Source organism: Mytilus edulis, chromosome 3 (genome assembly GCF_963676685.1).
Source record: "Mytilus edulis chromosome 3, xbMytEdul2.2, whole genome shotgun sequence".
Taxonomy (NCBI): Eukaryota; Metazoa; Mollusca; class Bivalvia; order Mytilida; family Mytilidae; genus Mytilus; species Mytilus edulis.
In genome coordinates this window covers 33,320,865-33,392,953 of record NC_092346.1, presented here as the reverse complement: position 1 = coordinate 33,392,953, position 72,089 = coordinate 33,320,865, and the positions used below count along the sequence as shown (strand labels likewise).

Genomic DNA, 72,089 nt, shown 5'->3' with positions numbered 1-72,089 from the left:
TTTATAAAGGATTCAATATGTGGGATTTTTACACCGCCATCTTTATGATTTGAAACAAGTATATTTCTTTTAATTTTTGTCCCCTTTACCATCCCACACAAATTTGTATAGCATAGCTTGCATCTGCTTTAATTTATCTGGGGGAAAGATCAGGTAAAACCATAAAACATTGAATTAGAATTGGTAGGGCAAGAGTTTTCTCAACTACAATTTTTCCATATATAGTAATATTTCTCAATGACCAATCACTTAAGAGATTTTTTACTTTTTAATAACTTAAGTATGGGCGAGGACAAAATTGGAATATGGATTCAATACATAAAAAGTATCGGATGGCCAGAAGAAATAGGCCATAGAATGTAAAAAAATATAAAATGAATTAGCAGCTGTCATATTATTATTCACCATTTTTAAAACATTCATCAATACCTGATGAATGGACAACAGGGAACATGTGGGCATTTCCGCTTATAAAGTATTTCAAACATGCATTATCTGCAAGATGCTGCAACTATAGTGTGCAACATAATGCGTTACCGTCTATGTTATTATAATAATATCATCAATGCTTTACGTCTTAGATGCATGATTTTTTTGTTAGTTGTAAAAAGTAAAATCACAAAAATACTGAACTCAGAGGAAAATCAATTTGGAAAGTCCATAATCACATGGCAAAATCAAAAAACAAAACGCATCAAAAACGAATGGACAAGAACTGTCATATTCCTGACTTGGTACAGGCATTTTCAAATGTAGAAAATGGTGGATTAAACCTGGTTCTATAGCGCTAACCCTCTCACTTTAATAACAGTCTCATCAAATTCCGTTACATTTACATGATGCGTTAAATAAACAGTCACAATCAATAAAATAGTCAAAATATGGGAACATCAGTCAAGTGGCTTTGAACACGCTGTCAGATAACTGCGAGACCTCTCAGATCTGTACCAAGTGTCTTTTTGTTGTTGGGATGTACAAGTACCCGGTCACGTCCACTTGTATTTGTGTCCATCTGATGAGTTAAGCCTTTTCAACTGATTTTTATAGTTCGTTCTTATGTTGTAGTGGTATACCACTGTCCCAGGTTGGAGAGGGTTGAGATCCTGCTAATGCATGTTTAACCCCACCATTGTATGTATGTGCCTGTCCCAAGTCAGGAGTCTGTAATTTATGGTTGTCGTTTATTTATGTGTTATATATTTGTTTTTCGTTAATTTTTTGGTACATAAATAAGGCCGTTAGTTTTCTCGTTTGAATTGTTTTACATTGTCATTTCGGGGTCTTTTATAGCTGACTATGCGGTATGGGCTTTGTTCATTGTTGAAGGCCGTACGGTGACCTATAGTCGTTAATTTCCGTGTCTTTTTGGTCTCTTGTGGAGAGGTGTCTCATTGGCAATCATACCACATCTTCCTTTTATATATTTACGTAAATGTCGCAGTTGCAACTATGTGCTGTCATCACGGATTGCGCCAAAATATCGTTAAGGACACCTTACAGATATATTCATTTCATATTTTGAAAACTATATATTAAATCAAAATTAAATGTTGGATTAACTCAGTCCTATGCTTCCGCAAGCAAAGAGTCGTGGTAAATTGAACAACATCATACAGGTCTAACAGGCCGTTGATTCTGGGGTATCTCAAGGAACTGTTCTGGGTCAGGTGTTATTTAGTAAATGATATCAGTGATATCTTGGAAAATCAGGTGTATGGCCAGTAGAAACATCAAAACGATCAGATGCGTAGTGTGAAATAAGTATCATTTCCGTCATAAAAACAGAACCGAGCAGAACGAGTTTTCAGTTGTCTTGAATACAAATCCTTGAGTAGTGTAAAAGGGTGAGAAAGTATATACAAGTTTCTATTGTAGTTCCCTGGTTTTCATATCGGACATCAGTGTCCATACACCATTGTTTTATTATGTTTATTTTGCGTTTCCTTTCCATTATACAAGAAAAGATACAACAAAAATCACCAATGCAGAACAAGGCAACAAGATACACCACATCACTAATTTTGTTTCAAGGCAATTAAAAAAGAAACAAAGAAGAAAAATGATGCAAAGGATTTCCCCAAAAGTTTATTACTTCACAACCTATTCATAGAATCGAGGCCGATGTCAATCTTTTATAGGGCCATAGAGATCTTTTTGTGTTGTTGGGTTGCTATCTTATGAATTAGCAGCTGTCATATTATTATTCACCATTTTTAAAACATTCATCAATACCTGATGAATGGACAACAGGGAACATGTGGGCATTTCCGCTTATAAAGTATTTCAAACATGCATTATCTGCAAGATGCTGCAACTATAGTGTGCAACATAATGCGTTACCGTCTATGTTATTATAATAATATCATCAATGCTTTACGTCTTAGATGCATGATTTTTTTGTTAGTTGTAAGTGGCTTTGAACACGCTGTCAGATAACTGCGAGACCTCTCAGATCTGTACCAAGTGTCTTTTTGTTGTTGGGATGTACAAGTACCCGGTCACGTCCACTTGTATTTGTGTCCATCTGATGAGTTAAGCCTTTTCAACTGATTTTTATAGTTCGTTCTTATGTTGTAGTGGTATACCACTGTCCCAGGTTGGAGAGGGTTGGGATCCTGCTAATGCATGTTTAACCCCACCATTGTATGTATGTGCCTGTCCCAAGTCAGGAGTCTGTAATTTATGGTTGTCGTTTATTTATGTGTTATATATTTGTTTTTCGTTAATTTTTTGGTACATAAATAAGGCCGTTAGTTTTCTCGTTTGAATTGTTTTACATTGTCATTTCGGGGTCTTTTATAGCTGACTATGCGGTATGGGCTTTGTTCATTGTTGAAGGCCGTACGGTGACCTATAGTCGTTAATTTCCGTGTCTTTTTGGTCTCTTGTGGAGAGGTGTCTCATTGGCAATCATACCACATCTTCCTTTTATATATTTACGTAAATGTCGCAGTTGCAACTATGTGCTGTCATCACGGATTGCGCCAAAATATCGTTAAGGACACCTTACAGATATATTCATTTCATATTTTGAAAACTATATATTAAATCAAAATTAAATGTTGGATTAACTTAGTCCTATGCTTCCGCAAGCAAAGAGTCGTGGTAAATTGAACAACATCATACAGGTCTAACAGGCCGTTGATTCTGGGGTATCTCAAGGAACTGTTCTGGGTCAGGTGTTATTTAGTAAATGATATCAGTGATATCTTGGAAAATCAGGTGTATGGCCAGTAGAAACATCAAAACGATCAGATGCGTAGTGTGAAATAAGTATCATTTCCGTCATAAAAACAGAACCGAGCAGAACGAGTTTTCAGTTGTCTTGAAATAACACTAAAATCATTAAAGACTACCAATATAAATAAAAGTAACTTTCAAATTTAAATATTCCTTTTGTGTGAATGAATATAAATACATGTCTATGTTTATGCCCGCGTCACACTGTCCCGATTTTTATATACGATGGACACTCGAATGCGAAAATTGTAAGTTCGTACGAAGTTGGTCCCGATCTCGTTAAAATACCAAAAAGTGACCGAAGCAAGTACGATGAATAACGAAGTCTATACGATGGTGCCGAAATTATATACGATAGCAAAAGATGGACAAACGAAGGTTAACCGAAGACGGATATTTAAGCTTTATATCTCAGCCGAAGCCTACACGATGGATCACGAAGGCTACACGATGGATTACGAAGGCTACACGATGGATTACGATGATGGCGCGATGTCCATATGATGTCTTAAAGACGTCGTGTACAGCGTGAAATAGCATAATACACAGAAAATTGGTTGTGGGGATGCCTTGTTTGAACTGTAAAATGTGTGCACTAGTCTGAATAATCACCCATAATTATGCCCATTTTTACTGATCTATCTTAAAGGTAAGGTAATGGGTTCGTTGATCCCTTTTATTCAAAAAGAGCTCTTTCCAGGAGAATATCATAATACTATAGACAAAAAGAAGGATGTGGGGAAAGCAACAAATACGGCAAAATATGACACATAGAAAACAAAATGGTTATGGAATAAACATTCGTGTGACAACAACTCAGACGATACATAAAAAATCCGAATAACGAAAAAAAAAGTTGATTTCCCTATATACGTGTACCTGCAGTGTTGGTGTACGAGGCGCGTTTATGATTTTCATTATGTTACTTGATATGAAAAATTGACAAAAAAAAATATTTAACTTGTAAAAGTAAATCCTGAGCCTGTAATAGCTGCTCTTCTTGTTCCATTTGAAATAATAGAAACAACACTGTCGCATTTCTTGTTCTCATAGAATCATATGATACTATGAGCTCCATGTTTTGTGAACGTCTTTCTTAACTGTCGTATTAGACTGACCAGTGCATATCGCGCATGGCACTTTAAATGTATTTTAGCGCGAAAATTAACTTACATTTAGCTGGATTTATTGCCGTCGTAGTTCCATCTTGTCGCCTTCGTACTTTTATTCGATGGCAACACGACGGGATTACGAGGTCTTCACGAAGTCGTGTTGCCATCGTAAGACATTCGGGTAGCTTCGTGATTCATTCGTGTAGACATCGTAATGTCAAAACTGCCCGATGGAAACGATGGAAACACGAATGCAATACGATGTTCAAAGATGCATTCCCGGTGACATTACGATGTTGAGGATGGTGATACGAACTCAATACGAACCCTCAACATCGGACGCACCTTCGGGGATTTTTTAACATGTTAAAAAATTTAGAACCCTTCCCGAAGTTGTCCCCGAAGGCTAGAAAAAGTGGCCGATGGTTCTACTATGGTTAAAGATGGCACTACGAATAGCCCGATCAGGATACGATCAGTCCCGATTTTAAAAATTTCCATAATCGTTTTGCCATCGGCGTAAAAATCGGGACAGTGTGACGCGGGCATAATGGGTGGCATATGTGAAACTGGGTCTGTTTACCCTTCCTTAGCAGATGAGATCACCCCAAGTTTTTAGTAGGGTTCGTGTTGCTCAGCCTTTAGTTTATATGTTGTGTTTTGTGTACAATTGTTTTTCTTTTGTCTTTTTTTTCTTTTTTAGTCATGGTGTTGACGGTTTGTTTTCGACTTCTGAGTTTGAATAACCCTTCGGTATTTTACGCCTATCTTTCTATGTTTTCTACTATAGTAATACAGCATACTGACACTATTTCAATTGTAATTATATGAAACAAATCACGGCTACTTGAGAGGAATGAATTTTCAGAGAAGAATTAAGCGGCATGAAATTTAAAGCAGCATGAACAATTTGATTTTGAAAAACGTGACCTTAGGACATGACTACGACTAAGTTGGTGAGTGAGGGCACTGTGCAAATCGTATAAATCCATGTAGGCTAATTTTGCACATCAATTCGTATTAATTGATTTAAATTCTAGGAGATATAAGGCTTTTCCTATGTAAATACCAAACAGAAAACATCAGTCTTGCAAGGAATTACTATACAAATCCTTGAGTAGTGTAAAAGGGTGAGAAAGTATATACAAGTTTCTATTGTAGTTCCCTGGTTTTCATATCGGTAATCAGTGTCCATACACCATTGTTTTATTATGTTTATTTTGCGTTTCCTTTCCATTATACAAGAAAAGATACAACAAAAATCACCAATGCAGAACAAGGCAACAAGATACACCACATCACTAATTTTGTTTCAAGGCAATTAAAAAAGAAACAAAGAAGAAAAATGATGCAAAGGATTTCCCCAAAAGTTTATTACTTCACAACCTATTCATAGAATCGAGGCCGATGTCAATCTTTTATAGGGCCATAGAGATCTTTTTGTGTTGTTGGGTTGCTATCTTATTGACATTAATCAAACTTTATTTCTTAAAGAAAAGTCGAACAGACTATCCTGAATCGCATGAGCGACGTATACATGACCTTCTCAAATATTTTAAAAACATAGTCTCAATATCTCTTGCTAATTATTTTAATACTTTATGCTTTAAAATCTTTTATTTTAAATTTATTTCTCTGGGGTATTTTTTCTTGTGAACATGTGTAATACTATATAAAACATGAGTATGTAGATAAAATAACCAAAAACAAACGATATTAATTCTTTCTGTTTCCGTGTTCCGTTTCGTATTCCGTTCCGTTTTCCGTTTCCGCCGTTTAGCAACACCCCTCTTAAGTGACATTTTATTTATAAGTGGGACACTTACGACATAAAAGGAAACAGTATGACGAATAGACATGTGCATTTTATATGATAGACCGCTAGTAATTAAGTTTGATCACGTTCAAAACTTAATAAAAACTATTGACACCTACTAGACAAGTTCAATAAGGGTGTATATTTGGAATAATGATTACCTAAATACTCTCGAAAGGCACATATTATGTATTTCTTTAGTTTAGAGTGGTTTTTATTTTTCTCCGTGTTAATGTCTGAATCTGGAGTCAAAACATCCGGTTCAGTTCGCAAATTAGCCACGTGCGGATGAGCCGGGACATAAAAGTTATCAACATAGAAAAACAACAATTAAGAGAGTTTCAGAATACACAATGGCAAAAAGAAAACAGGAACGTAGTAGTTAAGTAAGGACTTCCGGTAGCATGTCGATTGCATGAAGTGGTGTTTTTCTACTCTCCGCCTTTTTCAATGAAAAACCAGTTAATAAATATATGTGATTTATGAGTATGTCGTAAACTCAAAAACAATAGATGATCCACAACAACTCTAGCAAGTTTTTAATAACATAAATCTGATAAAAAAAGTCTTTAATTGTCATTACAAACCTGCTCGTGCATTTTTCATTGTTATTCAACGCAAATTATTTTCTAAGATACCTGGGACGATCTTATTTCACAAAGGATTTCTATTGTCTACTTATTGTACCTCGAACTTATTTACCCGATGTAGGTCTTTAAGTTGAAGTTCAATTCAATAAAAGGTAATCGGGCATGACTAATTAGATACGCCCTCTTAAAATCAGGGGGCCCGAAATAGGATTGGGAAAAACACCCAGCAAAATACCTTAATTTACCATTTCAAGAATTTGTTTGATTCAAAGTGCTTTTGGTTGCTTAAATATCTTCGATCAATAATCAGGCGGTATTTTGTGGAAATAAATAACCTGTCCCGAACCGGGAGATGTTGGCTGCAATAGGAATTAATTTATAAAAAAGTCCATATCTCATTTACATATAGTGGCCGTTATTGTTTGTAAATTCATGACGTTTTGTATATGACATTCGTCTATCGTGGAGAAAAAAAGGAAGGGGGGCTTTATAACTTACGAGTTCGATCATTATTGTTCAAATCTATTCTATTACGGCATACGTTTTACCTCTAGCGAACGCTCTGCCTTATTGTAAAAAGTGCCACTCTAAATTTGTGAACATTTGCTTCAAATTGATCCACTTTGAATCTAGTCGTGAATATGCATGACATATTTGCCACTGGACATAAAGGAGAAATAAATTAATCAGCTTCATTTAGTGATTTATAATAATTTGTCCTCGGTGATTATAGTCTCAAACAGTTTTCCAATTTTTATATATTTCATTTTTTATTTACATTTGAATTTTTATGCGTAAATCTTAGCATTCCTTCCATCATTTTTCTCTTTGTATTTAATCTTTCTTTTTAATATTAAAAAAACGTTGTCGTAGTACACATCAGGGGTTACATTGTATAATTTCCAGCAATTTAATTATTGAGGAAAAAATATAAACAGAAGAAAAAGAAAGATTAAAGCAAGAGTATTGGGGCCGATAATGGAACCTGATGATAAGTGGTGTGAGTGGACACCCCCCCCCCCCCCTTGGCCGAGATGCCTAAAGCAACTGATTTGTATGTCCGGCACGCCTTGAAAAAACTTTAGAGATACCCAAGGAGCGCATCGAAAAAATGCTGTTCCATCCATGCACAGGCTTTCAGGAAAAGAGGTAGACAAAGAGAAGAGAAAGATCATTGTTCGCTTTAATAGTCTGATAGATCGAGACCAAGTTTTGGCCGCTGGGATGAAACTAAAACGTGGAAGTGGGTATAGTGTTATGCCAGATGTGCCGCCGTCTGTTTCAAAACTTCGATTTAATCTTTTAAATGAAAGACGTGCACTGCCTTCATCTGAACAGAGGAAAGTCCATCTAGTATACATTAAAGAGTATCCGTTTGTTATACTGAAAAAGAAGAGATCATCATAGACCTTTTACAAGAACTTCTCATGAAAAGTAAATAACGTTAACTGAATTAAACAAAAAAATATTCAAACAAATCTCATTAGAACACTCATAGTAACATTCTGTTTATTATTATTGTATTTAAATGTGACATGTATTACTTGTTTTCAAACTCAAGAAATTCAGCGGCTGTTTCTCAATGTTTTCGTTGCAAATACACATATAGTGTTTACATATTCTAACCGGATCAATGGCCATAACTTAACATTTATGTGATAAGTTTATCCCAAAACAACTATAGATGGACTTGTCTACCTGTTGAAATATTCTGAATTTATCTTTTATTTATTTATGGAAGAATTTTTTGTTTTCTTTTTATTGTTGATTTCACTAAGATGACGTATTTTTTTCATTATATCATCACAAATTATGAAGTTTCAATTAAGTAAAAAGAACAGTGGACGGTTTCACTTTTCAATTTCACAATTATAATAAATGATGAAATATACAAAAGTTGCAGTATAAATTACTACTCAAGCATGTTTTTTCTCTAAACTTATATCTTGTAAAAAAGTAAATCGTCCGTCCTTGACCTTTGATATCTATTGAACATAAATCGCATAGTACAAATATTTTATGACAGAACAAAACATAAAGTGCAGATGATATAAGCTAATCTATGATACATCACTTTGCCCTGCGTTAGATAGGTTCAAGATCGGTTGATGTCACTCTATTATTTATTACTTATTTTCGGTCACTACCAGATGTTACAATAATGTACAGTAACTGTTAACTCACCGGATCGAATGTGAACAGTTGCAAAATATATGACATACATGAAGTTTGGAAAAATAAAGTAATGTACATACAACCATTAGGCGAATTTAAATAAAGTCCACAAAGACGCAGATGTAAGCGACAACTATATGTCATTCTTGTATGGCCATTGGTCAACTTGCATTGGCCTGGCTACTGCGAATAGCACTTTCAAATATTAAACTGTTAAAAAGATGTTGAAAAAGTAGTATAACAATCTTTTAGCGTGTTTGTATAAGATCAGATTTATTACTAACCACATGTTCTTGTTACTATTTTTTGCCCAATCATGGGCAACGCAAATTTAAAATTTCATCAATATTCAACATAACTGTGGCGCTATTTGTAATAAAATTTCATTGATAAACGAAAACCTGCTGTAATTTCGATTTTGGCTATATATTTTTGTATGTTTTGGCTAAAACAGCTCTGAAACGTTGGTATTATGTTTTTGTAATCTATTTACAAATAATTTTGTCTAGAGCATACTAAAAAAAAGTAAAATCACAAAAATACTTTACTGAACTCAGAGGAAAATCAAATAGGAAAGTCCCTTATCACATGGCAAATATAATAACAAAACACATCAAAAACGAATCGACAACAACTGTCATATTCCTGACTTGGTACAGGCATTTTCAAATGTAAAAATGGTGGGTTGAACCTAGTTTTATAGCGCTGAACCTCTTACTTTGTACGACAGTCTCATCAAATTCCGTTATATTTACAATGATGCGTGAACTAAACAGAAGTAATATATAAAATAGTCAAAATATGGGTACAGAAGTCATCATCGTGTTACAATTTTAAAAGGAACAACTTCGCATGTCTGACGTCAGAAAATTTATACGTCACACATTTTTGTCGTTCAATGTTTATACAAACAATTTTTAAATTTAAAATGGGCAATGTTATAATACACGGTTAAAATAATCAGAAGTATGTAAGAATTAATTTCAGAAATAGACCGAGATTTAAAATAGTCCAAAAGTTCTATAGAATTTATAAGAATCAACATATGGTTCATTCCACTACATGATTAAATAATTTTGACGAATTCTTTTGATATGTATTGATAGCATGTTATATCATACTAGTATGCAGTAAGGGTTATATTCATTGTTGAATACCGTACGGTTACATAAAGTTGTTAAAGTCTGTGTCATTTGGTCTCTCGCATAGGCAATCATACCACATAGTTTCACTCCATATCTTAGACAGATTACGTTTAACCGTTAAATAATATTGATATAATAATAATCATTTGAAAATGAAATAATTGTTGATGAATATGTGCACATATTAAGAAGTTACATATAATATTAATAAGTTTAGTTTAGTTGACTCACCTTTTTTGTTCTAGTTTACTATGAACTGCTGATCTTAAAATTACAACAAATTAAGATTAGGTTTGTTTTTGCTTCATGAATCTTCTAAATGTCACCTGCGTGTTCCTCGTATAAATACCAACCCGGTTCAAAATACACAACTTCTTTCAAGGTTCTTAGTCACTATTACAATATCCCCGTATACAACTGATTTATTGATTTTACATGTCATGAGCGATCAAACTTCAGAATTCAGAATTTAAACATTGTATAACTATGCCGTATAAGTAGACAAGTGACACGTTTACAACGTTAAATATAAATAAATGATCTATGTATGAAACATCCTCAGTTTTGTACAAAATGACGTCACAATGTATGTACCAATAAGTTGTTCGATATATAGTTGCCAATTTGTTCAGATGTTGTTGAGGCAATTTTCTTCTGGCCATTTCGTCAACTATCTGTTAACTATAGGATTTTTCAATTATCCGCTTATGATCTCCAGTGGCGGATCCATTTTTTTTTTTTTTTTTTGTAAAATGATTAATCAGATTAGACTTCGTGATCTTTGCCATTTCCCGTGTATTTAGTTTTTTGCGACAATTCTTTACTTATAATGATATTTTTTGCTGGCATTTACTGGTTATGTCCAAGTAATGAAATTTGCTATGGTGGAGTTGACCAGGTCGCCGTAAAAAGTTTAAACGTCACTCAGTCATTTTGAATTACAGTAACACATTGATTAGGTAAGAGACCTATAATACACTTATATTTTTCTGATTAGACTAAGGACGACAATCATGACACCTTCAAAGCGACACAGAATTGAACAAAAACGTATTGACTTTTATTTTACAATTCCACTAAATAGAAAATAATACTCTATTACACTCTCATGAAAAAAGTTCCTCGGCAATATTATTCACCTACGAAACCATGTTTAACCCTAAACGCCCCAACCTATTTTAAAATTGCATAGCTGAATTCTTATCCCCTGTCAGTATAAGCTCTAGAATCTAAGATTACGAATTATTTGATTTAAGGAGACAGTCTGAGATATTTGAGAGAGAAAAAAATCTGACTCTGATTTTTGCCTCAAATTAAAATTCTGGCCGTATCTGGATTAGAAACAATACTCTTGACCACTGTTTGCTATTAGAAACGAAAATTTCCAACAGAATTGTGTAGCATTAAATGAACATGATGATTTGAAAACAGGCGTATTTATTATTTTTTTTTGGGGGGGAAGGGACAGGAGTTTGCATGGCTGACCGGAATATGACTGTCTGTTTCGCCGAATTGATATATTGAATACAGTTGTTTTTTTACAAGACAAGACTGCAACCTGCCTGTTGGGTGTGGCTTTAATGTCTCCATTTGTCGACCGTCATTTATAAATTTGTGGTCTCATTCGTATACGCCTTTGGTTGATTTAGAACCCCTCACTTTCCTTATTTTTGTTCGGTGAAACATATCAACCAAACATTTGGATAACAATTGCTTGTTTGTCTTTATTAAATCGTGTCGGTCGTATTCTAAATTTCATCGAATAACCCGACGTATATCTTGTTTACAACAAGAAATCTGTGAGATTATTCTAACTGAACATACCACAAACGAAAGTTTTACATGTCTATGTTTTACTGACAAGTCCCACATCAAATATATCAGTACATGGCTTTGGATCCATACTGCCATTATATGATAGACAATTTTAAATAGGGAGAATACAGCATAAAAAAGTCGAACTCGTACACTTTACAACAACAATAAAATATGCAAGCCTCACGTCAGGAACCGCCGGTTGAAAAGGTGCATTTTACACTTATTTAAGGTTTTTTAGCCCCAAAAAAGGTACCAAAAAAGTTATATCCCCTTCCCCCTAATCACAAAATCCAGGATCCGCCCCTGATATCTTCTCTTCTATATTTACATGTATAAATTACACTAATCGGAGAAAACATTTTGATAGTCCACGCTACTATATATTAAAACATGGATATTTAAAGTAAACTCAATGAATCACAACAATGCAAACAAAGTCAGTAATATGTAAACCTTCATACAATTTAAAAGATAAAGAGATTTATTGCGAATTGGATAAACAGACTAAGTGCCTATTTGAAGTTTTATATTGGTAATAAAACATAAAAAAGAATCATTTTGTTTTTATATTATATCGTCTCTTTTTCTCTTTGTCTACATTAAAAAGCAAATAAATTCATTGTGTTCACAAAAACGAATTGGTTATCTCTACATTCTAGTGAGCGAAAAAACATTGAAACATTTTGTTTTCTCTTTTTTGTAAACTGACTCTCTTTGAAAGAAAAAAATTATTCAAAAAAGTGAAAATAAACCTAATTCAAATAACCACGTTTGTTCAAAAAGAATATTGATTAGAATGTCTCCACTTTCTTATTATAAAGTATTTTCGTGTGTTAAAATAAGAATAGTAGATGCAGTATTGTTTCCAAAGTGGCAACTTTCCAACAGATACCACATTTCGTAGTTATAAGCAACTAAATATCACCGTAGGAATAAAACAATGTGCAAGTAACTGGTATATTTCAACGGCTTCAAGATTTATACATTATTTGTTTTAGTTCTATTGACAAAATAAAGATAAACGGAAATCATGTTCACATGTGTCCACGTCATGTATTTTTACATTAAAGCTATCGGTTCTATTTCATTTTATTTTCCATTATATGATAGAGAAATTTGGCCAATTTTTTCCGAAATGATATTTCCGTAATGATTTTGTTTACATCTGCTACATTTTAGCAACAGTCATAAGTAGACGAAACTCGCGTCTGGCGTACTAAATTATAATTCTGGTACCTTTGATAACTATATAAGAAGGGATTGAGTAAAATACACTTGTGCACAAAAGGTAATCGGAGCTTATCAGCAAAAATTGAAAGAAAAAAGTCGTGTTAGACAATACCGTACTTTATTTATGTCAGTAGTTGTCTTTTTCATAAAATTGTACGGTACTAACTTGACACCACCAGATGCGTTTTGATAGAAATATCGGAACAATGGAAATGTAGAGCACAACAAACTATGAAATACATCACAATTAATAAAGTAAAAAATAACAATGAAAAACAGGAAAGTTTACAAAAACTTTAAGATAAATTTAACATTTTGGTTTTGAATCAATATTATTGAGCGGTGTTCTCTAGTTTAATGAAACTATGGACTTTCTGTTTTCAATTCTCCTTGGAGTTCAGCATTGTTGAGATTTTACATTTTATCATATTTCTAGATCTGTATGCAGATACTTGAAAATATCAGAAAAACTATGATGTTTAGATTCTAGTAACACTTGATTAAAAATTTCTATTTTATCGATCTAGGAAAATCAAGAAATTAAAAATAAATCAATAAATTAACAAGTTGATGAGTTTATTTACAACCAGCTGGTCGATGCCACTGCCGTTGAAGTTTTTATTCCCCTAGGGTATTACAAGCCCAGCAGTCAGCACTTCTTTATTTTTTTTTTTTATTCTTTCGTCACTGATGAGACTTTTGAAGACGAAACGTACGTCTGGCGCAAATTCAAATTTTTCATCCTGGTATCCACGATGAGTTTATTTAACGACAAAAAGAAAATAAATACTTCCTCAAATATGTGTGTATATTTGGAAAAAAAATGAGCACACAGAATCGTTACTTTCCACTTTTGAAATTTTTGTTAAATTGTGATTTTTCTAAAGTAGGTTGTGAATTAGCTGGTATAGTTGATTTTGTTGTTAATTCTGTAGACACTGTAGATATATTACTTGCGGTTTTCAAATCATTTGTTGTTACTGTAGATATTTCACTGGTTGTTGGCGAACTAGTTGTTGTCAATGTGGATATATCGCCTTTGATTCGTGAATTTGTTGTTGTCATTTTGACTTTGTCGCTTTTTACCGGTGAATAATCTATGTATGTACCGCTAAGGATTAATGTTTTACTTGCTATTGTTGTGTAAGTAGAACAATCTAAAAGTGCAGTGCAATTCATGTTAAATAAAAGGCAACAGTAATATACCGTTGTTTGAAATTAATAAATGGATTGAGAAAAAAAAACCAAATCCATGTTACAAACTTAAATTGAGGGAAACACATTAAATATAAGAGGAAAACGTATACCTGACTCTGGATACTACTTAAATTCTAATAGATGATTTTTTCTTTCACAGCATAAGAAATAAAACAATTATTTCGGAAAAAAGAGAGGCGAAAGATACCACAAGTATATTCAAACTTATAGGTCAAAATAAAAATTGACAGCGTCATGGAAAGAAGGCAAAAAGACAAATAACCGTACATAAAACACAACATAAAAAACAAAAGACTGAGCAACACGAACCTCACCAGAAACCGGGAGAGATCTAAGGTTTTCCTGTTTTGATAATCAGATCATTTTTATACATGTGGTAGAATTGAAAGAACTCAGGTTTTTGAATGACAAAACTTAGAATAAAGAATACAATAACAGCTTATTGTACAGGGACCTTATGAAGAAAAGGATACACACATCCTGAAAGCAATTCTCACTTTCAAACTATAGATATGCTATTATTGAATAGGGCAGACTCTTAATCGTTCGATATATATAAACGGTGTAAATAATTGAACAAAAACAACGTAACATATTCCATTGACGCTACAAAGGAATGTTTTATCTCTTTTCAAATTTTCATGTATTTTAAATAAATCTTATGATTAAGCTTTCATAAAAATATTCGATATTTATTATAGGTTGTACCTATTCTATAAACACTCAAACTCCAAGCCCCTCCACACATTTCGTTTGGATTTACATAGTATTCCATATCGCAGTGCTTTCCAGTGGCTGGATCTCGTGGTACAAATTTATCTGTGTTAGTTGCATTGCTACAAAAGCACACATACGAAGCCTGTAACAGATAATTGTTATGCTATATTAATAATTTTGTTTATTAAAAGAGGTGCTGTATCTGCTTTACACTGCCTGCTTTGATTCGATGGGGTATTATTCTGTATTAAAAAACATAAAAGATTTTTATTGAAGCATAAACATTAAAAGGAATAAATAGAATACTTTGTTGTTATATGACAATTATAGAACTTCCGACTTCTTGTCATACTCAAACGGGAACCAACATAGAAAAAGTAAACAAATGATGCCAGTTTCCTTGGAAAGATATGTGTTTCTGGCAAAATTTCTTCAAGTACGTTTAATAGTTATCAAAGGTACCAGGATTATAATTTAGTACGCCTGACGCGCGTTTAATCTACATAAGACTCATCAGTGACGCTCATATCAAAATATTTATAAAGCCAAACAATTACAAAGTTGAAGAGCATTGAGGATCCAAAATTCAAAAAAGTTGTGCCAAATACGGCTAAGGAAATCTATGCCTGGAATAAGAAAATCCTTAGTTTTTCGAAAAATTTAAACTTTTGTTAACAGGAAATTTATATTTTAAAAAAAATGACCACATTGTTGATATTCATGTCAACACCGAAGTGTTGACTACTGGGCTGGTGATACCCTCGGGGACGAAACGTCAATCAGCAGTGGCATCGACCCAGTGGTGTAAATAGTTATAACAACTAATATAAACATTTAGAATGCAAAAATATAAAAGGATATTAGAAGGTAAGTTCATAAACGCGCCCCAGAAGTACAAAATAAAAAACTGTTATGTTCATTTTGATTTCATTTCAGTTGCGTCAAGTATATCAAAACATTGCAGTGTTAATCGTTTGCTGTGTTTAATCTTTTTGTTTTTACCATTTGATAAGGAAATTTCCTTTTTGAATTTTCCTCGGAGTTCAGTATTTTTGTGAATTTATTTTTTACTTGTATAAGTAATTTTTCCCAATAATGTGTTCCATTTATTGTCCAAATGCGTATCTGGTTCAGAAAAATCAGTTGGTTTAGGTTAGTTTCATATGATAAGTAAGCATTATGAGGCTTTTGCACGTCTAATGTCATGTCCTATTCTTGCTAGACGATTGAATATATTTACAAGTATTTCGGATAGAATACGCTTGTAAAAGCGATTTAGCGAAATTTAAATTATTTGTATGAAATGATTGTAACTGATGACGTACTTATGATTTACCATTTTATAGATCATTTTCATATATTTATTTGATGATTCAAATATTTTCTGAACTTTGAGAAATGACAGCGGTTCCTGAATCCAATACTGTAAATTCAGAAATTATTGCGAGTATTTATTATAATTGCGATTTTGTCATTTTAGACTTAAATGCGATTTTATTTTTTACGATTTTGAGAAAAAATCCTGTTTAATTCATATATTTCCAAATGCGATTTTTTAAATTATTGTGTTTACAACTCTGTCACATTTTTCGCAATAATAAAAACCTCGCAATAATTTCTGAATTTACAGTAGTTTTACGTTCAACAAAAAAAGATTTAAAAACCAGATAAAGGACGTTTTTTTTCTCTTTTCAAAAATTATTTATTGATTGAATAATTAAAACAAAATGATAAATCTTAGATAATAATAAATATCAAATTCACGTGTATCTGCATGTACTTTGGTAAATTATTTGATGCGTTTTATATTGTTTAATTTTACCTCAGATCCACTAAAAGAATCACCATCCAGAGCAGAACAGCAATGTGATGCACGAATATCATTTGTGAAAATTCCTCCGAGGTCAAATCTTTCGTACGGTAGGGTTCTTTCACTTGGTCAACATAACATCCAATGTATTGTTTTTCTGTTAGATACAATAATTGACTCAACAATGGAATGTGTAATGTACAAAGTCGGGCATTCGTTTGCTGATTACATTCGAGGAGAGAGAACGACGTTTGGTGAAGCACTGGTAAACAAGATATACCCCTTTACATGTTTCTTTGTCTGTACTAAGACTATGGTATTGTTGCCAAGTCTCATTATTAAAGTACTTATAGTAATTTTAACTGTGGTAGACAATTTACTTTTTACATTTCTTAACTGCTAGCTTCCAAACACAAGCTTTTAATTTGAACTTCTTTACTATCTCCCTTTTTACTACCCTGCTCAGGTATTAAGAAAAATCTATGGAGTAAAAACTGAACATGTTAATTAAAGAACGTGTTCGACGATTTTATGTGCTTCCTAAACAAAGGTTCACCAAATTTGAAGGAATGCAATCAGTACTATTTTAGAAAAAGATAAAGAAAGTATTATTTCCAATTTTCAGATATGATTCAACAAGCCGAAGTTATATGCAAAATTATACTAAAATCTTTGACAAAGCCAATTAACTGCATATTGACCTTACTTCGTCTTAACTTAAGATGATGAAACAGCACAAATCAAATCAAAAGCATTGCTCCAAAAATATGAGCAGTTCCATCTATTCAAGAAACAAATACGTATTACAACAAATCTAGCATATGACAAAATATGATAGGTTTACTTCAGAATAGTTTTGGTGAAAAGTTGACGTGGCCAACATTTAGATTTTATAAATATGATAAAATCACTCACCAGTTCCAAATACTTCCAGTTTCTCTTGATGAAAATATGATACAAATATAAGAATAATTGTCTTTGGTATATAATACATCTTCCTATGATCATTAATAGTGTTAATCTGTTTCTCTACATATATCTTATAATGGCTACACTTAATATTTTTCAAAATGTTTAAAATGAATGCTGCGATTTACTTAATCCTGAGTTTTCAACTGTCGACGATACAAATGGCTCCTTTATTATGAAACAATTAAATCTATAGCACCTGAAATTAGGCCTCAATCAATTATTGCTTCAGATTTAACATTGGAAAAATGAAAGCCATAATTGATTTTGAAAACTATTTTCTGGTCTACCAATCTATTTTTATGTAAGGTGCATTGCTATTTTCAATTTGACATGTATCCGAGTAATTTTTTAAGCTTTCATTATATTCTGTCCTTAGATTTCTTGGCGTGTCGGAATTCATTTACTCTGTTCACAAATCACAAATAGCTAACCTAATGTCCTTGCAAAGTACTTGATATAAACACTTTAAAAAGGAAGTTATGCAATATTCAGAAGAAGCAGTAAATGAATTCGGTATTTTTTATGGAATATATCCAGAGATGTCAATATCGCTAGTGGAACTAAACAAATACCTGTTAGAAAATGGAAACATTTTTTTTTGAGTTACTGTCAAAACCGATGTATCAATATATTATTTCGATTGATTGATTGATTGGTTGATTCACTGATTTGTGTTCAACGTCACGTGTAGCATTATTGTGATACCTCGTCAATTAAAGTTGCAGTCAAGCGCACCAGCTTTCTCGTGTCCGATTCGAACTTACAGCCTCAGTGTTGACAATTTAGTGATACAGATATAGGACTGCTGAAACTACTCACACACCAAAGCTTCTTTCAATATTAGGAGATGACAATCCAATATTACAAGCTTTTCTTAACATAAACCACTGGATTCTCAAGTTGATTTTAGTAAACTAACAGTTTGTCGGCACCCAAGTCGATTTGTCGTAGTGATTTAAAACCTTTTTATCAGCGGAAACCTTTTTGCAGTTCATTGTTATGAATGTAATTATTTATATGGCCCCTTTGTTTATACAGGAAATAAACATAATGAAACCATTACACAAGAATTGATACAATTGTATAAAATGTAATTTATTTGAAGCATACTTATATGTAACTTTATGCAAGTATTATGTAAAAAGACTTATTTCAGTCAGGACATTCTGTACAATATTGACTGTACCCAATTTACATGTTGTGTAAATATCTATTATTACATGACATAATATCAAATTAATATAAAAATTCACTAAGTGGTGATTTTTATTCTCGGTTAAAGAACCCAATTGTCCTATTTACTTACTGAGTTTGGAATTAATGATTTTGCTTTTATAAAAGCACATTGCGGAGGTAGGCATTACATAGCTTTTGTCGTAATCAATTTCCAAAGCTTGTCAAAATATGTACCATGTTGCATTGGTTGAATATTTACCTTCAATCGTTTACAGGACGGATTGTTCAACACCTTTGCTTTTGTTCCTTAAAAATGTAACCATACGCTAAAAAATTGTAACTTTTGATATACGATTCAGCATATTAAGTTAAAAGGAAAGAACCAAACATATAATGCAACATAAAAAAGCCCGAGGGATCAGTATATTCGATGTTCTTTCCATCAACAATCCAAAATAATAAAATACTTCATTGGAAAGTACCAAGACATCAAAGAGAAATGTACAGTGTCTACTTCACAAAAACGTACAAGATGCATGGTCTTGAGTTATAGATTTTGTGATAGCCGAAATTGTGTACATTTAATGTATTTCAGAATTTTTTGCTGTATGTGTCTTTGTTCATTTTTCCCCTTTTGGTCGTATGTACATTCAGCTTTTGATATTTTGTCTTAGGTGTTCAGTGTGCAGATGGATTGAGAGGTACAATTTAGACGCTTGGGATTTTTCAAGTATTGAACTTTAATTTTTCAACAATTCACCCTTGTACTGATTTATTTCTTTATTTATACGTTATCGGGAAATACGTGTTAGGATGTTTTTTTATATGCATGTTTATAAAAATATCTTTTGTTGGCGTATCTGTCAGACAAATGTATTTGATAAAAATGAATGTACTATCAACATTATAAAAAAGAGAAGGGTTGGTCTCCCGCTAACATGTTGAACCCCGCCACATTCAGTATGTATGTGCCTATTTAAAGTCAGGAGCCTGTAATTCGGTGGTTGTCGTTTGTTGCGGTGCTACATACTAGTATTTGTTTTTCTTTTATTTTTGTACATTAATTAGGCCATGAGTATATCATTTCAAGGTAGGATTACACCATGCGAACTTGTTTTAGGAACTATCAAGTTACATACCAGACTCATCGTGTCTCTTTAGTACAAGGAAAACTTATTTTGATATCAAATTGATATGTTGTCATCCTGATATGCAAATAGTAATTATAAATGGACACAAACCACCAATTCATCAAACAAACAAAAAAGAACGGCAATTGTATGAAAAAGCAGAGACGTGATATAATAGTTATTAGTTATCAAAGGTTCCAGAGTTATAAATTAATACGCCAGACGAACAAGGCATCGATTTATCGTTTCGCTAACATTATCAGATTGACAAGAACAGTGTTCTTCGTGGAAAGGTTTATCTGCGGCCTTTACAAAATTTAAGGGGAAATCCGTACCAAGTTCCTAGTGATTGCATTCGGACTGATTGCATTTTGAATAACTCTCTTTAAACGAAGATACACACGAAGTATTCGATTTGACCACTCAAATTATATAAAGTTTTCGACATTTTTCTGAGTGAGCAAGTTCGTTATAGTTTGAGTTCTACAAACAATGACCTGTATTTAAGTAGACAATGACGACCGTTCTTGATATTTTTGCTTATATCATGACGTGTGATCAACGGAATGCTCATTTGCGAATCTATGATTTGGCACCAAAAAAAACCTGTGTAGTCTTTTTGATATAATTACGGAAAGAAAACATTAAACGAATCGTTTAACCATCGGAAGACTAAAGATAAGATGCTAATTCTGGTAAGTAAAGTAATTATTTTAAATTATGTATTGTATCTTCCAAGTGCATAGGGGTGATTATTTGCACGGATATGGCACACATGTTCATTTCGTGTAGTGTATTAAGTACTTGTGGTGCAATTATTGAATAAACAGATGTAATTTGATGCAATTGGAAACAAATGTCAATAGATATATAGCTGTTTGACGTCAATTGATTAATATCTACATATTAATTTATGGTATTGTATGTAAATTTGTTGCTGTATAAAGAAGCATCACTTAGAGCTTAACAATAATGCAAAACACAAGTCTATTGTGTGGTATGGATCAGAAAAACAACTTATGTACTGTTTTTCGTGAAATATGATTAAAAACTGTCTGTCTAAATTAGGATTTTTTTTGGAATTTTGGTCCACAATACTCCTCAACTTCGTACTTTATTTGGCCTGTTAAACGTTTTTGGATTCGAGCGTCATTGGTGAGTCTTATCTGAAACAATAGTGTAACATCCCAACATAGCGAAACACACGATGACATATCAATTGAAATGACTTATCTCAATTAAAAGACATATTAACACAAGTGAACATACACTAAACGAATACATTTGATCTATGATACAATGTAAATACAAAATCAATAAAAAAAAAAGGTTAATACATACAGTTACAGTATGATACTGCTGTGAAATGTAAACAATATCAGACAAATAATAATAACCTTGTACAAAAATACGACAATTACAACAACTGTTAATCAACACTGTAAGTGAATCACATGTAAAGATGAGATGCTTTTCTATACCATAGAGAGACTCAAGTTGTGGCAACTTATTTCATTCCTAAAGCATGCACTGCACTACAAAATAATAGCGCCAAAATTGCTATTGTGATCGCACAGCCTTTTAAAAATAGTTCTTTATACTACATGTATAGTGCTTAGTCGTATGGGATAATTTTATGAATGAAATAAAGAAAAAGAAAAAAACTAGTGAACACAAGCAACTGGAGTACATTATTGGGTTTTGTTTTTGTGTTCATATTTTTTTGTGAACAAAATTGTATCGATTTTAGGTTTATAACTTTATGTTTTTCCGTACGCTATTGATTGTTAAGCAACATTCAAAAAGTTCAAAAGATCAATACTAACAATCAACATAAGAGGGAGTAAAATGGCAATGACGCCTCATATTCCAAGATATCTTGAAGATTTCCGGGAATCATATGCGGATTGTTTTGTTCTTTTATACTTATTCGTGTCTTTCTTTTTTATTCGAATTAAATTCCTCAACTTTACTCATATTTGTTCTAGTTCTGATTCTGTTAAGAAGGTGCGATCTTTTGACGCACAGATTGGACAAGAAAATAAAGACTTGTTATTTCCATCTGTTGATGTGTTGTCTCCTGTGGTCGGTGAAAAAGTTGGAAATGTCGCCATAGATATCAAAATAGTTGATTTTAAATTTGTTCCAATAGAGGACGTAGAAGTCATTTCAGTAGTCAATGCTGGTGTACTATCCACATTTTCTGAATACGTTGGGTTTTTTTTATATGGATTTACTTGGGTCACTATATATTTCGTTTGCAGTTGGCGGATATATTGCCTCCGTGGTATCAGAACATCCTTTATAATAGAAGAACGGACAGTATTATTATTTCCTTTGTTGTCAAATTGATATATTAACAAGTAGTTCGTCGTTTTTATCTAACTTTGATACATACCTTTGTTTTCATGAATATTATAAGTTCAGCTTTATAACATGTCTTGGTTTGCTATTTAAAGTTTTTATCTTCTTGAAAACTCGCAAAGTAGAAAAGAGTTTGTCAAATTGCTTAAAACCCAATTAAAGGTTTTTTTTAGGTTTTTTTTTATCTTGTTTAAAGGTCAAAGCTTTTTGATCTTTTTATATGTTTGTCAAAGGGTCGAAATAATTTCCAATGTGTTTGGTACCACCTTAAGTCATTTATAAAAAGTTTAATAAAATGTGTCAAAAACTCAAACCGCATGCAGATAGGTGATACATCGCATAGTCTTAATATAATATGTTCTCGTTATTCCATACATAAAATATCTTTTTTATATTGATAAGTTATGTCGTGACTAAAAACATTTACTTAATTCTATATAACTTATTGATGTGCTTGCACGTCTGTATTTGGTAAACTTTTTTTTTTTTTGGAATATTGGGTCTTTAATGCCTTGCAACTTCGTTCTGTATTTGGTGTTTCTAAATCTATTGATTCGAGCGTCACTTTAGCAGTTTACAGTTCGTGTAATTTTAGATGTTTCACTTGTATAGATGAAATCGTTTGGAAACAATATTCTCCTCTCATATAATATAGAAGGTAAATAGTGTACAATACTAATTTATATTTGTCTGAATAATTTTGATTTATACATTGTAGTACATGTAATATTAGTGAACACTTTCTTAATGTTATGTTATTTCATAATTTTGATAAATAAATACACTTTTTTTATTTCTTTATTGATTGATTGATTTGTTTTTTTATTTGTTGGCTTTTTTAATCTTGAATAATTGGTTATATAAAATGACCTATTCTTTATATACTCAACCGCATTCCACCTCCACACATTTCACTGGAATTTCCATCACAGGGACTATCACACGTATCTTCAAATCTCGGCACATCAAATGCTACTGCATTAGTGACATTGCTACAATAACACTGAAATCCTGCCTATAGGAATAACATTAGGTGATTTATCATTCACCTTTTTTTCCCTCGTTAATCATGTTTAAAACATGTTGTACTGATATGTTTTTCATAAACCTATTTCTACGTCTAGCGAAATTCTCAAACTCTAAATAACAATTGCATGCTGCGTCTAAAAAGAGAGACGAAAGATTAAAAAAGATTCATTATCTTATATTAAAGTTATAAAAAAAATTGACAAAGGCAAGGCAAAAAATGAAAAGCGATCACAAACTTGACAATAGCATTCAAATGGGAATTTTTTTCTCTTCAAACAAGACTGCGCTTTTTTTTGTTTTTTTTTTATTAACAAAGAAATTGACAATTGACATAGTAAGTACGTTTATCTTAAACGAATGAAATGTTATGATAAAATAACCTAATGAATTCGAAATTCAACTAAAAGTCCAAATAGTTTCGAAATGCGCATAACAGGCCGTAAAATTGGTACCGTTCAGTTTGTTCCGAATTTCGTAATGGTAATACAATTTGAATTCTTTTTTTCTGATATACTAATGTATCAAAGACACAATGCCAATTGTAAATGCCAAACGACGTGTATTTTGTCAACATAAGACTATTCATTGGCTCTTGATTTGACACACATTGAAAGCAAGATCAAAAACGAAATTGAAGAGCAAAAAAAATCTATGCCTGGGGAAACACACCATATTGTTTCGAATACAAATTACATTTTATATAGGCAGATAGTAAAAGCGGGACTTTGCTCATATGTATATAACTTTATTGTTTTATTCAAAGACGGGTTCTCCGGAAGGGTAAGCAGATCCTGCTCCATGTGGACCCGTCGTATTGCTCATGTTATCACTAACCCAGTAATAGTTAAATCGATAGGTCACATTCGTGAAAAGGGAACGGGATTGCAATTACGACATAAGGAACATATCCGATATTATCTGTGAAACGGATATTCAGTAACGGTCTTAAACTCGTGATGGCGTCCGTAAAATGTATGAAGGGATGAGTCCAACTCTATCATTTCCAACGGTTTACGACTTCAAGCACAAATAAAAAATAAATACAACTTTTGATTCCAAATACATGCATTATAACTCAGTCTTATAGCCTGAATACATGATCTTTTTTCTTGAACATTATATAAAAAGATATAGATCGGCTTATCATAAAAATTTAAAATATCTTTTCTGATTTAAGAGACGAACCTACAAATTTTAACTGAGTCTTATTCGATTTACATTAATTGACTGTTATTTTTAACGATTAATTAAGATTTCTGCACAGTTGCACACTTCGATTTTTAATTGAACAGCAATAAATAGCATGCATCACTAACGACGAAGTCGTAGTAACACCGGCTTAAATATTAAAGTTAAAGAGGATATGGAGCAAGTCAGAACCATTAGTTTTGCATTACACGCTGCAATGATTATACGGAATACTGAGGTTTTTTTTAATTGTAATGATAACCAAATCAACTGGTGTAAAAGTTATTTTGAAATATATATGAGTTGAAAGTCATATTTGTAGTGTAGATATATGAAAGATAACTCAAATATTTAATTCATATTTCATCGTTATAGATACAAAAGATCAAATTGTCAATTATGATGATTACCTAGTTTGCATAGTCATTTTGAAACGTTTTTATTTTCTTTCTATACAAATCACAAAAGATAAATTAATGCTCAAATTATTTATTTTTTTGCGTCAAGATGTACCTCTGTTCTCATGAATGTAGCGTCATCAAGAAATGAACAACAATGTGATACACATATATCGTTGGTCAATTGTCCTTTGTAATCTGCCTTGCCGTATGGTAAAGCTCTATCTGGTTGGTCCATAAAACATCCAGTATAAAGTTTTTCTTTAAAAAAAAACCAGTAAACTGTTTATTCTGTGTCACAAGGGGCAATATCATAATACTTATGTGTAAATTGAGTTGAAGATTGATGTTAATTATGGTGTGATGCACAAATATTAGTTTCGTCGAAAATTTAAATTCAAATTAAATATTCGATGAATTTTATCGTTAAATACAAAACTTATTTGGTTTGTACTGTAAAGGTATAGTTAGTTATCAAAGGTACCAGGATTATAATTTAGTACGCCAGACGCGCGTTTCGTCTTCATAAGACTCAATGACGCTCAAATCAAAATATTTGTAAAACCAACCAAGTACAAAGTTGAAGAGCATTGAGGATCCAAATTCCAAAAAGTTGTACCAAATACGGATAGGTGTTATAGAAAAAAAAATGTAGATAGAAAATAACAATTCGATAAACAGATGAAATGGTTAAATTCATTGAGAGACGCCGACTTTAGAAGTATCAGTTACTTTTGCTTTTGCAATAAATAAGATCAGTTTCACTTCTTTGGATATAATTTTAACTTTTCATTACAATAAAATATGTTTTAACTGTTTTGAATATATATTCTTGGTGATTTAAAAGTACGATAATTTGTGACAAAAACTAACATTTTGTTACAACTGTCCCTAGATGGAAAATTTACTTAGGTTTTTTATACATTGGGACTTGGAAAGAGAGTTGTCTCATTGTCACTCAAACCATTTGTTCTGTTGTATATTAAAGCTTATCTTCATTTTATTTAAAACAAAGAAAAATATTTAGAATAGCCATATATATCTTACATTTGAATAAATAATGTAAAAAATGAGACAAGTCTGTACTCTTCTGTAGAGGAAACTATTTTTTCTTGAGCTCAGTATTTTAAGCTGTATTAGCTCAATTAAAAGTTTTTTCAACTAACAAACTATATTCAAATGCATGAAAATAAAGTAAAACTCAGTTGTACGAAAGGTAAAAAAATAGAACATATTAGAAGAACAGTCCCTGGTTTGTTAAATGAAAGTCGAGATGTCATCGAATGGAAAAAAGTATAGTCCTTTATTCAATTATCTTAATTACTTACCATCACAAAATAGTGATAGTTTTAGTCGATCGATTACCAAACGACTAGAATATGTACCAGCTGTACTTTAAACGTCTCCATTTGTTCATTAGGCACGTTGGGCCAAAGTAAATTTAGGTTTCTACATGCACCGAACTCTGATTATAGAACCACGCCGTGAATTATAACCATATTAATAGTTCTTTATTCTTGATGATAACAATTGTTTCTTTTTCTTTGTGTTTGCAACTGAATCAATTCGTGGCAGTAATGTAAACGTTGATTTTACAGAATTACATTTATAAACTGCACTGGAGTATCGTCGAGCGGTTAAGGGATAATGTGTTTAATGTTACGGCAAGTATGCAGACTCTTGGATATTTGCACTAATTATATTTCCATTATGGAAATCAGCAACGTAAAACCAAACGAAGGTGTATTCGATTCTTCCTTTTGCAATCTCGAAACAAACAAAAACAAATGGAGACAAATATACAGGGTTAGTAAATAATGTATTTTAAGTGACTCTATTGTCAATTCGAACTGTTGATACATATAGCTGTTAGTATTCTTTCAATTATTAACTGTTGTCATCGTTCAATTGGATAACACTTATGTGAACCTATCTTTTTATTTTTACTTTTCTGCCATCGCTGATCATTTTCATTTCAATACACCCCAGAAGAAACAGATGAATTTTTCGACCTGATTGAAACAAAAGCAAACAACATTGAAATTATCGGAACTCATTGTTCTTAGCGATATAATGTATTTTTTGTCGTCATCTTAATTCTATTTTTAAGATTATCAAATTCCCGTGAGTTCTGATGAATTTGAATAGAATAGCAACCAAAAGTTACTATGCGTTATAATAGAAGTTTGCATATTTATCGAATGTTTATTTTGATTAAAATTATACACAATATTGACTGCTGTACCCTTATTTTTGACATGTTTACCTTTTATTAGATTTGTTAACAGATTGTTGAAAATATATTTTAATTTCACATTTAATGATTAATTTTGGGTCTTTAACAGTGTTCGATTCATTATGTCTTACACTATACACCATAAATAGCGTCCCAGTGGGCACTCAACGTTGTAACAACGTTGACATTTGGTTGAAATTTGGTCGTGACGTTGATCTATCTAAATTCAACGTTGGTCTAAAGTCATGGTATTCAACGTTGACTTAATGTCAGTCAATTGCGACAGAAAAATCTCATTGTCAAAATTGAAGGGTACAGATATATTTGATGAGCAGATGATGATCGGACAAGAATCAGTGATGCAGTATTATAAACGATTGAACAATAAGTGGCTAATCCAGAACGTTTTATTATACTTATAAGAGGGTCCGGTCCACTGACTGGCATATAAGTGTGAGGGGGGCTTCCTCTTTTCATGCTTCCATGATCCCTATGCATGTATAATCCTTATTTTTCCCCACAAAAAGGGAGTATATAAAAAAGAAGATATGGTATGATTGCCAATGAGACAACTATCCACAAAAGACCAAAATGACACAGACATTAACAACTATAGGTCACCGTACGGCCTTCAATAATGAGTAAAGCCCATACCGCATAGTCAGCTATAATAGGCCCTGATAAGACAATGTAAAATAATTCAAACGAGAAAACTAACGGCCTTATTTATGTAAAAAAAATGAACGAAAAACAAATATGTAACACATAAACAAACGACAACCACTAAATTACAGGCTCCTGACTGTAGAACGGATTGCATTGTTTATGCATGGAAAAGAGTTTTGGGCAAAAACAAGGGGTTAGGAGACATCCCAAATAACAAATCGGCTGTTTTCCAATTAATTTGTGTTTATTTGTTAAGTATCTTGAAAAAAAACCATTCTTTCCAATTATTAAGTAGTTTGGGTTTGATGATTCTCTATATTTTGGGAGATCTCAAAACCTGTTCATGCTATTTTAATTATATGTATAATCTGTCTAAATATTCTTAGTTTTTTTTTTAATTTAAATCAAATCGATTTTTTTAGTGGCTTTCTTTCATTAAAATAAAGAAGAGAATTTTTTTCGGTATATCATTTTAATTATTTTTACCAATTGATGTTAAATTTATAAACTTCAAATATCATCGATGTACAATGTAATCATAATAATTGAGAAGTTTTTGAATTTTCGCGGTTTTCAAGTTGAGTTCCGAATATTTTCTTTCGGATGTGCACGCAAGCATGCGCACCTCTTTTTAACATCCGTTTAGAAAATCTTTTAAATCATCCACGAGAAATTATCGCACCATCCTGATTAACAAATAGTGAACAACTGCATCTAAGGAATATAAAAACGAGAGAAGACTTTTCTGTATAAGGGCGTTTTTCAATAAAAACGTGATTTCTTGTCCTAGCCACTTTTAAAAAAATGTGTTTGATCTTTACAAGTAATTTGTTGTGCAGTCAGTACATTGAATTAGATTTAACATTTTTAAGCAAAGAAACAGTCTATCTTTAAGAGGGATTGATAAGATATTGATTCCTGAATGGTCCAAAACAACCAAAATGGCATGTCCCTAGAATGCCTGTTCAACATTCATACTCTAAAATATAGTAAAAAAATGTAGAAATATATTTTATTTTTACTTAATATAAGTTCCTTAAAAATTAAAAGTATGTTTAGAGTCAACATATTTTAATAAACAGCTTTTAACTTAGGATTTTAATTTCAGAAGGTGTGTCCCTGACAAAATGTCCACTACGAAACGAAGTCATTAAAATTTGCTAATAAACAGTTTTATGAAATCAATGTAATTTTGTTTGCAAGAGATATGTTTAATCTGTTGACAAAGTAACAGCTATGCGTTGGAACTTTGTTTGTTTAAATATGTTCTACTTTCTTGTATGTTCTCTCAGACTGGACTGAATTAATGGATCTCTACCATGTCTACTCGGCTCCAAAATAAAAAATTTCCAGTTACTTTGAATCGCATTATTAAGACCATAACATTTAACAAAATTGGTATTGGTATTAACTGTATTCTGAGATGTAAGCTGTTCAAATGTAAGTTTTCCTAGTCATCTGAGATTAAAAAAAAAAAAAAAAAAAAAAAAAAAAAAAAATTAACGAACAAACAAATAAAAAAACAAGAAAACAAATCAAGAACAAACATTTATTAAAAAAAATCATATACTCTTATTACAGTAATTTTCATTGGTAAATAGCTTTCCATATTACTTAACATCAATATCGATCCAAATTGGTTGACTCAAGATTTGTGTGGCATTGTTTTCATATTTCCTTTTTGTATGGCCTTTATTTTAACAGATTAGGAGAAAATTCTCGCTAAAAAGGACGAAACCTCTTTCCCCAAGTGCAATATTTTATAACTGCTATTTTTTCGAAATTATTTGATAATAAAATTATTATGAGACCACAGATTCAAGATCTAGCAATTTATTAAGCAAAAACATTTTAGAGTTTTACTGGAATGGATTCATATGAAAGATTTATAATCTCCTTCTTCATAGTTATTCATAATATCATGTCTTTCCGTCCCACAAAAAGAAAGAATTCCTTATTTTTCTTGCTTAACCTTAATGGAAATGGTTGATTGGAAGAAATGTCATGACCTGTATCAAAAAGGGGAGAGTTTTGATAACAAATAATTTCTAATTCCTTTATGTTGGTATTTAAAAGGCTTTTTATAGATATGTATGTGATAAGAGTGACAAATCTCACAATTTGTAAAAATAAATCATCAAGATCAAAGTACGGTCTTTCAAACTATCAATACGTTCTGTTTAGTTTTCAAATTTTGTATCCTCATTTAAGAGATTGATACGAATCCCTTACAGTTTAAGGTTTCATGCTGTATTTCTTGATTTCGTCTTATTTTTTAACCATTTTTTCTTGAGCAAACCGATATGGCTTCAATTTTATCTACATCAACCAACTTACAAACAAGCACAAGCAGCAAATCAATCAAATAAATTAAATGGTTATTTGTATGTAACGCTTTTCACTTACGGTAAAAACATAATATATATTGGAAAACATGTGACCAAATAAAGCATGAAAAAAAAGAAAAAAAACATATACAATATATATATATATACGTAAATCTGCTCTTTGGTCGTGTTGTTGCTTCTTTGAAATATTCCCAATTTTTGTTTTAAATTTTACATATACAAAATGTCGAATTGGTTTTAAGGTTTTGCTTATCAATACGTTCTAGGTAAGTAAGAGTTTTCAACAGGAAAGTTATTTCTAAACAATATATGTATCAGCCCGTGAGTACCTTTAAAATAGATTTAAACTTGAAATGAGAAGTTTGATTTTAAAGACCTATATACAAATTCATTTTTGATACGGTAGTTGAAATAATATTAAAAACTCCAGAAACGACTTTTTTTAATCTATTTGCATCAACATTTAAAATTAAAAGCTAAATTATTAAACTCTATTTTTCTTTTGTCGTATTGCATTATCGCCTTGAGAATGGAGAAGAAGAACATTTGCTCAACAAATTCCATACATGTACAAGTACTTGGTAAAACAAAAATCAAGTATAGTATATCATGTATATGTTTTACCGTTTTCCTAAAAACCAAATTAACAAACTTAAATTGATTCAAGATTATGGAAATTGGCTGCTCGTTAGCTGTTTGAAAAAAGAAGATGTGGTATGATCGTCAATATGACAACTCTCCAAAAAAGACCAAATTGAAACATTAATTAACAGCTATCGGTCATCGTAAGACCTACAACAATAAACAAAACCCATACTGCGTAGTCAGTAAAAAAAGGCCCCGAAATCACAAATTATAATCGATTCGAACTAGAAAAAAGTAAAATCACAAAAATACTGAACTCCAAAAAAATTCAAAACGGAAAGTCCCTAATCAATTGTCAAACGAACGGCCTCATTGTGCACATCAACACAGAATGTGTCGGGGTTAAAATGTTTGCGGGATTTGAACCCTCCCATGACCCGGAACAGTGATGTAACACTACAACATATGAACGAACTATAAAAATCAGTTGAATAAACTAATCAGATTCGTACTGGTACGTTCCAACAACTAAAAGACACTTAATACAGATCTAAGGGGACTCGCAGTAACTAACACCTAGTAAAAAGTCAACAATCACTAATAAAAAAAAACATCCATCGAAAACTAAATTCTCAGCTTGTTTAAGCAACACTAATAAACTTTAAAACATCAATACTAATAATAAACAAAACAGGGAGTAAAATGACAATGATGCCTCCTATGCCAAGATATCTTGAAGATTTCCGGGAATCAAATGCGGATTGTTTTGTTCTTTTGTACTTGTTCGTGTCTTTCTTGTTTATTCTCAAATTCAACAAATTGACGGTGTTTCCCGGGTCTGATTCGGTTAAAAACGTCTGATTTTTTAAAACACATTCTATACAAGAGCAGTAAGGTGCATTTTCCTCAGCTTTTGATGTTATGTCGCCTGTGGTTGGTGAACGAGTTGATTCAGAATATGTAGATGTAGATATCATTACTGTTTGTTTCTGTTTTTCTTTATTAGTGGTTAATGAATCAGTTCCAAAAGCAGACGAAGTTGTAATTTCAGGGGTCCCTGGTGATGTACTATCTGCGTTTTCCTGGTACGTTGTTAGTGTTGTATCTGTTTGTTTACGTGAGGACCTTGTGAATATTGTTTTTGTATTTGATGGATATATTGTCGTTTTGATGTCGGCTGTGGTCGATGAAAAAGTTGATATTGATGACGTAGATGTTCTCACAGGATTGTTCGTGTATTCATAGGAAGTGTTCAATGAACCAGTTGCAATTTCAGGAGTTACTGATGGTGTGCTTCCTGTATTTTCTGGATGAGTTGTTAGATCTGCATCTGATTGTACATATGGGGTCTCTGTGTATATTTTAATGTCATTAGATGAGTATATTGCCTGTGTCGTATCAGAACATCCTAAAAATCAAAAACGAATATTAATATCACATTTCAAATTAAAATTTATATTACTAATTTATATACATATATTGGAGTGGCTCGTTGCTTTTTCTATTTAAATGCATTAATATATCTGCCAAAATTATATACGTTTTCTTTGTATCATGTCAAGGGCTTTTTATTTAAAATTACCATCAGTAAGGAAAAACCCCTTGTCAATGGAATATTAATCACAAACGTATACAAGTAATAAAAAAAGACCTTCGATCAATGAGGTACGAAAACAGGAGATGTATAACCCTTGTCATCCCAGTGTAACTTGTGCTATTTGATTTTTTAGCAATCAAGAATATTATGTTTATACATCATATGACTTGTTTGTATTAGTTAAATAAAATTTTGTTGAAAATGTCTGATTTTGATTGATTTGTTATCCCGTAAGTTTTTATTTATTAACTCTGTTATAAAAATTGAGAGCTTGTCAATTTTGTTAGGACAGTATCGTGTGTTGGTAGTTATTTTACTTGTTATGTTGCTGTTTCATTGACATTCAACCCGAACGATTATTTCGTAATATCTTCCATTTAACATTACACTACTTCCAGGTTAAAAGAGGGTTGGGATCCCGCTAACATGTTTAATCCGCCACAGTCTGTATGTATGAGCCTGTCCCAAGTCAAGAGCATGTAATTCAGTGGTTGTCGTTTGTTTATGTGTTACATATTTATTTTTGGTTCATTTTTTGTAAATAAATTAGGCCGTTAGTGTTCTCGTTTGAAAGGTTTTTCAATGTCATTTCGGAGCCTTTTATAGGTTGCATTACTGTAAATATTGACAATGCAATTTCCCATAGGAACTTCTTTTATGGCTAAAACTGTACCACTTTTACTAAGAAGTTTTTAATTTTTTCCTAGAACTGAAAGTTCATATGAACTACAATTTTTTTTCAAAGGACAAAATATAGGGCTGTGCGGCATATTTTCAACGTTTATATGCCCTGAACATTTCAAAGTTTAAACTAACACAACTTTTCTTTAGTACCCCTACCTGGAATGAAGGGTTACCACATTTCAATGTAAACATATGCACATGTATTTTTACTGGTAACAGTCCCAAGTAATGTATCTATGAGATGGAACACAGAGAGAATAACTGGGAACTAGTATGTCAACAAAATTAATTTTCTATGAATATTCTTGATCTACCCAAAAGAGGCGTGGTTTGAGAAATATTTTCAAAGTGCAATATATAGCTGACTATTCGGTATTGGCTTTGATCATTGTTGAAGGCATACGGTAATCCATAGTTGTTAATTTCTGTGTCATTTTGGTTTCTTGTTGAGAGACAGTCACTTAAAGTAAAAATATGAACATTGCTTCGAATATTTTTCAGGTTTAAGTGCGTCGAAATAGCTTAATATTCATCAAAAGATCTCACGAAATTTACGTACTTGGTGTCAAATGGCAGTTTTGATCATAGTAATTCATTGGTTGAAGTAAAATTTGAACATTGCTTCGAATATATTTCAGGTTTAAGCGCGTCTTTATAGCTTAATATTCATCAAAATATCTTAAAAGAAGGCCTTAATATTTTGCTGTTTAGCATTAAATATCAGAATTTAGTAATGCAAATTTTAATTCTGGTATCTATGATAAGTTTGTGTAAATGAAAATTGATTTGTCAAATATCATTTCTTCAAAAGTTCTTAATTCTTTCTTTTTATTCCATTCATATGATGGTCTGGTCTGTATGACTGTGACAAGCATATAAAAAAATGCTTACCCTGTTTTCCACGCTCTAATCATAATAATATATATTTGTACTCCCTTAAAAAAAAATTAAAATCTAAGGTGAATTGTTTACAATTATTTTTTAAATTTATATTTGTTGGATAATGTTTTGATTCATATTATAACATAGTAAATTTTCATCAATTCATTTCCGGTCAAATTAAGAACTCATTCATCCTTCTATTATTAACCGTGATTGTTTGATTTATGTGTTAGTCTTCTTTTATCATATAATTAGTACTAGTATAAATATGTATTGACCTATTCTATATATACTTAAACTCCATACACCTCCACACTTTTGAAATTTATTTCCATCACAAGGCATATCACAGGACTCCTCATTTTCTTGTACAAACGTTTGTGAGTTAGCCGAATTGTTGCTACAATGACACTGGAATCCTTCCTTTAAAAAAAGTATTGATATATTATTCACATTTTCCTTTTAATTGATCTAAACAAAAATCTTACTCATGTTACTGGTTATTTTTCCAGAATATAAATCTTTATAAAGGGTTGTGCAGGCCAAAAGAGTGAGAGTAGTAGTATAAAAAAAACATTGTTTGAGCTACAAACATATATATAAGATAATTCAATGGTACCCCGTCAATTACGGCGACAGTGAATTACAAATGCTCAATGATTTTACTAAACCACGAAGTCTGTAGAATACTTTTATATACAAGGCCATTTGTAGTTGTTAAAAATCAGCCCGAATGACAACAATATTGCATGTACGAAGATGTTCATAAGGAAACGATTATTTTTGATATTGTAAGATAACAGTTATATGATGTTTTAAAGAGATCTTTCGTGTCCTTTAAAATATGACTGCGTATACACCAGTTGGAATCATCAGACGATTCTTTTGTTTTCAAGACTTATCTTCCTATATCTAATTATCAGTGGCCTTAGAATCAAAGTTGTTTGAAATCTAAAATGAATTCGATTTAAGAGCATAAAATCAAAACAATCTACAATCTGACAAATTATAGCGTTTCAAATAAATCATCACTTTATAAACAGTAACTTTACATTAAATGAAACTGAAAGTGAACGCGTTTTTTTTCCACATGTTAACTACTTTATCGCTTTCTAAAACTAAATATGTCTTTAAGCCAAAATTAAACTATTGAAAACATTCAAATTTTAGAACGTGTATTACAACATACTATTACTTTGTCAATATGTGTAAAATCATAATGGATTTCTGAACATGATTATAACTCATATACATGTATATTCTAGATCTAGTCGTATTTCACCGTTATAGATTTAAAAGGTTGTTCCTTCAAATATATTGAATTCAAAGTTTTCATAGTAGTTTTAACTGTTCACTTCTTGATATGCAAATTTCAAAAGATAAACTGATGATACAAGTATAGAAGAGGGCCGAAAGATACCAGAAGGACAGTTAAACTCATAGATTGAAAATAAACTGACAACGCCATGGCTAAAAAAAAGACTAACATACATTTACTAGTACACAAGACACAACATAGAAAATTAAAGACTAAGCAACACGAACCCCACCAAAAACTGGGGGCGATCTTAGGTGCTCCAGAAGGATAAGCAAATCATCCTCCACATGTGGCAACCGTCGTGTTGCTTATGCTGTTATAAATCCGGTATATAGTCTAGATCTATAGGTCACAGTCGTGAAAAGGAATTGGTATTGTAGTTACGACAAAAGTAACATATTCGACATCATCATCAAACATTTTATAATTGTTCATTGTTCATTGTTAATATAACATATGCTGTAGCATTCTACTATTTTCATTGGATATTACGATCACGTGTTTCAAAGTTTATTTTTCATTTTTGTAGCCTTGTTTCGATTTTTAATTTATATCGACGCTATGTTTATATGAATATTGTTGGTCAATATACAACAACATTGGCTCAATTTAGATCTATAACGGCATGACATCATGCGTTACAACAATAGAGGAAGCGCCGCTGCAGACAAAATAACATTTGGATGTTTATCAGATTATTTCAAAAACTTTATGTCAAATGCAGACGCTCATAATACAAGAAAGCTAATACAACAAGCTATAAAGTTGTTAAAAATATATTGATATTTTCAATAACATGATAATATTCCTGCAAAATACAATTTTAAAATACACAGAAAGAACATTGAATGTCATTTTCCTAATACAGGATTTGTATATTATGAAATGAATAAATTAAGGACTTTCACTCAGTCAACACTCTATATATGGGCCTGTTGGGTTATATTGACACTCAGACTTTCTTCTCGGTCAATATAATCTGAACAAGTCCATATATAACGTATTTACCTCGTTAAAGTCCATAATTGATAAATACCTACCTCCGTTCCCATGAATAGAGAATCTTTCATAAATGCACAACAATGCGATAGACATAAATCGTTAGTCATTCTTTCTTTGTCATTTCGTAAGTAGTAGGGTAAGGTCCTTTCTTCTTGTTGGTCAGCAAAACATCCAGCATATCTTCTGACTTAAAAAATAAACTATTGATGCTGTGTCACATGGGATAATATCCAGATTATATGGAGTAAAATAAGGCTAAAAAAGTAAGGGGAAGATTTCATGCATTAATATAAATTTCTTCCTAAGTTCTAAAGACAAGTTAAATATATTTTAATGTAACATTCAAAAAAAATGTTGGATAGTATTTTGAATGTAGATTATTAAATTTTGAGCTACAAAATAAAGATATTTTATAACAATCCAAATTTCAACATTTCGACAGGTAGATCAATGATTAAAAAAAAACTGAAAGACTAAAAATTGAGAAAATCCACAGCGTGTTACTTTTAAATTTGCAAAAAAAGAAAATTGCATTACAACTACTTTACATCTGATTGTAACTGTTAATAACAATACATTGATTTTGACAGTTTTAAAAGGCAATCATCTCTACAAATGTCCTGTAATTGGTAGTTTCATCAAGAAGTAAGCTGATGTTCTTCTATTACTTTTTTTTTCAAACAAAGAAAGAATTTGTTTCCGAAGCAATTTTAACATTTTGTGCTGATATTAAGAGTGGTTATGAACAGATATATCATGTTAAGGAGGGGTATTTGCGAAAAATACCAGTCGAGAGAATGTTAAATTTCACGAGCCGTAAGGCGAGGGAAATTCATTCTCAAGACTGGTATTTTTCGCAAATACCCCTCAATAACATGATATATCTGTTTAATTACACCGAATGTTAATGTACTAAAACGCATTGATGATCGTGACGTTACAAGCGTCCAGTCGGATAGAGTATTTTTTGGCAAATACCACGGCAGAGAGGGTAAAAAAGGCATATCCTTTTAGCAAATACCCCGGCGGCGTTAAAAATGAACGATATTCATTTGCTAACAGTAAATTGGTGAAAAATACACTGGCTATTAACCAATCAAAACCCCGGATTCTTACATAAGGTGTAATTATGCATACAATATGTCTTTTTAGCCGTGTGTCACCTTCACTGACGATCCAATATCTATCGTAGAAATGTCACTTGTTTGGACGTACTTATATAAATTGTATTTAATTTGGTATACATAAATACAGAAAATTGTATACTCCTGCAGAAGAAATGCATTGTTGATCTTGAATTTGATATTTTAAGTTACAAACTAAATCATAAGTTTTATAGATTTACAAAAATGCTATTTTCATGGTTCAAATAATAGTAGAATGTACGAAAAGAGCATAACTATCCTGTACGAAAAAGTTTAAAGACAAACTATACTGGTTTTTAAAAGTATCCCTGGTTTGGGGAAATGTAAAATGAGTTTTCATCGAATGAAATAAAAATTGCTAAGACCTTCACATATTTATTTTATACATTACTTACTATTACAAAAAACTGATAACTGTTGGTGCTCGATTAACACAAGAACTAAAATAAATCCCAACTGTTTATTATACATCCTCATTTAGATATTAACTACTTTGTACCAAAATATACTTAAATATGATTTCTACATTGTCAAAACAGTGTTTATATGGTTATACGGTTTATTATAACCATAGTAATAATTGTAAACTATTGACAATACCAATCGGGTTTTTTTTTCTATGTATAATACCGGAATCAATACGAGACTGTGATTTTAACGGTACTTTTTGATAATTATATTTTTTTCTACACTGCATTGAAGTAGCATCTTTTGTTTAATGAATAATGTGTTTACTGTTATGGCAAGTGCAAATGCTCTTGTATATTTGTACTTGTTCAAAGTCATTTAAAGAAATCGAAAACGGAAAAAAATCCAAAGTGTGTCCTATTCATGCTGTTAAAATTTCATAACAAACTAAAAGGTATAGATAAAAAGACCTATTGATTGTATTTTCACTTATTATTTCCTTTCATCTATTAATGGGATAAAGTTGCTGTAAACCAATTGAAATAGCATGAGTCCTTCGCACTAGCTTTTAATGTTTGTTCGGTTATATGTACATACATGATATATAGATAACAGATCTGAAATGAAGAATGACATTGCAAACTTTTTTTTCTTATAAGAATGTCTGTCACCCTTCACGGCATCTTAATGATGAGTATTTTTCACCCGTTATATTTTCGAGAAAGACCGAGTCAGAATCGGTTAAAAACAGTGGTTTCTGAAACTGAAATGCGATCAGACTGAAAAAAATCGATTTAAGTCTAAGCAATGAACAAAGTCTTATATGTCTCATAAACAATTCACTACAGACAAATTAGTTCTGTGTATTTTTCGTCAACTCTTTATTGATACATTCGCTCTTAAAGTTATAGAATTTCTCATGTTATATTAGCGTCAGTCGATTCAAATTGAATATCCGCTAAGAAAATAAGCATTTCGATCTTTCAAAAATCCTTTAATCATGTGTGCAAGTTATCCATCTTATAAAATAAGTGTTAAACGAGATTCATGGTTAATGATTGGAAGATGCAAAACCAAAAGAGAAAATTCTTTTTATATTCATTACTTGATGTTTTTCGTAATTTTTGTAAACTAACTGTTGGAAATGAACACATTTTTTATCACTCTCTTGCAGTGAGTTTAACCTTTACATTATCAGACACATTTAAATGTTTATAATTTTTAATGTAGTTATTGATGTATCCCCTCAAACTTATCTTTGTATAAAGAGAAAAATCGTAATGAAGCCATTAGTATGAATTGCTATTTTTTGGTAAATATAAAAGATTTGTTTTTAGTAAAACCGAACTTTTTTATGCAAAGTGTAAAGTAAAAGGGTTTATATTTATCAGGATAATATATACAATATTGACAATCTTCAATTTGCATTTTGTGTAAATATCTATTCTTACATGACATTGTATCTAATGAATATAACAAAATATGATATAATGATTTTTGCTCTTGATAAAGGTCTAAAGTAGCTTTTTTAAATACTGAGTTCGGAATTAAGTATTTTGCTTTCACTTAACAACGTGACGGAAGTAAGCATAAAATAGCTTTTGTGGTAATCCATTTCCACGATAGTTATATATAAGTTTAGTAAAGAAGTTAAAGTATGTTTCATTTTTTCATTTGTAACCGTAATCGGGAAGGATTAAAAATAAAAAAAAAATTACCATACGCTTTTAACATGTTTAATTTACTGTTGAGGAATATGATTTGGCATATTATGTGCAAAATGAATACCGAAAATAATGTGTTCTGTATTATATTGACTTTTTTCATGTTTATAAACTTCTCTCTTATTGAAATTATTTTAGGCATGTTAACTTCGTTTTATTTAATAATTCGTTTTATTACGTCCGATAACCCCTCACTATTTAGCTACACCCTGCTTAAAAGACGGGTGCCACATGTGGAGCAGGATCCGCGTACCCTTCCGGAGCACCTGCGATCAACTCAGTTTTTGGTGGGATTCGAGCTGCTTAGTCTTTAGTTTTCAATGTTGTGTCTTGTGAACAATTATTTGTCTGATTGTCTTTTTCATTTTTAGCCATGGCGTTGTCAGTTTATTTTAGATTTCAATATACGAGATTGACTGTCCCTCTTGTATCTTTTGCCCTTTTTTTAAACTGCAAAACTATTCAGCGACAAACAGATAACGTACAATGTATATTGAAATACCTTATTGGGTATTTAGTAACATTGTGCAAATTATTACAAAAAAATACTTTAATATTGTAATATATCGGATTACGTTACTTTTCACAAAACCAAAGAGATATAATCCTAATATCTAGATTTATTTAGCATTCATAATTACCACAGAATACTCAAAAACTTTACTACAGTACAAATATAAAACATCAAACAAATCAGTGAAGGCATATACGAGTTTTTTTTTAATGACGGGTGATACATGCTTAACAGGGGACGATAACACAATTGACGCACAGGGTCTCGCCCCTTTTAATGGTCATGCGATTCACGGATTTTGTGCTAGCTACGTCAATTAGCTTCTTAATCGATTAAAACATTTGAACATCTTTAAACTATTGTTGCGTCAATTTAACATCATTTATAATTATATCTTGGTTATCTCCCTTCCTACACTCAAGCTGTAGTTTGCTAACATTATAGAAAAACAAGAAATATGAGTCTTCAAATTAAAAAAAAATACCAGTGTGTGTATCGAGTATATTTTTTTTAAATTGTGCAAGAAATGAATAAATAATACGAAATCAGGATTCCATGTAATAAAACAAATTAAGGCTTTATAAAAGTACATTAAATGTTCTTCTTTACCCATCATAACTATCACCTTAGGTTTTAAGTTTTGTAAGATTAAGACTGCAATCGTCACAACTCGGCCGATTCCGGATAGAAGGAGAGTAGCGAAGTCACCTGAGGATTACCGATTGATTAAGACTGTTTGAAAAAAACTACAGATCAAACTGTGTCTATACTGGCCAGTCTTGGCATATGTAATTGGTGCGTCTTGCAAGCCAGTTAGCTAATTAGATGATAGATTGTGATATCCTTTAAGATTAACAAGGTAGCAAAAGTTGTTTTGATACAAAGCTTATACATGTGATTTATCAAATTTCAATTTTTAGGGTGAGGGGTATTTATTTTCTTTATTGTCGATTATTGAAGTACTTGTCAACCGAATGTTTGGACATTTAATCAAAATTGTTGTTTGAATAGCGTTTAGTGGAAAATATTTCATACATGTTCAAGACTATAACAAATAAACAATAATTTCAATAGATGTCGTCCGAAATGGAATTGAGGAAAGTTAGAATGTCACTGGAAAATGAAGGTATTTTAGATAGATGACATTTTGACTGGTAACTGGCGAACTACGCATCCCTCAAAGGGTTGTTAAAAGGGTTTCTAAGGAACAGAACGCGTAATCAATAATGGATGAAGGTGTGGAAGGTTTAAGCAGATCAAAGTTATCAGAAGTCAAAGACTTGAAAACAAGATTTATAAAAAAAGAAATTACAATTTAAAGATAACTACAAAATTCAAAACATTTATCAATAGTGTGTCCTAGTCCGTTGGTGTTTTGTAGAATATTGTCTCATTTGAACACTTACAAGATATTCCTTCAAATGTATTGATCGTTGAAAGTACTTAGTAGTTTACAAATGTAAAATCTCGACAATCGATTAGAAAGACGTACACTAATGTAATAAACCAAATTTGGTAACGTTCTGGGAATCGCATGAACTCTGTAAGGAGTTATATCGAGTTCGTTCACAGGGTGTGCATATCCTGTTATTTGTCATCTCACCCCATACGAATGTAAATGCAGTCAAAAATCCATAATCGGCAAAGAAAAACAAACACAATCGGTTAAATTACAGATACTGCTATCTTGATATCAGGAAAACTTGCAACTAGTAAGTTGAGACATCAGCACCTTGTGTCAGTTTCTGAATTTATTGTTCATTGTAAGGTGAAAACTTGATAACGGAATTAAACTGATAACGCATAACAACTTTACTTTCTATGTTGAATTCTGTAAATTTAAGCATAAATGGCTACTTTGTCCAAAGTCATTTCATGTCAAAACAATATATTATTCTGTGGTGAAAAAATTAACAAACATTTCATGTTGTATTAGCGCATACTGATTCCTTAAAGTTTTGCAATACAAAAATAAGCACATTCTCGCTGCATTGAAGACCTGTTGGTAACCGTCTGCTGTTGTCTGCTCTATGGTCGGGTTGTTGTCTCTTTGACACATTCCCCATTCCATTCTCAGTTTTACTTCTGATCAACATGGCATATATTTACCTTTTATTGTATATAAGATCACACTGTTTCCAATTCTTTTGTTATTACAAAAACAAGTACTTTGACAGGCATAAAATTCAGTTTTATAAAATCAAACGAACTACAATAAAGTTTTGTTGGTGTTTGTGTAAGATGTGATGTATGTTTACAGAATTTGGCTGCTGGGTCCTAATCATTGCCACATAAGTTTGTGCCGATTTGTCAATTTAACGGAATTATAAACAACCGTCAGAAATTTGAAAGGTTCAGCTATTTAATACGTTTTAACCTCACATTTGCTTCGGAAAATTCGTGTACCAAGTTAGGAATATGACTGATATTTACTTGGCGCCTACTTGGTACATCAAGTTTATCTTTATATTTTTTCCAGGTTTGTTTTTATTTACCTGAGAGTTTGTAATGTTTTGACATGTTCATTAAAACCTTCATCAACCAAATGTATGAACAGTCAGAAATGAAAAAAAAAGTGGTATGAAGGGCTGTTAGACGTTTCTGTGCACCAAACACAGCAGCATAGCACAATGTTTTTTTTTCAGTTTAAAGGGTATAAAACTATACCATGTAGACTGAACTCGTGAGACTTCAATTCAATATTCGAACTATCTTTAAGATAGTTTGCTTATTCTTTATTGTACTCTGTGGCTAAAGGAGATGTCTTTGGACCTAGCCAGGTAAATATATACTTCACATAATATTTATATTTCCATTTTTATTTGACATGGAAGAAGTGACACCGAAAATTAGGTCTACTCATTTTTTTTGTAGCTTTTTACAATAATGATTGATGGAATTTATTGACAAATGTGCGTAATATCCATTCGTTTGATGTGTTTAAGCTTTTTATTTTGCTATTTGATAACGGACTTTCCGTTTTCAATTTTACTTGGAGTTCTTTTTTAGTTGTTGATACAGGCGATATTGAAGGGATATCAAAACTCATAAGTCATCATGTCGTTGCAAAAAACATACACCGTAAACCTTCCAAAATACCGTCAATAGTCCACAATACAACATAGAAAACCAAAAGACTATACAAAATGAACACTTTAAAAAGCTTGGATTGAGCTCTAATGTTACGGAAGGGTAAACAGGAAAAGCACTACTTTACTTTAATTTACTTTTCAGATTCTTTGATATATCAATAGCTAGTACAAATGTAACAGGCAGTACCAATGCAGTAACACCACATATTCTAATATTTCTTGACGACTTCCGATCGTCATATGCAGACCTTTAAGTAGCTTTGTACAAATTAGTCTCTTTCTTATTCACAGATATTGCCTTCCTCAACAAAGTCAGTCTTTCATCTATTTCTTCTTTAGTCCAGACAGTGTCATTTATTTGCAAACAAGGCGGGCAGGAGCATACCGAATTGTTACGTGCAACTAGTACTGTGGATGTATCTATTTGTTTGTCGTGAGTTGACGGTTAGTTACTTGTTTCTTCGAATGCCGTTGAAATGTTGCTTGGGTTTGGTGAAATACTTTTCACTTCTGTGTAGGTTGAACAATCTGAAAATTGAGACAAGATGATCAATTCCCAATCTATCTATACCAATTCTGCGAACAAAACTGAAAGTGGTCTTTTCAAGTTGAACTCTTGTGTTTTAACGCATGCGATAATACCGGAAACAGTTGATGTGAAACGGAAGCAGTTGATAACAATAGTCATATCACACGGCTAAGTCAATTCTTCAAATTTAATGAATAAATATATGTACAAATATTTTTTATCCTGGTGTACAATCATAACATTATTTTCTATAAGTATATGATGAATATCTTTACCAGATATCGAAATACGAGTAATAATGATTGAGGTGTTCACACGGTCTCTTTTGAATTTATAGTTCTACAGCAGATTAAAAGATTCAATCCTTTAGATCTCTTACTTGCCTATTTGTCATGTAAAATAAAGAAAATAGTTCTTCACTTTTTTGTTTTATGGGAGAATATTTCGTTATCTATATTCACTTTTAAGTGAGAATGTATCCAGGAGGTTATCAAAGTATCCTGACAAATGTTCCTTACTTCATTAAATTTGTGCAACTAATATATTCTCTGAGATAGGCCGTTAGTTTTCTCGTTTGAATTTGTCATTTATAGCTTACTACGCGGTATGGGATTTGCACTTGTTGAAGACTTTACGGTGACCTATGGTTGTCAATTTCTGTGTTATTTGATCTCTTGAGTCCTCTCATTGGTAATCATAGCATCCTTCTCTTTTTTTATCTCCTAACTCTCTGAACTAAATTATTCAAATTTGTATTTCAATAATTGAATTTCTTGTTAGGGCATAATGCAAGCAAATGCAGTGATTAAGACTTATTCAAGGTTGTCAAAGTTAAAATGTGCTTCTTTTATTATTATAATGCTGCATAAAGGTAAAATGAATTTTAAAATCGTATCGAAAGGATCACCTTCAGTTATAATATTAAGGTGTTTCAATGAGCGCGCTTAGATGAATGAAAATTCTGTTGTAATAAATTTTCATTCCAAATCTAAATATAAAAATTTAGTAATTTGTTTCGTCAGTTTCATGCCTCGTACAAAATTGACCTAATATGAATTTACTTATTATTGTTAGATCCCTATTACAACTCTTCGTCTATTCATTTACTTGTTTATAACTTATAGTTTTGATGTTTAAGCGTACTGCAAGTTAATTACGAAAAGCCCGTCTGATGCATGAATTTATATAATGGTATTTCAATGATTTTTGCTGCACTTTGTGATGTCTAATATTTAGTTTTCTGTCGTGCTTTTTGTACTGTTAGTCTTTTCGTCGTTTTTGGTTTTTTATTGTTTGCTATTTTTTTTTTTTTTTTTGTCATGGCATTGTCAGTTTGATTTCAAATCATGAATTTGAATATACCTTTACTATCTTTCTTCCCTCTTGTAAGTTATTTAAACAATGATTGTAAGTTATATATGCAATTCAAGGAAACGTTGGCATGAAAAAAAAATCTACCACAGAAATGAAATTGTTGTAATTTAATAAAGGGAGAGTGGTATTAGTTTTAAAAAACATGGTGTTACAAATTGTTCTTTGTGTGAGGCTATTGACATCAACTAACATTTATAATGTTTTAATCATAAAAAAGTCGAACAAATTTGTGGTGTGCAGGAGGCAAATCTGATATTAATAGCATTATAGACATAGGCACAACATTTGTTAACATGTTAACATGTAAAGGCTTGAGGAATTTTGAAATATATCCATAATTTTTCATTCACCATTTGTAATCAAATATAGATATCATTTAGGTCTAGTCTTACACACCAATATATTTTATGTCTGGTGGATATAAGAAAATACGTTTAACAATCATTATTTTTCAATAACTAACCTATCCTGTATATACTCAAACTCCAGGAACCTCCACACATTTCAAAAATATTTCCATCACATAACATATGGTAATAATCAGGATTCCTTGGCGGGAAACTATTGGTGTCAGTTACATTGCTACAAAATCAAATGTGCCCTGCCTGTAATAGATCGTTGTTATAATTGTTAAATATATCAAGTGTACTATAAGGAGGTGATGCATTCGCACGATACATATTTGTATATTGATAATATATATGTTGCTAGTAAGAAAGTTCATTGAACTCAATGGTATCCCTTCTGTAATTCATCGTTTGTTGAGGTTTGAATTTGGAATATAATTTCGCGGTTGTTTTGGATAAAGTACCTAGTATTTCAGCGTAAATTATCCTAGGAGATGAACTAAAAAGCAAAAATAATTAATAATTTCACACCAAAGGGTCCACTAGTATAAACGGTATCAATTTTTCTGCACCAGAGTCCCATTTCGAAAATCAATGTCTCTTCAGTGATGCCCGATGCCAAAATACGACACCCGTTTGACATTTATTTTAAATGAATTAACTGCAATCAGTACGAAAGAAAAACGTAGTAAAATTTAAAGTCAAAACAATTCATTCAAAAACGATACTGCATCGTTGCAACGATACAACAGTTCGTGTTGGCATCATAGAAAGTCTGTATTTATTTCCCTATACCTTGCTAGCTAGCAATTGTTCTAGTGCCTTTGAGGCAATGTTTCGTTTTTTTAGTCTAGTTGGTGAGCTTAAGGATCTTTAATATTGGTTTTGAGTTTGACATTTTGATTAAGTCTTTTTTTGTCACAAAATATGTGTTCTTATCTTGATAAGAGGAGCCTTGTGTAGATTTATCGCTCGTCTTGCTTACTAAGTTCTAAATACCTTTTGAATTTGTGATTTAAACTTCAAAAATATTTGAAAACTTTAAACAATACATTCTATCTGTGTATAAAAAAACGATAATACACACATGAATAAAAGAAAACAAAAAGACAATTAGAAGTACACAAATGATAACAGTAGACAAACGTTATAGCAACATACATTAAATGTAGACTGGGATTATTCTAATATGCCTTGAATCAAGAGTTCCAAATGGTGACGTAGAAATCATCTCTCCGTAAATTTTACGGACGCCATCACGAGTTGGTTGACTGTTATGGAATAGCTGTTTCACAAATGATATCGGATATGTTCCGTACGTCGTAACTACAATCTTCTTCCTTTTCATAAATGTGACCTACCGAATTAGACTATTTACCGGATTTGTTATCTCATAAGCAACACGACGGGTGCCACATGTGGAACAGGATCTGCTAACCCTTCCGGAGCACCTGAGATCACCCCTAGTTTGTGGTGCGGTTCGTGTTGTTTATTCTTTAGTTTTCTATGTTGTGTCATGTGTACTATTGTTTGTCTGTTTGTCCTTTTCAATATTAGCCATGGCGTTGTCAGTTTATTTTTGATTTATGAGTATGACTGTTCTTCTGGTATGTTTTGTCCCTCTCCTTAAACGATATGTAATTCCAATTCAAACATCAAAGCATCAATATACACTATAAACTATACACATATTTCATACAAGTTGGAGGTTTCGCTAACTATAAATCCAGGTTAAAATCACTTTTGTATTAAAACAAAATACCCGTACTAAGTTTGAAATATGACTATCGTCTAGTGAACATTTCATGAATAAACCTGCACAAAATGCATGGAACTCATGTATTATAATAACCCTAACCCAATAAATAACAAACCGAGAAGCAAAATGATCTATTTGGGTTTTGCAATTACTCATTGTTGAAAGTAGTATGATTACCTTAAGGTGATAATATCTACTTAATGGTCACTGTTAGATGTTTGTCTCATTGGCAAACATTTTACCTCTCCTCATATCGTGTGATACAATTTGGTGAAATCTTTATAAGCACAATGATAATTAATGCACATCACAACGTTAATTAATACATGAACCTCAGTTCCCATATGCATGTAAGTAGCATTCATCAGAAATGAGCAGCAATGTGATGTACATTTGTCATTGGTCATACTGGCTATCTGTGCAAGTTTTCCGTATGGTAATGTTCTGTTAAATTGGTCAGCATAACATCCAATGTACTGCTTTTCTGTAAGAAAAAATACGTAAGTCTAGATTCAATACAAGAAACACAGTTTTCCGAATTGTGCTTTATTCAAGATTCCCAAGAAGTGTCAGCAATGAAGAATTGCCTGTTACTCGAGGTTCATGTATTAATAGCCTTTGTTTCCTGTCCAAATTATTATCTAGTAATTGCAATTATTAATATGTTATATTTTGTATTTCTTTACAATTATACCATAGATATAAGAAGATGTGGTATGAGTGCCAATGAGACAACTATCCATCCAAGTCACAATATATGAAAGTCAAACATAATTGGTCAAAGTACGGTCTTCAATACGGAGCCTTGACTCACACCGAACAGCCAGCTATAAAGGCCCCCCCCCCACGCGAAAAGTGTCAAACCATATAAACGGGAAACCAATGGTCTAATATATACAAAAAAAAACGAGAAACTAGAAACACATATGGACCAAAAGCAACAACCAACAACTGCTGAACATCAGATTCCTGATTAAGGACTGGTGCAAACAATAACAGCGAGTGTCAACGTCTTTTACCGTTTTAAGCTTGAAGTAAAGTTATGCTATCTGGATAGTGTTTAAGGGGTCCTATTCATACCTTATTGTTTTCGTTTTTCTGATATTTTGCCACTAAATTAATTTTTTTTACAATTACTTTTGTACGATTTGATCCTAGATGTACGCCCATAATTTATAAGCGTTTTATTTTTAGATAAAAAAAAAGGGGGGGCCTTCATTGATATTCTCTTTTTTGCATTTTAATTCCTGTATTGTATATTACAAACATGTGTATTACCGTTGCACGATTGTTTTGATGTCAACTTCTCAAATATAGAAATCATGGACCAACGATTACGATATACCTTAAGATATCGTTGTTTCTGGTACGATGAAAATATAAAATATTAGATTTTTTGTCTCAAAAGAATTGACCAATATAGATTCTTACATTATTATCAGTGGATTATTACATTTATCTAATCGGAAAGTTTGAATTATCGAATTGTAAAGTCCGAGCGTCGGCGAACATTGCTAATTTAACTATCATGATTCTCTTGCACCTTCCACAAAGTTGTCAATTTCTTAAACACCTTATATCATATTATGATTAATCCGGTTAGAGCTGATAAAGATTATGACCATTAAACTTATTCGATCATCACCTGCAATCATCGATAACCAAAAATTGACAAAGACAGAGGCGAAAGATACCTAAGGGATATTCAAACTCATAAGTCGGATAATAATTGACAACATCATGGCTAAAAAAGAAAAGATCAAAAAACAAAGTATTAACTATATATATAAACACGAAACACAACATTGAAAAAAGACTGAGCATGTAGAGCATTTCCAAAAACTGGTGATATCGCAGGTGAGGGTCAGCAGATCCGACTCCGCATGTGGACTCAAACAAGTATATTGTAAAATAATTAAATTTGTTTATACAATGGTCTCGGAAAGGGTGAAATTGCCAATTAGAATTAGATAAAGGGTCAGTATTTTACCCTGTAATAACATTATTATATAGAATAGTTATATAACCACTATTACAGAAAAGATATTTAATAATATGTCGAAATATAACTAGCTATATTTCCAATAGCTTTTAAAAAAAACCGGAACGAATTGGTTAATTCAAAAATATTTAATCACTAACAACAAATCGGGGATTAGAAGGGTTTAACAGTTCCTACCCGACTAGTTGCATAATTCTGTTGATAATGGCTTGAATCCAGAAATAAAACAGAACATATAATTTATTTCTTATAATTTCTGAGGAAAATCTTGAAGGAAGCTAAAATGTTTAGTAAAGCTTTATAGAAAATATCAAGTTTTTGAATTCATAATTAAGGCTTTAAACTAATATTTCGGCGGCACAATAAATATGATCTAAAAGAAAATGTGGAAAAGAAATAAGAATTTGAAATAAATGGCAACTGATTATAGATGTAGAGACTACTACTAATTATGTCTTACCTATGCAAAATACTTCCAAGTTTCCTATTCGAGGTTCATGTATTAATAGCCTTTGTTTCCTGTCCAAATTATTATCTAGTAATTGCAATTATTAATATGTTATATTTTGTATTTCTTTACAATTATACCATAGATATAAGAAGATGTGGTATGAGTGCCAATGAGACAACTATCCATCCAAGTCACAATATATGAAAGTCAAACATAATTGGTCAAAGTACGGTCTTCAATACGGAGCCTTGACTCACACCGAACAGCCAGCTATAAAGGCCCCCCCACGCGAAAAGTGTCAAACCATTTAAACGGGAAACCAATGGTCTAATATATACAAAAAAAACGAGAAACTAGAAACACATATGGACCAAAAGCAACAACCAACAACTGCTGAACATCAGATTCCTGATTAAGGACTGGTGCAAACAATAACAGCGAGTGTCAACGTCTTTTACCGTTTTAAGCTTGAAGTAAAGTTATGCTATCTGGATAGTGTTTAAGGGGTCCTATTCATACCTTATTGTTTTCGTTTTTCTGATATTTTGCCACTAAATTAATTTTTTTTACAATTACTTTTGTACGATTTGATCCTAGATGTACGCCCATAATTTATAAGCGTTTTATTTTTAGATAAAAAAAAAAGGGGGGGGCCTTCATTGATATTCTCTTTTTTGCATTTTAATTCCTGTATTGTATATTACAAACATGTGTATTACCGTTGCACGATTGTTTTGATGTCAACTTCTCAAATATAGAAATCATGGACCAACGATTACGATATACCTTAAGATATCGTTGTTTCTGGTACGATGAAAATATAAAATATTAGATTTTTTGTCTCAAAAGAATTGGCCAATATAGATTCTTACATTATTATCAGTGGATTATTACATTTATCTAATCGGAAAGTTTGAATTATCGAATTGTAAAGTCCGAGCGTCGGCGAACATTGCTAATTTAACTATCATGATTCTCTTGCACCTTCCACAAAGTTGTCAATTTCTTAAACACCTTATATCATATTTTGATTAATCCGGTTAGAGCTGATAAAGATTATGACCATTAAACTTATTCGATCATCACCTGCAATCATCGATAACCAAAAATTGACAAAGACAGAGGCGAAAGATACCTAAGGGATATTCAAACTCATAAGTCGGATAATAATTGACAACATCATGGCTAAAAAAGAAAAGATCAAAAAACAAAGTATTAACTATATATATAAACACGAAACACAACATTGAAAAAAGACTGAGCATCTAGAGCATTTCCAAAAACTGGTGATATCGCAGGTGAGGGTCAGCAGATCCGACTCCGCATGTGGACTCAAACAAGTATATTGTAAAATAATTAAATTTGTTTATACAATGGTCTCGGAAAGGGTGAAATTGCCAATTAGAATTAGATAAAGGGTCAGTATTTTACCCTGTAATAACATTATTATATAGAATAGTTATATAACCACTATTACAGAAAAGATATTTAATAATATGTCGAAATATAACTAGCTATATTTCCAATAGCTTTTAAAAAAAACCGGAACGAATTGGTTAATTCAAAAATATTTAATCACTAACAACAAATCGGGGATTAGAAGGGTTTAACAGTTCCTACCCGACTAGTTGCATAATTCTGTTGATAATGGCTTGAATCCAGAAATAAAACAGAACATATAATTTATTTCTTATAATTTCTGAGGAAAATCTTGAAGGAAGCTAAAATGTTTAGTAAAGCTTTATAGAAAATATCAAGTTTTTGAATTCATAATTAAGGCTTTAAACTAATATTTCGGCGGCACAATAAATATGATCTAAAAGAAAATGTGGAAAAGAAATAAGAATTTGAAATAAATGGCAACTGATTATAGATGTAGAGACTACTACTAATTATGTCTTACCTATGCAAAATACTTCCAAGTTTCCTATTTGATAATATAGGAAAATTATAAGTATATATCTCATTGGTAAATAAGACATCTCCCTTTGATCTTCAATCACGCACCGTTTCTGCTATGTATATTGTATTTGCATGAAGTTTAGACAATCCTCCTTTAAAAGCATCCAATTTGCGCGTGACTGATGAGTCTTTTTTAGACAAAATATGCATCTGACATACATAATTATAAGCCTAGTATCATTCATTACATCTTTTGTCAATATTTATTTTAAATTTTGAATGATGATGCTGCTGTTCACTTTAATCAAACTTTTTAAGTTGTCGACTTCATTAATTGTTTCTTTTTCCTAGAAAATATAGTTATCAAAGTACAAGGATTATGATTTAGTACGCCAGACGCGCATAAACCACTACAACTAAAATCATTTTCGTTTGATATTTTAAGGTTGATTCTTTTACAAATATGCTCGGTCATCTTTGTTTTACCCTACAGTGATGCATCGTCTATTGTGCATACTATTTTCTATTATCCGTTTTAATACGACAAATTAGAAGCATATCATGTTAAGAAGTGTTTATAATTTTTAACCTAAGAATACAGCAAGCCATTATTGACTTGAAAAATTTAATCAAGCATTTCAATCTGCGTAGTTGTATGATGCAACACTGTTTTCAATATGACAATTTTATCAGAAATATAGTGTTTGTTGCTCTCTCTTAATGTTTTCTGTAGATATCAGTCTGTAATTATAATTTTAAAAAATGAAAAAAAAAGACTCGAAATGATCAAAATATGTTTGGATATGCATGATAAGTATTTATTTAACTCCTTTTCTATTGATACAGTACTTTTTAGCAATTTATACTTATGGAGGGAGAACCATGTACAGCAAAGCTGCTGAATCAGGTATTTGCTTGTCCTTTTGCATTAAGATTTACAAGAAGTAATAATGTTGACATATGAGGGAATCATTTTTAGTTTAATCTCTATGTTTAAACGTACACATTTATGGGCGATGTAAAAACAAATTATTTCCTCTTTTAAAAATTGACTTGAAATGATCCCCTTCTTTAAGAAAACATTTACCCAATTTTAAAATTTCTGAGAATAAATGTACCTTCCGTGTTTAGAAACTTTGCATCAAACATATTAAAAAAATAAATCATATTTGAAAAGTTAATAGAAATGTCCAAAATCTAGAGAAACAGTTTTGAAATAACATTCATTCAAATAAACTGTAAAGCAAACTCATTTGTATTTAAAAAATTCAGATGGGACTTTTGAATGTCGAGTTTTCATAGTTGTCATTGGATTGTTGGTGGTGTTCTGCTATTTTCTATACTACAATAGCACTTTCTTTGTCTGTCAAATTTTAGAAATCATCACAAATATGCTGAGTAACGGCCCTTTGAAGATGGAAACTCTTTTGAATAACTTTCTCAAACACGACATATCAATTTAATTCATTTACTATTTTTCCGCTTGATATTTTAAGTTTGAGTTTAAAATTACAATAGAACATTTATCGCTCGATTTGATGCAGATTATATTTTGATTCCACAGAAATTTAAACAATATAAGCTACATGAAGGCTTTGCATTTGAAAAATGAAAATAATAGAATGAAGTTAATGAAGTATATTTGTAGATTTAAGTTCTTTACTGCTGTTTTCGATATGCAGTCAGGAATTTGAAGAGTGTGCATGAGCGGAAGCTCTTAAATACATTTGCATGTTGCTATAACTATACAAATATTAATCCTTGTCTGTTACAGGAAGAACGGCAGACAACTTTTCAACATTTTTAAAAAACTATTCATTTAAAGTAGCTAATATCATATAAAATTCAATAGATTTTTTTTTACATCATTGTTCGAGAACATAATTGTATTAAACATTGTAAAAGAAACCTGTGTGGAGTAAGGTATTATACTATACCGAATTCTTTCAAAGCGCCTTTTGTTTAAATATTTATTGTTATTGACAATACAGTTCCTTCATTGGTCCACTTTTAATTTGAATCAATTTTACAAAACCTTAGTGGACAGAATTGATTTTGAAACCATTTTCTATTTTTTTTTTGTCAAAGGAAATACGCACATGATGGAACAAACCTGAATGCTTAATTTTAATGCATCAGATTATTTATCCTTATTTGTCTGCCTTTAATACAGAAGAATAAAATAGCCGACAGTCAATATTGACAATTAATGAACTAACAAAATTAAAACAAATCATATGGTTATACTTTGTAAAGGAGTAGGTTCAACAAGACCCCTTTTTTGGCTCCAAAATAAAGCAGTTTTACAAAATTGTGAAAATGAAATCTTTTAGCTATTTATTGGAAAAAAGAATGCTTCTGCTACATACATATGGGCTGTTTTTGACAATATAATGCACATATATCGGGTACTAGCACCATAAAGTCATGCTAAATTACTGAAATCTACACAATTTCAGCATTTTAGTTAAATTTAGACGGTTTCCGTCTTAAATGAAAGTGGTTGCATTCGTGTTCATTCATAATATTGAGATGAGATATTGATGATGATACGTAACATATATAAGAGTTGAGGATGAACACGGATGCGGTCACTTTCATTTTTGACAAAAAAAACAACTGAAAAGTGACGTTTTTTAGCATATTTGATAGATTTTTCATATCTAAGCTTGAATCGGAGCGTTTGTAAAGACTTAATCAGTTAAAATCTTTCACATAAACTAATTGAATCAATTGAAATAGACACTTAAGTGATTAAAAAGTGTCCAAAATCTTTCGTTAGATGATTCCAAAATCGGTCCTAACCGAACCTACTCCTTCCCTTTGTTCCTACTTATTCGCAACGTCTTTCAAGGAATTATGGTGCACACCGATTTTAAATACTACATTTGAATTGTCCGATTTGTCACGAATTTGTAGTTCCAAGTTCTTTTAATTTTTGTATGTTATAAGTTCGCTTTTGCATTTCCCTTTTTAATTGGCACCTACTGTACAACATGCAATTGATGTCAGGACTCTTTGTTCGCTAGTTCATGCTGTAAGATATGTGTGGGATCAGATCGTGAACGGTGTACGGGTTCTTTGTCGTCCTAAAAAAAGTTATCGTTGAAAAATGATAAACAGCCAGTGTAATACGTTTGTCAATAATTTCCATAACTTTTAGGGCATTAAAGTTTCGTTTAACATTAGTAATGAATGGTCGTAAACGTATCTAACCTTCATCAACATATCTTCTTTATTCTAACCATGTGTTCTAATCATTCATAACCTGAACTAGGAACAACAAAATTATATAAAGAATAAAGATGCAATATTTCAAAAGTAGTCATTAAAAAAAAAAGAAACATGAAGAAAAATATGTGTGTATGTCAATTTTGCCTTCCGGAGATAACATGTATTACCTTTGCTGTTAGACGATCAATTCACGAAGGTATCATAATTTGATTAGTCAGTAATTCGGTCCTGACATGATTTATAACAAACCTTTAATCAGCGTTGATAGATTTGAAAAATCATAAAGAAACAAACTGTGGCAATTACTTAAAAATCCGTTGAATATCAATAACCACAACAAATATAACAGGAAACACTAATACAATGACGCCAAATAGGCCAATATTTCTTGAAGATTTCCGGGGATCATATGCAGACTTTTTAGTTCCTTTGTACATGTTAGTTTCTTTCTTGTCTACAGAAATTATACTCTTTAACAATGCCAGTCTTTTAACTAGTTCTTCTTCCTTCAAGAGAGTGATATCAAAGGGCAAAACATTTGCACAAGGGCACATGCATTTGATACTTTCTACTGTTGCATCAACAGTCAATTCCTGTATGAAGGTAGATGATGGTGAGTTAGAGGCTACATTTGAATCAGTTGTCAAGTTTGATGTTATTGTATATACGCTGCTTGTAGTTGGTTTTTTATTTGTCAATGATGTGGCAGTAGAAGTTGAAAATGTTCCGACCGTTGATTCAGTTGTCGTTTGTAATTTCATTGTAGATATGTTGTTTGTAACTGGTGTAACAACTGTCACCGTTGTGTCAGTTGATCGGTAGTAGGCTGATAAAGTTGCTTCAGATGCTATTTTTGGTGTTGGTGTTGATATGTTGTTTGTTGTTGGTGTACTAGTTGTTAAGGTTGTCTCAGACGACGGCGAGTAAGGGGTTACAGTTGTTTTGGTTTTCAGTTCTGTTTTCGATGTCAATATGTCGCTTAGTGTGTGTGTATTATATGTCATGGTTAATTTTGAGTTAGCGGTCATAGTTGCCTTCGTTGCTATTTCTGTAGTTGATGTCCATATGTTGCTTGTTGTGTGGTTATTAGTTGTCACTGGCCGCGTTATGCCAGTTGATGCTGAGTTAGCCTCCATAGTTGTTTTACTTGTCTCTTTTGTAATTGATGTTGATATGTCGCTTGTTGTGGGTGTATTAGTTGTGTCAGTTAAGGATGAAGTAGCTGATATAGTTGATTTAGTTGTCAGTTCTGTTGTTGGCGTTGATACGTCGGTTGTAGCTGCTGTATGAATTGTCGTGTCACTTGTTAATGAAGTATATGCTGCAGTTGATTCAGTTATCACTTTTGATATCAATGTGGATATGTTACTTTTGATTGGTGTATTAAGTGTCGATATTGTGTCAGTTGAAAGTGAAAAAGTTGCTATAATTGTTTCAGTTGTTTGTTTTGTTGTTGATCTTGATACATCGCTTGTTGCGGATGTATTAGTTGAGTTCGTTGATGATATAGTTATAGATATGTCGCTTGTGGTTGGTGTATTTGTTGTCAACTTTGAGCTAGTTGATGGTGAATCGTCTACTTCAGTTGATGCAGATGTCACTATTGATGTCAATGTAGATATGTCGCTTGTGGTTGGTGTATTTGCTATCAACTTTGTGTTAATTGATCGTGAATCGTCTACTTCATTTGATGCTGATGTCAATGTCGATATTTCGCTTACGGTAGGTGAATTTGTTGTAAACATTGTGTGAGTTGATGGTGAATCGTCTACTTCAGTTGATGCAGATGTCACTTTTGATGTCAATGTAGATATGTCGCTTGTGGTTGGTGTATTTGTTGTCAACTTTTTGTTAGTTGATGATGAATCATCTACTTCAGTTATTGCAGATGTCACTATTGATGTCAATGTAGATATGTCGCTTGTGGTTGGTGTATTTGTTGTCAACTTTGAGTGAGTTGATGGTGAATCGTCTACTTCAGTTGATGCAGATGTCACTATTGATGTCAATGTAGATATGTCGCTTGTGGTTGGTGTGATTGTTGTCAACTTTGTGCTAGTTGATGGTGAATTGTCTACTTCAGTTGATGCAGATGTCACTTTTGATGTCAATGAAGATATGTCGCTTGTGGTTGGTGTGTTTGTTGTCAATTTTTTGTTAGTTGATGATGAATCATCTACTTCAGTTATTGCAGATGTCACTATTGATGTCAATGTAGATATGTCGCTTGTGGTTGGTGTATTTGTTGTCAACTTTGAGTGAGTTGATGGTGGATCGTCTACTTCAGTTGATGCAGATGTCACTATTGGTGTCAATGTAGATATGTCGCTTGTGGTTGGTGTTTTTGTTGTCAACTTTTTGTTAGTTGTTGATGAATCATCTACTTCAGTTATTGCAGATGTCACTTTTGATGTCAATGTAGATATTTTGCTTGTGGTTGGTGTATTTGCTGTTAACTTTGTGTTAGTTGATCGTGAGTCTTCTACTTCAGTTGATGCTGATGTCACTTTTGATGTCAATGTAGATATGTCGCTTGTGGTTGGTGCATTTGTTGTAAACGTTGAGTGAGTTGATTGTGAATCGTCTACTTCAGTTGATGCAGATGTCACTATTGATGTCAATGAAGATATGTCGCTTGTGGTTGGTGTATTTGTTGTCAACTTCGAGTGAGTTGATGGTGAATCGTCTACTTCAGTTGATGCAGATGTCACTATTGGTGTCAATGTAGATATGTCGCTTGTGGTTGGTGTTTTTGTTGTCAACGTTTTGTTAGTTGATGATGAATCATCTACTTTAGTTATTGCAGATGTCACTTTTGATTTCAATGCAGATATTTCGCTTGTGGTTGGTGTATTTGATGTCAACTTTGTGTTAGTTGATCTTGAGTCGTCTACTTCAGTTGATGCTGATGTCAATGTCGATATGTCGCTTATGGTTGGTGAATTTGTTGTAAACATTGTGTGAGGTGATGGTGAATCGTCTACTTCAGTTGATGCAGATGTCACTTTTGATGTCAATGTAGATATGTCGCTTGTGGTTGGTGTATTTGTTGTCAACTTTGTGCTAATTGATGGTGAGTCGTCTACTTCAGTTGATGCAGATGTCACTTTTGGTGCTACTACAGACCTGTCGCTTGTGTTGGGTCCATCTGTCGTCAACTGTGTGATAGATAATAGGGAACTGTCTACTCCAGTTGATTCAGATGTTACTTTTGATATCAATGTAGATATATCAGCTGATAGTGAATTGTCTACTTCAGATGAAACTTTTGTTGTCAATGTAGATATGTTGCTTGTGGTTGTTGTCAACTTTGTGTCAGTTGGTTGTAAAGCGTCTGCCCCAGTTGATGTATATGTCACTTTTGGTGCTAATTCAGACCTGTCGCTTGTGTTTGGTGTATCTGTCGTCAACTGTGTGACAGATAAAGGGGAACTGTCTACTCCAGTCGATTGAGATGTGACTTTTGATATCAATGTAGATATGTCAGCTGATTGTGAACTTTCTAATTCAGATGAAACTTTTGTTGTCAATGTAGATGTGTTGCTTGTGGTTGTTGTCAACTGTGTGTCAGTTGGTGGTGAATCGTCTACCCCAGTTGATGTATATGTCACGTTTGATGTCAATGTAGTTATGTCGTTTGCGATTGGAGAATTATTTGTCAATTGTATGACAGTTGATTGGGAAGTGTCTTCTTCAGCTGATTCAGATGTCACTTTTGTTGTCAACGTAGATATGCTACTTTTGGTTGGTGTAATGGTTTTTGCCGTTGTATTCGTTGAACAGTCTAAAAAGTAAAGACATAAACTACTCAATCTGTCAAAATCTAACCCAACATATAGCTTTTTACTTTTAATTTAAATAAGCTCTACGTTCATATAGTGAGAGTGAACACATAACGCACCACAAATATAGTTATATTGTATTTAATTTTATAAAACTTTGAAGAATTATCATATCTGGTTTGAAAACAATTATTCATTTCAAAGATACCTATCATTCATATGTCTTTTTTCCAATTTGTTAAATCTTGAATTATTTGGAACACTTCGGTTTTCTAACCTCGGGTAGATCTTGCCTTGTCTATGATATTTGTCACAGCTTTTCGGAATTGTTTGTTATAAACCGCTTAAATAAAGGCAACAGTAGTATACCGCTGTTCGAAAGTCATAAATCGATTGAGCAATTCCGGGTTACAAACTAAAACTGAGATAAACACATCAACTATAAAAGGAAAACAACGAAACAAAAGAAACACTGAAGTGCAACAACTAACCAAAACGACAATGCAAAACACACAGAAACGAACTATAAGATAACTGCCATTTTGCTGACTTGGTGCAGGATATTTTAAGAAAAAATGGTGGGTTGAAACTGGTTTCGCGGCTAGCAAAACCTCGTTCTTTTGGGACAATGTTAAATATAAACAATAAGAATTAACATTACGTGACAGGACTACAGTACACCTATATGCAAGAACATTACGGAAAGAGAAATTTATCAAAGGTAACAGACGTATTAGTAATCAAAGGTACCAGGATTATAATTTAGTACGCCAGACGCGCGTTTCGTCTACATAAGACTCATCAGTCACGCTCATTTCGAAATAGTTATAATGCCAAACAAGTACAAAATTAAAGAGCATTGAAGATTCAAAATTCCAAAACGTTGTTCCAAATACGTCTAAGGTAGTCTATGCCTAAGATAAGAAAATCCTTAGTTTCTCGAAAAAGTTTTGTCAACAGGAAATTTATAAAAATGACCACACACTTGATATTCATGTCAACACCGAAGTGTTGACTACTGGGCTGGTGATACCCTCGAGGACGAAACGTCCACCAGCAGTGGCATTGACCCAGTGGTGTAAATAGTTATCAAAGGTACCAGGATTATAATTTAGTACGCCAGACGCGCGTTTCGTCTCCATTGTTTTCGATATCGCTTATTATTTGTTTTGATTCGAGCGCCACAGGTGCAGACTAAAATCATGCCTGGCGTCAAAATTTATACGCTTAATATATTTGTTAAGTTATAATATCTCACCTATTCTATATACACTTAAACTCCAAGAACCTCCACACATTTCATTTCCATTTCCTTTACATGGATAATCGCAGTCTTTCCCGGAAGCTGGGTCCCTTGTGACAAAATTATCTGTGCTCGTTACGTTGCTACAAAAACAAACGTAAGATGCCTGTAAAAAACAACTGTCATAATTACTTACTGATTAAACTTATATGATAGTCGCATAAGATTCCATTATCTTAAAACAAACACATGAACAGACAAAGTGGTTAACAATTGTGGTCAACGATAGGCAACGATGTTATGTATATTCTTAATCACCTTAAAAACAAACAATTATGACAACTAAGAAAGATAATGGCGTATTAACACTTCATCGAAAAAGCACATAACAAAAATGAAAGACAAGAATATAAAAACGGACCATCAATATCATGGTTATGTTCATTGGTTCCCGTTAGTTCCGATTGTATGAAACCTTCAAGGGTTTTATAAAAGTAAGTTCAGTATTGAAAATTGTCGAAGCTTACGAATTTTTCAAAGTCTTGTAATTTCTTTATAAATCTTGTTATGGATATTAACCTTTTTAAAAATGTACTGTATTTGTCATAAATATGTGCTATTTCAATTATACAATGCGTATTGGAAAAATAGTTTTTATCTTTAGAAAGTATCCCTCATTTGTGGGATTGCTTCAACTGACTCTTCCTCCTTTGTCTCAAACATGATGAAACCCAACTTTCTAGTTAACTTATACGACTTGTATATGGTAAGGTGGGAGAATTTGAAAAGTAGTAATACATCTGGATTTTTATTTTACTTTTACACAGGAAACCTGATCTAATTTAATGAGGTATAAAAAGACGATGGGTATGATTGCTAATGAGACAACTCTCCATAGGAGACCAAATGATACATAAATTAATAGCTAAAAGTCACTGTACGCCCTTCAACTATGATCAAAGCCTTTACCGCATAGTCTGCCATAAAAGGCCACGAAATAACAAATGTAAAACGAAAAAACTACTGGCCTAATAAAAAAGAACAAAAAAAAAAAGAACAAAAAACAAATATGTTACAAAGTAACAAACGACAACCATCTTTTTACAGGTGCATGACTTGAGACGGGCATATACATACAGAATATGGCGGGGTTAATCATGTTAACATCCTCTAACCTTGGACAGTTGTGTAGCAGTACAACATAAAATAAGCTGTAACTTTAATTGATGCCGCTTTTAATTAATGCAAAGTACGAGACTATTTCATTGTCTACGCAACCCGTCATATAACTTTGGTAGGTCATGCATTCCATAATGTTTTGGTTTATTACCATTATTTGGCTTTAAATAATCTATCTACGAAATTCAAACAACGGTAAACAACTATCGGCGTTCTTTATTTCTTCGACAGCAAGTTTTAAAGGTTCGAAGTCGAATACACACTTTTATAATGATTATATTTTAAAATTTTAAACGAATGACAATTTAAAAGCTACGTCATACTTCTTTCGTTTGTCCTTTATGGGGGGTAACATAGGTTATTGATATGCTTATTTAGTGTATCCAGAAAATTCATGTACCAAATGTAAAAGTCTGACTTTGGTTTGCTTCTAGAAAAACTTGAATTCTATCACAGAAAATTGTTCCTGCGGTAGTTTCGGAAATTTTTCAAAGATTTCGAGTTCCTACATTCATATGAACCGAGAGGTCATTTACACTTAGAGCATATGGTTATATTGTTTCAAAACCAAAAGCACTGGCTTTCACTTGAATTGTTCCCTCAATGACTGGTATTAAAAACAAAAATATGTGATATGATTGTCAAATGAGACAGGTTTAAGCTAGATGCCAGATTACGTAGAAGTTAAGGTCACTGTATGAATTTCTACAATAATGAAAAAATACGAAAGCCCAAAAAATATTTTTTTTAAAAACAGTTTTAACGACAAAATTAACGGCTTGATTTATGCCCAAAACAATTTATACGTTATACATTTACCTCAGTTCCAATATAAGTAGCGTTATCCAGATGTGAACAGCAGTGTGATACACACATATCATTAGTCAAACTGTTTGAGTTAAGTCTTTTGTATGGCATTATCCTTTCTGGTGGGTCAACAAAACATCCAATGTATTGCTTTACTGAAAGAAAATTTGTTAAATAATTGAGTCAAAAGAAGAACTTACTATGTACCAAATTGTGTTCATTCTTGTTGCTGTTGATATACAGGGAAGATATTGCATGATTTTAAATTCTCTCTTTGTTTGAATATGTAACATAGTATGTAAACTTTTATTCTCACGTTAGGCCATCAATAACTTATCTTGATGTATTTTCGAGCTTACTTATATGCAGGTATTTTATTCTCCGAGTTTTAATAGGCTTTTTTTAACAATCTTCCTGCTGCTTTGAACGTTAAATCTTCCGTCCCTCTGTACAAGCTAAAAATGTTTTCTTGTGGTCGATTTGGTACTAAAATATTTAAATAAAAAACCATTTCTAATTGCTATTACAGACCTTCAAGGTGATCATTTGCAAAGTCAGGAACTTATAAAGTATGAATTATAATTATGAAATAAACAGAATGTATTCAAAAACATAAACGTGTTGTATCTGTTTAAATAAGCTGTATTTTACATCACGTAATCTTATTATTCAATTACATTTGTAAATAAGTAGTTAAACCTTGACCTTGAGTTGAGGTATATTGAGAGAGCTCCTGGCTGGTTTTTACATATAAACAAAAGCCAAATATGTTTCTGTGTTTGAAATTTCTCTCAATGGAATATAGCCTTTGGCGATATTGTGGCGAAAAAAAAAATAATCACCTAAAATCGATTAGATGATAACTGATAGATGTGGATGAAATTCGACTTCGGTCCAAAATGTGTACAGTGATACATGTACAATCATGCACTTAAATTAATAGATTGTTCTTGTTAAATTAACTCATGATAGATACAAGTATCATAATGTTATGCGCGAATCGTTAACAAAAAAACGCCACTTGAATTAATTAAGTTAAAACGGTCAAACAAAGTACCAAGTTGAAGAGCATTCAGGACCCATAGAAAATTTAATTGAGATATATATTTTATTATCTTTGTTTCGCCACGAAATTAAGATATAGTAGTTCATAATAAACAATTTTCGATACAATAAAAAGACAATGAAATAATTGAGACAATGAAATATATCAATCTTCAATCAAATCTAAAGAAAATTTCTGTTACAAGTTCTAAAAAATGTATATTGGTAATATATGTACATTGTTGTGAAAGGTGATTAACAAATCATTTCATCGACGTGATAGTTGGTATACTTTATTATTGCTTAGCAATATAATATTTCCCACAAAAAGTAACCAAAAGTTGGCGACTGATAAATTCCAATATTGCACTAGTGCAATAAATCTTCAAAATACATGAAGTCATCAACGACAAAACCTTAAGTTTTACTTTGTAAATATTATATTGCTATAGAATAAAAGGGTTATTGCATGAATATAAGTGAATATTGTCCCTGGAACTCACCATACTCGGGACAATATTCCCAAATATTATTAATTCGTATATGTTCTCAAATTTGATTCGTTAAGGGATAGTTACATTTTAAACTATATTTTGGAAGGTAGAGAGAAAACGACGGATAGCAAAAAGTATATTGCACAGAGCATAGTGTTTCCGGTTATTATCGTATGCCTTTCTTTAACGTTATTGCAAAGAATTTCGACGTCAGAGAATACACCTCAGTGGTACATTTTAGTGACAAACATAACTCAGTTAAAAAAAAACGAATATTAGGATACAGGAAAATATATTATTAAAAAATGCAAAATAAATGATATAACAAATGAATTTTATAAAGTTTTAAAAATATTTTTTGTCTGTATGGCTTCTGCTGAAGTATATGATAAAAAAACATTACTTTACATTTTTTGATTGAGTTAAGCCTTCCAATTGATATTTTATCGTGGGTTTTCCTATGTTGTGAAAAAGGGAGAAGGTTTGGTACCATTAAAACGTTTAATCCCGCTGCAAATGTTAGCATCTGTCTTAAGTCAGGAATCTGATGTACAGTAGTTGTCGTTTGTTTATGTAATTTATACGTATTTCTCGTTTCTCGTTTATTATATAGATTAAACCGTTGGTTTTACTGTTTGGATGGTTTTACGCTAGCAGTTTTATGGCCCTTTATAGCTTGTTGTTCGGTAAAAGCCAAGGCTCCGTGTTGAAGGCCTTACATTGACCTATAATGGTTTACTTTTATAAATTGTTATTTAGAAGGAGAGTTCTCTCATTGGCCACATCCTCCTTTATCTATATAACATGTATTTTTTCATATCAGACCCGTTATCAGCCCATGGTAAAAAACATCCATCCAAATGTCGGCTCTGGGCTGATATCATGAGCTATGGCTTATATGAAAAATACCATATTATAATCTATATATCTCGTGTTACACTGCACGAAATAGTGATACGAAAACAGCGTTAGTTTGATTTGCCTATTCACCACCAAGAGACGATATTGCGACATATGTATTGGCAAATTTGGTAATGTACATAGCAACGAACATATTATGTGATTTTCCAATAAAATACAAAACACTCAAATTGTTATCCTGAAAGTCTTTTTGTGTCAAATTCTGAAGCAGAAAAGGACAAGTTTGATATTATAAGTTATATGGTTCGCTACTGATCCCTTATGGGTCCATAGAGGGTTAGTAAAATTCATAGAGAGTGACGTCATCATTAACAGTGGACGTGACGTCATGAACTACCATATGAAATTAACTAATCATAAGGGGTCAACACGTGACGACGTTTAACCAATCATAGCGTCATAATTTACACACGGTGCGATTTATTTTTAATACGTTACTCATGATTTGTGCAAAAGACTAGATATACGATTCACGAGATTTCAAATCAACACATTAGAGTGTTTACCATAAGAGAAATAGCTTAAATTCGTTTGGTATCTATTATATTGAAATTAAATACCTCCAATTGATATCAAGCGATTTCCAATTTTCACTCGGTAAGAAACTTCAATTAACAACTCGGTATAATTTCGGTATCGCTCGATATCAACTCTCGTTATCTAATTTAGATAGTCATAAAAAGTATTATATAAAAGTTAAAAATCTCTAACTAGTATCAAGCGACAGCCAATTCTCACTCGTTATAAAACCTATAAATATCACTTACCAATACCATACACTGCCTTTTGGTCATGTTGACGAAGAAGAAAAAATATTAACATATATTTCAGTCGTATAAACATCTCAATTCGATAACATAATCCTTAAACATGAAGAGATTTGCTATTTTGATGAGTTCTGATCAAATAATTCTTGCACGCAAGGAGTACATTACAAGTGTGCATACAGTATGTTTGCATGAACTATTTTCTATCTTGAGTTAGTTAGATTTATTTGTTTGTTTAAGTTATAATTTTGAAAAAGAAATGCTTCTAAGATGAATAAATATAAAGCTTTAAATTTTTCAATTGGTATATGCAAAGAGAAACATAGTTTTCTGTACGGACCTATCCAGTTGATTGTACGAATTCAAATATTTAATAATACAATGTAACTACTTATTGCATTGTTAAAATTTTAAACAAAACGTAACCTGCTGTTTGGAAAATCTTGAGACTTTACAATTTAATCATCACACAAAAAAAAAGTTTAATCCTCTCATTGCGATTAATTGGAATACCAAAATAAGACACTTTGTAAATAGCCAACCAATTTGATAGCTATTTTAAGGAATTGAGTGAGAGTTTCACAGTGTTCGTATTTGTATATGCTCTCATTGAAATGGACCAAAGTAGTTATCATTGTATCTAGTGCATTTCTTAAGTTTTCTAAATAAGACAATTTTCAATAGAATTAAAATGATAAAGATTTATGTATTAGTTTCTTAATGAAATGATAAAGAGCTGTTGTATGAGTATCATTTATATGGAGGTCTTTAAATTTTGAAATGTGCGATAAATATAATTAAAAACTAACGGTTCATATACAATTTGAACACCCAATAAAATATTCATCCAAAATGCTTAAGGATGTACTTAGGTAAGGTTAGGTAAAAATGATTAAATTAAGAAATTTAAATTGATACTATAAGCTGGTAGAGCATCAATTAAGGATAAAGATTAGCTAAAAATATTGATATGTCATGGACCTCCTTTTCGAGATATTTGAGATTTAAAATATGGCGGGAAAAGGCTGACTCGGACTTTTACCTTATATTTGCATTGGTATCAATTGGGTCTCAAACAAAAGAAAGAAAATCAAGAATCTTCTAAAATTTTGGTAAATGATATTTCATGAGCTATTAAGTCTTATATGAAAAAATAAATGAGTGTTCTGGGGCAAAATATTTTACATTGTATTATATGGAAAAACACCAAGGAGTCTGAACATTTGACGCAAATTCCAAAACCTCACCTAAGTACATCCTTAAGAAAAGTTTTTCAATAGTACAATAAATATATTTAAAAAGTGTTAAGATTTTATCATTTGGGTTCAATAGAAAAATAAATTCCATTGGGTGAAGGAGTTGTAATCTCAGTTTAAGAATGAATATGTAAAATTCTTTAAATAAAAACAGTAAAAAAACAAATGTATTAGACGTTTTCTATTTCCGAATAAACATTTATTACATTCATAAACCATCCTGGATTTTTACCAAAATTAGACAAAAGCTTTTTTAATATCAAAAGATAGTTTCTAGAGGAAAGTTTTTTTAAAATATTTTTTCCCTATTTTTGTTGAGACTTTAACTAACAGCAAAATTAGGCGAGACACTTGGTTCCATGGAATCCTTTTTTCATTTAGGAAGCGTTTGATATCCGGTCCCTTTATAATTGTCTTCTATTGAGCACGTACCACATCTAGTATCCCTACACTCTTTTACTGAATATTTATCCTGCATTCAGTCGAAATTATGTATAGTCTAGTGGTGATTTTTATTTTTAGGTTTTTATGTTACCGGTGATAATATATTAAGGTTTCCTGCCAAGCCAGCTGCTTCATTCTTTAGTTTTGGCGACATGACTGAAGATTTGATCGCATAAAAATAAATGCGTTCAGTAATTTGAGGTCGTGTGTGCATACAACGGGATTTTTTTTCCTATTGTTCATCTTTCGGGGTTCATGTATAGACAAATGTTTACGTTTTTTATCAATTATAATTGATTGGGTAGCACTTTTGAGTCAGGTATATTTTAATTTTTTCCAGTCTCAGTGTCTAAAGTTTATCATCAGGTACTACAACGTTATCTACCAAGGTCACCAAAAACAACGTCTTAATCTTGAAAAGCCCTTTTAGGTGGGTGAAAGTCGCTAGACAACTGTCAATGTTTTAACTTACTTTTTATGGGGCTTCTTCGTGAAATATAATATATATGTGTCTGCCTATGTTACTACGTTTTGAATGAAATTGCTAAATAAAGTTTATGCTTATTTTTTCTGCATTGAAGCATGTTAGTGATTGTATGAGTAATTGTAGGAAGTTTGCTGGTTTTCGTTCTTACTCTTGACTATTTAATTGGGTTGGAGCAATTTTAGAAATGTATTTGTAAAACATAAATATATAGTATGTAAAATTAGAGACATATGATGTAACGGTCTCTGGTATAATGAATTTTGAAACTTCAAACAATTGACTATAAAAATGCCTTCTAATAATATAAAGGGTGTGGCAAATATCCGTTGAAGTTATAACTGCCTTTGAATCAATAACGTTATGCATTGAAGTATTTTATTGACAATATAATACCTTCATTCTGTAATCCACTTAGAGGAAAATAGATTTGGTTAAATTGTAGCGAATGTGTAAAACATGGATTTCACACAATTACTAAATCGGAAAATTCAATCAATAAGTGCGAAGCGGATCAGAATTAGGCGAAAGTCCAAATAAAGTATGAGCGAAAATAAGTGGGTTTACACTTACTAATCGCCAACATTAGCCATTTTGTTTTTCAAAAACTTGTTTTGTGTGCATTTTGCTAAAGAATATATGAGATTGTTTTCTTTTCATGGATTTATTATAAATTGACTGTACTACCGTTATGTGTTAGGAATTTCTGTTCAATAGAAAATGTGCATTGAATGCAGTGAAAACTTACATTTTAGTTTGAACTTCAAATACAGTACTAACAAATTGAACCAGTTCAGTTAACATGAGTTAGTATAGGGTAACTCATTTTGAATTAGTGTCAACACTGTTGACTTAAAAAGCTTATACAAAGGGATAATGCAATGTTTTGTTTTTTGTGCTTTAACCAACAATCACCGGCGTCTACTGTGACAAATCCAAAAACATAGTTTTGAAAGCATTGAATCTCCTCTGTTATTGATAAATGAAAACAGTTTACCGTGTGTTTTATAAATAACCCTATCGTTGCGATATTAGGTAGACAAGAAGACAAAGTCCAGAAGAATGGAATTTTCAGAAACACATATAATAGTGCAGCTCAATATATATTAATTTAAGCTAGTTAAAAAGCTTCAGAATCAATCTAACTTTTTGAAAAAATAATGCGCAAGTGTTTTAAAGATATATTGGTGAATGAAAATGAAAAAAAAATACAGAACAGAACAACCCAGAGTTTTGTTTTTCTTATTTCATTCATGAAAGAATTGTACGAAATTAATGCTTCTTCAGTCAAGCTAGAAGATAGAATACTTAAAATCAAAAGACTAACACTCACGCAAATATGGATAAGGGCCGCTTTATCCTATCATTAACGTTGCGACGTCGATAAATTTTCAGGATAGAAGTCAACAAAAGCAAATATCTCAAACCCCAAAAGACATATGTCCAATCGAAAATGGTCCACAAAATACTACACTGAAAAACATAATGATATAGTCTCAAAAATGGGCTCCGGACGGGTAAGCAGTTTCTATTCCACTTCTTTGTTTTAGTGGAATTAATTATCTGATAGATTTGACTGGTATCTGTCGTCTCTGTTTGATGATCAATCTTCATCGATAATTTCTCAATTCACGAACACAGAATGAGGTTTTGGGTAATGAAATGATCTACAAGATATTTTTGTTTTAAAAATTTCCTCAAAAACTAGGGTTTAAACTTTAACATGCTAATCTAACTTTAAATGAATATGGATATTCTGTTTGTCTCTTTTTATTAGTTTACTCTTGCTGTGTACACGTATTTATTCATCCCTAGCTTTCAAATGTTTGGGTTTGTGCGTTACTTTGTTAGGTAAGATTGGACACACGATATCGATTGATGTGTTATTATTCTTTCAAATATATGGACTGTTTTACTTAGGTTGGACACAAAACAAAATACTTTTTATAGAAAATTTAATTGAATAAATTAAACATCTATACAGAATTCAAAAGAGGTCAGTCAGAATTCAAAACATTATGAGAACAGATTAGCCTAATAAAAGAACAATTCAAGCAGATATTCAACTTGTAGGCTAGCTGTTTCAGAGTATTTCAAATGACTGAAATGAAACTTCAAACTTTCTAATAAGTAATTTTCTAACATATGCCTATTGGAAAAAGTACAAAAACAAAAAAAAAACTCCGAGGAAAGTTATAAACAGAAATTTTTACAATCATATTAATTTGGTCTGTACGCCACAGAGTTAACATTCATTTATTTCAAATGTTCAATGACACGATTTATTAAAATCCAATCTGTACAGTGCTCAGATTTTTGTAAAATATTTCAAAAACTTCGGTTGAAGGTATCTGAGGGACATACGTATATATCCTACTTTGGTTGTTTTTAGTCTAAGTGTTCAAAGTGATGGTAAATGTATTTACTCTCTGACATTTGGAACTCCGAATTACATAATAGATCCGGAATTGTGCATAAATTACAGGTAATTCCCTGATTTACAATAATTGTCTGCAATAATTATAAAAAAATATATGGATTAAAAAGTGCTAAGTTCAATGTATTCTACATATCAATATTGGTTGGTAAATAATTCTAATATATACAGATAGTAAACTACAGTCTATTTTTTTTCTCAACCAAGAATATGTTGTTTTTTTTTCAGTTTCAAACAATGTTTTCATTGACAGATCCTTTTAACATCCATAATTAATACAAATATAACAGGAACAATCAGTAGAGCGACGCCGACTATACCAATATTTCTTGAAGACTTCCGTGGATCATAGGTAGACATTTTAGTGGATTTGTACAAGTTTGTTCCTTTCTTGTCTATAGAAATTGCATTCCTTAACAAAGACAATTTCTCAGTTAGTTCTTCCTCCGTCCAGACCGTGTTAACTATTTGCGAACAGTTTGCACAGGAGCACACGGAAATATTACTTCCAAATGAGGATATTTGGGTGAATTGTGTTAAGCTGGTAGTAGATGCTGAATTTGCTGCGACAGTTGATTCAGTAGTCACTTCTGGAATAACGGTGGATCTCTTCCTTGTGTTAGGTTGGTAACGTGTGACTGTTGTGTCGGGTGAACATTCTGAAAGTCAAATGAGATACATATAATAATATAAAACTTGTTTGATATAAACAAAAAGAAAACAATTTCAAATTGTATTTAAGAATTTTGAAAAAGAATATATTTCTATTTTATTGTTTGACTTTCATTGACCTGTGTTTATAACGACTTTGGAATTAAGGAAGAAGCAAGTTTCATTATTGTATCTGAAGCTCTAGGTGTATATTTCTTATTACGAATTTGTTAATAAATTGGATATCAATGCTATCAATATTATTTTAAAGGGATAAGCAAATAGCACCTAAACTTTATCTATTTATTTATTTTTTATTGAGAGAACAATTTCTGTTTTGACTGCAAATCTTTCTGCAATTAATCAAAAGTTAATTTAAAAGAAACAGTACTCTAATCATCTATACTTTTCTCAATATGTATATCCATAGTTTTCAGAAAAATTATAGTGTATGAATGCAGCTGCCTAAGTACTCTAAAAGGAGTCTGACATTATCCAAATGATACGGGTGTTGATTTGGTTTATTTGTGTTCGATGTTTCCTTTTTAGATTGATTGTGAGAATTTTGATCAACGATTAAGTGACATTAATAAAGACATATCAGGACAAAAATAAGTAAATATGACATGATAGCATGTTCGAGCTGTACTACACCGACACGCTGAGAGGGATATTTAACGCACAGGTTTACATGAAACAGTCGACAGCAAGACATGAATATAGTTATCAAAGGTACCAGGATTATAATTTAGTACGCCAGACGCGCGTTTCGTCTACATAAGACTCATCAGTGACGCTCATATCAAAATATTTATAAAGCCAAACAAGTACAAAGTTGAAGAGCATTGAGGATCCAAAATTCCAAAAAGTTGTGCCAAATACGGCACATGAACCTGTCCAGACCAACTATTATGACTCCAAGCCGTTGACTTTTGGTTCTTACTTACGAATTAAATATAAAAAATATGTGGTATGATTTCTAATGAGACAACTGTCCACAAGAGACCATAATGCTTCTTTTTGTAACTTCATTATGGTGTAAAAGCGTTGTACATTTTGTATGAAGCGCGGAAGCGCTTTATTCTAAAAATGTGCGCAAGGTCAACATTTAATGTAATTATTCAATAATGCAACGTGCTTAGCAAAGAAGGAACAAATGCTAATAATCAAGTTATTGGTTTGAACTGGAGAGAAAGATTGAACACTATTTATTACGATCCTTAAGCACTCTCTCTTCCACGAGATGGTTCATTTTTTTTTACACAAAGAGTCATATAATCAAGGGCTAATTGTATGAATGAAAACAAAAGGATATAACAGTTTCCAACAAAAAACAACAGATCAATATGTACTGCATTTGCAGCTAGATGGTTTATGTTGGGTTTTTTTTTTCTACAGAGTTTTGTTCTCTGTACTTACAAATATATACAATTCTAACATGACGTCCTTCAAACGCTTTGAGTACACACCCGTGGTAAAATATAAATATATTGCCAGGGCTGTTCCGATTGTTATCACACGTCATACGGTTTTTTTTTTATGAATGAGGTACCCGACGTCATAGAAAGAGGACGTAAGAATATAAGCATTTTGAGGGGAAAAAACACGCTTGTGAAACCGGAAATCATCACAACAAGGAAACGTAAACAAACA

General features: G+C 31.9%; 1 protein-coding gene across 1 annotated transcript; it reads right to left on the bottom strand.

Moving 5' to 3' along the window:
• Nucleotides 1-23,390: 23,390 nt before the first annotated feature.
• Nucleotides 23,391-70,864, bottom strand: LOC139515204 (uncharacterized). Its single transcript, XM_071304767.1, has 10 exons — nt 70,843-70,864; nt 70,106-70,444; nt 61,951-62,093; nt 59,968-60,118; nt 55,397-58,711; nt 36,485-36,633; nt 34,420-34,549; nt 31,640-32,371; nt 25,244-25,389; nt 23,391-23,528 (listed from the first exon to the last, which is right to left on the bottom strand). Exons 1-10 carry the CDS (start codon nt 70,862-70,864, stop codon nt 23,391-23,393), a joined length of 5,265 nt encoding a protein of 1,754 aa, XP_071160868.1.
• Between the last annotated feature and the right edge of the window lie 1,225 nt (nt 70,865-72,089).

Coding starts and splice junctions, on each gene's coding strand:
- LOC139515204 (XM_071304767.1), bottom strand. CDS start 70,864: ATGGATATACATATTGAGAAAA. Junction 62,094..70,105: donor GAAGTCTTCAAGAAATATTG/GTATAGTCGGCG, acceptor ATTTTCTTTCAG/TAAAGCAATACATTGGATGT. Junction 32,372..34,419: donor TGGAGGTGTATGGAGTTTAA/GTATATATAGAA, acceptor TTTGATTTTTAG/GATGTTCTGATACGACACAG.